The sequence below is a fragment of the Salmo trutta genome, chromosome 28, assembly GCF_901001165.1.
Source record: "Salmo trutta chromosome 28, fSalTru1.1, whole genome shotgun sequence".
In the NCBI taxonomy this organism is placed as follows: domain Eukaryota; kingdom Metazoa; phylum Chordata; class Actinopteri; order Salmoniformes; family Salmonidae; genus Salmo; species Salmo trutta.
In genome coordinates this window covers 552,151-624,239 of record NC_042984.1, presented here as the reverse complement: position 1 = coordinate 624,239, position 72,089 = coordinate 552,151, and the positions used below count along the sequence as shown (strand labels likewise).

General features: G+C 44.4%; 1 protein-coding gene across 3 annotated transcripts; it reads right to left on the bottom strand.

The window, feature by feature from the left end:
- Positions 1 to 13,524: 13,524 nt before the first annotated feature.
- tafazzin (tafazzin, phospholipid-lysophospholipid transacylase) lies at positions 13,525 to 52,412 on the bottom strand. 3 transcript variants are annotated; one of them, XM_029718230.1, is made up of 12 exons: positions 51,863 to 52,412; positions 51,340 to 51,477; positions 49,086 to 49,214; positions 41,834 to 41,879; positions 36,770 to 36,855; positions 35,282 to 35,362; positions 35,165 to 35,206; positions 32,779 to 32,841; positions 32,626 to 32,678; positions 31,640 to 31,717; positions 16,555 to 16,638; positions 13,525 to 13,669 (listed from the first exon to the last, which is right to left on the bottom strand). In XM_029718230.1, the coding sequence occupies exons 2-12, from the start codon at positions 51,446 to 51,448 to the stop codon at positions 13,562 to 13,564; spliced, it is 879 nt and encodes a 292-aa protein (XP_029574090.1). In that variant the 5' UTR covers positions 51,449 to 51,477; positions 51,863 to 52,412; the 3' UTR covers positions 13,525 to 13,561. The 3 variants fall into 3 exon arrangements, with proteins under 3 accessions (XP_029574090.1, XP_029574092.1, XP_029574091.1); XM_029718232.1 differs by lacking the exon at positions 13,525 to 13,669 and adding an exon at positions 13,880 to 14,013 and having other exon boundaries at positions 51,863 to 52,411; XM_029718231.1 differs by lacking the exon at positions 13,525 to 13,669 and having other exon boundaries at positions 14,726 to 16,638; positions 51,863 to 52,411.
- Positions 52,413 to 72,089: the final 19,677 nt, after the last annotated feature.

Below are 72,089 nucleotides of genomic sequence, written 5' to 3'. Positions count from 1 at the left end.
CTAGACCTTAGTGCTGCTTTTGATACCATCAATCACCACATTCTTTTGGAGAGATTGGAAACCAAAATTGGTCTACACGGACAAGTTCTGGCCTGGTTTAGATCTTATTTGTCGGAAAGATATCAGTTTGTCTCTGTAGATGGTTTGTCCTGCAAATCAACTGTAAATTTCGGTGTTCCTCAAGGCTCCATTTTAGGACCACTATTGTTTTCACTATATATTTTACCTCTTGGTGATGTCATTCAGAAACATAATGTTAACTTTCACTGCTATGCGGACGACACACAGCTGTACATTTCGATGAAACATGGTGAAGCCCCAAAATTGCCCTCACTGGAAGCCTGTGTTTCAGACATAAGGAAGTGGATGGCGGCAAATGTTCTACTTTTAAACTCAGACAAAACAGAGATGCTAGTTCTAGGTCCCAAGAAACAAAGAGATCTTCTGCTGAATCTGACAACTAATCTTGATGGTTGTGCAGTCGTCTCAAATAAAACTAAAGGACTGGTCTGCCTATCCATGTGAGAGACGCAGACTCGGTCTCGACCTTTAAGTCTTTATTGAAGACTCATCTCTTCAGTAGGTCCCAGTTAACCCACTGTTCCTAGGCCCTCATTGAAAATAAGAATTTGTTCTTAACTGACTTGCCTAGTTAAATAAAGGTAAAATAAAATAAAAAATAAATAAATAAAAAATTATTGAGTGTAGTCTGGCCCAGGAGTGTGAAGGTGAATGGAAAGGCACTGGAGCAACGAACCGCCCTTGCTGTCTCTGCCTGGCCGGTTCCCCTCTCTCCACTGGGATTCTCTGCCTCTAACCCTATTACAGGGGCTGAGTCACTGGCTTACTGGTGCTCTTCCATGCCGTCCCTAGGAGGGGTGCGTCCCTTGAGTGGGTTGAGTCACTGACGTGATCTTCCTGTCCGGGTTGGCGCCCCCCTTGGATTTGTGCTATGGGGGAGATCTTTGTGGGCTATTCTCGGCCTTGTCTCAGGATGGTAAGTTGGTGGTTGAATATATCCCTCTAGTGGTTTGGGGGCTGTGATTTGGCAAAGTGGATGGGGTTATATCCTGCCTGTTTGGCCCTGTCGGACGGGGCTGTTTCAGTATGATATATTGGATAAAGTAATAAAGACAGACACCAATGTCTAGTTCAATAGCCTTGTTCATGCATTGTACAAATCCCTACACGCGGAGTCCGGGGAACAGTCCGGCTAGTCGATTACCTATCAACTAGACTCCGTAACATCATCCTTTTCAATAGAAAGTGCAAACATAACAGCATAACATTAAATTCTTAACAATCAAGTCATAACAATTAAAAACGCATGACATTTTCATTTTACTTCAGTTGTCATCTTCCTTTCTTTTTAAATGTATTTTTTGTATTTATTTTTTTATTTTATTTTATTTTTATAAACAGGAGGACAAGTTAACACAGTCTCTTGCTTACAGAGTAAGCCTGTCCGGTGGCTTGCACAGCCGACCCACCCGTGAGTAAGTATGGGCTCTGACAGGGGTAGGATTAGGGCCACGAGCTGGAGAGCTTGGTGGGGTAGAAGCCTCACCTTCAGTTGGCTCATGTCTCAATTCTGCACCTCTTACCCTTAGGCCTGGACTGTGATCCAGCTCATCTAGGTGAGTGTATGGCGTGTTCTGGTTTGTCTGCTCTGCTACGCGCAGATCCACCCGATTGCGACGATAGAGGGAGCCACCAACATCCACCAGGTAAGAGCGTGGTGCAACTCTCTGTAGGCACATGCCCAGCCTCCAAAGTCCTGTGTGGTCTCCCGGCAGCGGTTTCATCCTTATCGTTTCACCCACCTCCAGCTCTGGTAGGTCTCGAGCAGTCCGGTCGTAGAAGCACTTAGCGAGCTGCTTTCTGTGACGCAGTTTGTCCGTGACGCCAACCATGACGCAGGGCTCAAGTAGCTTGTTAGCTACGGGGATGGCAGTCTTCAGACGTCTGGACAGAAGGCGTTGTGCTGGGCTGCTGTCCATGTTTTCGGTGGGTGTGTTCCTCCACTGTAAGATCGCTTTCCATGGGTCGTTGCTGTCGCGTGCGGCCCTGCTTAACAGGTTTTTTGCAATCTTGACAGCTGACTCTGCCTTGCCATTTGCTTTTGGAGAGGAGGTCATGTGGTCAAACTCCCATTCTGAGGCGAAACGCTTGAACTGTGCAGTGAATTGTGGGCCATTGTCCGTGATTACCTTGTCAGGCTGACCTTGCCTGGCAAACTGCGCCTTGCAGCGCTTTATGACCGTTTCTGCAGACAAGTCAGGGAGCAGTTCAATTTCCCAAAAGTCAGAGTAGTGATCAACAATGAGAAGATAGTCCTTTTGTCTATGGCTGAATAAGTCCATGCTGACGATTTGCCAGGCCCTTGTGGGCAGTTCGTGTGACATCATGGTTTCCTTTTGCTGTTCATGAGCGTACTCGTTGCACGTGGTACAGTTGCTGACAAAGTCTTTAATTTCTGGTTGCATGTTTGGCCAGTATAATGTTTCACGAGCCTGGCGGTAGCATGCGTCACCTCCAACGTGACTGGAGTGTATGCGGGTAAGCATCTCTGGACGTAGTGATTTGGGAATAATGACCTTCTGACCGCTGAACAAGACGCCATTTTGCACGCTGATCTCATCTCGAAAGGTCCAGTATTCTCTCACTGTGAAAGGTGTCTCCTCTTTCAGGTATGGCCAACCTGCGAGAGCCATGGACTTCAGTGATTGTAGGTGTTCGTCCTTGTCAGTGTGTTACCTGATCTGGGCTAGGCGGTGATCTGTGACGTTTAAGTAGTCTGCCTGATTGATCTGTTGAACATCTTGTTGTTCCTGCTGTAGCGAACAGATGGCCTGCCGCTGATAGGCAGTGCCTCTGCCTGTACATTGTGCCGTTGCCCTGCTCAGTGTGTCGCTGATGTACATCTCTGGTCCTGGCTTGTAAATTACCTTCAGGCTGTAGTTTTGCAGAGTCAGGAGCATGCTTTGAAGCCTCTTGGGCACGTTGAGGAGAGGTTTACTGAATATGGCAATGAGTGGTTTGTGGTCAGTTTCAGCGGTGACCAGCTCTCGACCATATAAGTAGTGATGGAATCGCTGGCAGGAGAAGACGATGCTGAGGCACTCTTTCTCAATTTGTGCATAGTTCGGTGGGGGTGAGCGCTCTCGAGGCAAACGCAACGGGTTGGCCTTCCTGCATAAGGCAGCATCCAAGTCCCCTTTGGCTGGAGTCACTCTGGATTGTGACAGGCTTCGTGACGTCGTAGTAGCGCAACACTGGCATGGATGAAGCCAGAGATTTCATCTCCTGCACCGCGGCCTCGTGCTTGGGTAGCCAGTGCCATGGTGTGTCTTTGTCCAGCAACCGGCGCAGAGGCTCACAGACTGCTGATAGGTGTGGCATGAACTTTGCAAGATAGTTTGCAAAACCGATGAGACGCTGTACGCCTTTTGCATCAGATGGGTTTGGCATGTCGAGGATCGCTCGGACCTTGTCTGGGTCCGGCTTCAGGCCTTTTGCTGAAAGAATGTGGCCATGGAAGTGAACGTCTTTCACCTTGAACTGTAGCTTCTTCAGGCCAAGACGAAGCTTAACTGATCGACAGCGCTCCATCAGTGCCAGGAGCTTCACATCGTGGTCGCGTTCTGCTTCATCGTCTGTGTCACCACAGCCTACGATCAGGACATCATCGGCGATGGGTTCAATGCCCTTGAGCCCAGCCAGTAACTCGTGCTGCTTGCGTTGGTATAACTCAGGTGCCACTGAGACACCAAACGGGAGCTTGAGCCAGCGTTTCCGACCCCAGGGGGTCCAGAAGGTAGTCATGAAGCTGCTTTCTTCGTCTAGCTTGCATTGAAGGAATGCATCTCGGGCATCCACCAAGGTGAAAATCCTGGCCTTGGGAAGCTTGTAGAGGACATCCTCTAGTGTCGGCATGATGTAGTGGGATCGTTTCAGTGCTTGGTTCAAATGCTTTGGGTCGATGCAGACCCTCAGCTTCTCTGGTTTTTTCACTATGACCATATTGCTGATCCAGTCAATTGGTTCGGTCACAGATGTCATGTGGCCATCGGCCTCATACTTGTCCAGCTGGGCCTTCACAGCCACTTTCATTGCAATGGGCACATTGCGAGGAGCACACTGGACTGGAGTGATGCTCTCATCCACTTCAAAGTGTACCTCCCCAGGCACTGATTCAACGGGCATGTTGAATACATCGTCATATCTGCTGAGTAGTTGTTCTTTGGACAGGGGTCCATGCTGGACATGATCCACAACGTGCAGGTCATTTGGTACAGTGAACTGCATCAGTCCCAGGCGTTCACATGTAGAGCCTGAGAGGAGAGGATGTTGACTGGTTTTCACAATCTCAAACTCCAGCTTGTGTTTGCGTCCCCGAATAACACATTCGGTCTCAAAGGTGCCCATAGAGCTCATTAGCTCTCCTGAGTACAGCTTTAGTCTAGTGTCGCTATGCAATAGATGTGTGTCAGGTGCCAGATTGATTTTGTCTCTGTAGCTCATTACATTGCATGCAGCACCGGAATCCGGTTGACATTGTTATTGTTTGTTGTGTAATCGTAGTGTCACAAACCATTTCTTCCCTCTTGAGTGTACAGCCCCAATGGATTCATGCATGTAAATGTCACTTTCACTGTTCAGCTCTGAACATTGAGTGACAACATCAACACAGTGAATCTTGCCCTCACTCACCCTTCTTTTGCTTTTGAGACACACTTTTGCAAAGTGATTATTAGTTCCACAAGCTCTGCATGGTTTTCCATAGGCAGGGCAGTGCTCTTTGCCACGTGTGTGCGTATTCCCACAGTATTTACATGCTACTGGGCTCTCTGTGTTCACCGTTCGTGGTGAATTACTCTGCCTCGATTGGTTTTGCCTGAATGTCTGCCTAGCAACAGCGTGAACAGTATCAACGTCGGAGCGTGGGGTTTCGATTTCCATTGCTCTCATTCTCATGTCAGTGACTTCGTCAGTGCGGCACATTTCGATGACAGTTACTAATGTTAAGCCTCTCTCTCTCAGTAGACGCCGGCGTGTATCCTCATTTGCAATTCCCAGTACTATTTTGTCACGAATCAATTCATCTTTCAATCCCCCGTATTCACAAGTGCCGGATTTTTCTCTCAAACGGGTTACAAAGTTGTGTACTGACTCACCCTCTTCCTGTTTGCAGCTTCCGAAAACGAACCGCTCGTAAATTACGTTTCTGGCGGGTTTGAAGTAATTCTCCAATGCATCCAATATAGCCTTTGCATCACACTGTTGTCGCGCTGTGAGGGTGAGATTGTGCCGGTAGATATGCCTGCATTCGCTGCCCATTAAACTCCTCAGAGTTGCCGCTTGTACCTCGTTGGGTTTCTCATGTAGACCGGTCGCCAGCGCATAGTCCTCGAATTCATCCCTGAAATTGTCCCAATTAGTATTCCAGTCCCCTGTGAGAACCATGGGATTTGGTGGCGGAATGTTCGCTGCCATAGCGATGGAATAGGAGATTTCTTTGCCTTCAGTCATCGAGGTAGGTAGTGATGCTAGCTAACCAGCTAACAACTAGTTGATCAGTGTTGTGAGTAGGAATCGGCGTGTGTTCGCATATGGAACGTAACCGCGCCTATACTGTACTTAGCTACAAAAATAACAAACGTGTGGTTTTCGAGCCACTTCTGATACCATGTTTCAGTATGATATATTGGATAAAGTAATAAAGACAGACACCAATGTCTAGTTCAATAGCCTTGTTCATGCATTGTACAAATCCACATGCATTGTACAAATCCCTACACGCGGAGTCCGGGGAACAGTCCGGCTAGTCGATTACCTATCAACTAGACTCCGTAACAGGGGCCACAGTGTCTCCTGACCCCTCCTGTCTCAGCCTCCAGTATTTATGCTGCAATAGTTTGTGTCGGGGGGCTAGGGTCAGTCTGTTATATCTGGAGTATTTCTCCTGTCTTATCCGGTGTCCTGTGTGAATTAAGTATGCTCTCTCTAATTCGCTCTGTTTTTTTTTTCTCTCTCTCTCTCTCTCTCTCTCTCTCTCTCTCGGAGGACCTGAGCCATAGGACCATGCCTCAGGACTACCTGGCCTGATGACTCCTTGCTGTCCCCAGTCCACCTGGTCGTGCTGCTGCTCCAGTTTCAACTGTTCTGTCTGCAGCTATGGAACCCTGACCTGTTCACCTGATGTGCTACCTGTCCACTGCGTTCCCGTCGATGTGGACTGGGGGGACGGGGGTGCTCCCTCTGCTATTTCCTGAAGTCCACAATCAGCTCCTTTGTTTTGTTGACATTGAGGGAGAGGTTGTTTTCCCGGCACCACTCTCCCAGGGCCCTCACCTTCTCCCTGTAGGCTGTCTCGTCATTGTTGGTAATCAGGCCTCCTACTGTTGTGTCATCTGCAAACTTGATGATTGAGTTGGAGGACTGCGTGGCCACGCAGCCATGCGTGAACAAGGAGTACAGGAGGGGGATGAGAACGCACCCTTGTGGGGCCCCTGTGTTTTGGATCAGCGAAGTGGAGGTGTGGTTTCCTACCTTCATCACCAGGGGGCGGCCCGTCAGAAAGTCCAGGACCCAGTTCCACAGGGCGGGGTTCAGACCCAGGGCCCCGAGCATAATGATGAGCTTGGAGGGTACTATGGTGATGAACGCTGAGATGAGACGTAGTCATTGTTTGTTTGTGTCTGTAAGTTGTTGTTCATGTATATAAGTTTGTATGTAGAGTAAAATATATATATATATATATATATATATATATATATATATATATATATAGAGAGAGAGATATATAGAGAGATATATATATATATATTTAAAAATACACCACCGTTCAAAAGTTTGGGGTCACTTATAAATGTCCATGTTTTTGAACGAGATCTTCAGTTTCTTGGCAATTTCTCACATGGAATAGCCTTCACTTCAGAACAAGAATAGACTGACAAGTTTTAGATGAAATAACTTTGTTTCTGGCCATTTTGAGCCTGTAATCGAACCCACAAATGCTGATGCTCCAGATACTCAACTAGTCTAAAGAAGGACCGTTTTATTGCCTCTTTAATCATAATAAATTAGCCTTTTAAAATGATCAACTTGGATTAGCTAACACAACGTGCCATTGGAACACAGGAGTGATGGTTGCTGATAATGGGCCTCTGTACACCTATGTAGATATTCCATAAAATAATCTGCCTTTTCCAGCTACAATAGTCATTTACAACATTAACAATGTCTACACTGTATTTCTGATTAATTTGATGTTATTTTAATAAACCAAAAATGTGCTTTTCTTTCAAAAACAAGGCCATTTCTAAGTGACCCCAACATTTTCAACAGTAGTGTACATATATATTTGAGCTTATTTGAACGAATATACGTTTCATATGATTAGGTTGTTAAGAGTTTCGTTTATTAGGATCCCCATAAGCTACTACACATGCAGCAGCTACTCTTCCTGGGGTCCATTAACTACTGGACATGCAGCAGCTACTCTTCCTGGGGTCCATTAGCTACTGAACATACAGCAGCTACTCTTCCTGGGGTTCATTAACTACTGAACATGCAGCAGCTACTCTTCCTGGGGTCTATTAACTACTGAACATGCAGCAGCTACTCTTCCTGGGGTCCATTAACTACTGGACATGCAGCAGCTACTCTTCCTGGGGTCCATTAACTACTGGACATGCAGCAGCTACTCTTCCTGGGGTCCATTAACTACTGGACATGCAGCAGCTACTCTTCCTGGGGTTCATTAACTACTGAACATGCAGCAGCTACTCTTCCTGGGGTCCATTAACTACTGGACATGCAGCAGCTACTCTTCCTGGGGTCCATTAACTACTGAACATACAGCAGCTACTCTTCCTGGGGTCCATTAACTACTGAACATACAGCAGCTACTCTTCCTGGGGTTCATTAACTACTGAACATACAGCAGCTACTCTTCCTGGGGTCCATTAACTACTGGACATGCAGCAGCTACTCTTCCTGGGGTCCATTAACTACTGAACATACAGCAGCTACTCTTCCTGGGGTCCATTAACTACTGAACATGCAGCAGCTACTCTTCCTGGGGTCCATTAACTACTGGACATGCAGCAGCTACTCTTCCTGGGGTCCATTAACTACTGAACATACAGCAGCTACTTTTCCTGGGGTCCATTAACTACTGAACATGCAGCAGCTACTCTTCCTGGGGTCCATTAACTACTGAACATGCAGCAGCTACTCTTCCTGGGGTCCATTAACTACTGAACATGCAGCAGCTACTCTTCCTGGGGTCCATTAACTACTGAACATGCAGCAGCTACTCTTCCTGGGGTCCATTAACTACTGGACATGCAGCAGCTACTCTTCCTGGGGTCCATTAACTACAGGACATGCAGCAGCTACACTTCCTGGGGTCCATTAACTACTGGACATGCAGCAGCTACTCTTCCTGGGGTCCATTAACTACTGAACATGCAGCAGCTACTCTTCCTGGGGTTCATTAACTACTGAACATACAGCAGCTACTCTTCCTGGGGTCTATTAACTACTGAACATGCAGCAGCTACTCTTCCTGGGGTCCATTAACTACTGAACATGCAGCAGCTACTCTTCCTGGGGTTCATTAACTACTGAACATACAGCAGCTACTCTTCCTGGGGTTCATGAACTACTGAACATACAGCAGCTACTCTTCCTGGGGTCTATTAACTACTGGACATGCAGCAGCTACTCTTCCTGGGGTCCATTAACTACTGAACATACAGCAGCTACTCTTCCTGGGGTCCATTAACTACTGAACATGCAGCAGCTACTCTTCCTGGGGTCCATTAACTACTGAACATGCAGCAGCTACTCTTCCTGGGGTCCATTAACTACTGAACATGCAGCAGCTACTCTTCCTGGGGTCCATTAACTACTGAACATGCAGCAGCTACTCTTCCTGGGGTCCATTAACTACTGTACTTTTTAGAGCCTTATTCTAAAATTGATTAAATAAAAAAATGTCCTCGTCAATCTACACACAACACCCCATAATAAAAAAGCAAAAACAGGTTTTTAGAAATGTTGAGGCTGTTATAGCAGCAAAGGGGGACCAACTCTATATTAATGCCCATGATTTTGGAATGAGATGTTGTTAGGAGAATTATGTTCTCAATGTTCTTAAACTGAATTTCAATTAAAATACTCAGTCTGCAATCCGGAATTTGTAAGATCCTGGTTGAATGACACAGACAGAGTCAAATCGAATCAAATGTATTTATATAGTCCTTCTTACATCAGCTGCTATCTCAAAGTGTTGTACAGAAACCCAGCCTAAAACCCCAAACAGCAAGCAATGCAGGTGTAGAAGCACGGTGGCTAGGAAAAACTCCATAGAAAGGCCAAAACCTAGGAAGAAACCTAGAGAGGAACCAGGCTATGAGGGGTGGCCAGTCCTCTTCTGGCTGTGCCGGGTGGAGATTATAACAGCACATGGCCAAGATGTTCAAACGTTCATAGATGACCTGCAGGGTCAAATAATAATAATCACAGTGGTTGTCGAGGGTGCAACAAGTCAGCACCTCAGGAGTAAGTGTCAGTTGGCTTTTCATAGCCGATCATTGAGAGTATCTCTACCGCTCCTGCTGTCTCTAGAGAGTTGAAAACAGCAGGTCTGGGACAGGTAGCACATCCGGTGAATAGGTCAGGGTTCCATAGTTGCAGGCAGAACAGTCCCAGTTTACAATAGTCAAAAAAATTTATTCACGAGAATGCGCTCTGAAGTCCATTGTACAAAGACACCTTTTATATACCAGGCTCCTTATTTACGCACACACATTACACACGAACATTAAGGAGAGTTAGTTATCTTCTTCCCCAGAACTCTCAACACTGTAGATCATTACCCAGCCGACAGTTTCATTCCTCTGAGATTAGGGAAACCTTGAGGGGGACTCCCTCTCATATCTTAAACGCTCAGAGTTCAAGCTAGGTCAGGTCAACCAGTGTAACAGTTCTTGATGTTTACTTAAACAGACACACACATTCCTCTCTTATCCTAGTCCCAACCTCGTTAGACATTTGTTTAACACTTTAATTATTCATTATACATACTACATAGACTATATCACTAATAGTTAGGTTTCAGGGTAGAATTATTTAATCATTATCTTTAAAGATATAAATTATACACACAGTCTAGTAAAGGAATGGAATTAGAATATATCAGTATAAAACATATGGATGAGCAGTGACAGAGTGGCTAAGATGCAATAGATAGTGAAGGATACAGGATACAGTATATACGTATGAGATGAGTAATGTAAGATATGTAAACATTATTAAAGTGACATTATTAAAGTGACTAGTGTTCCATTTATTAAAGTAGCCAATGGTATCAAGTCTGTAGGAAGGCAGCCGCCTCTCTGTGTTAGTGATGGCTGTTTAACAGTCTGATGGCCTTGAGACAGAAGCTGTTTTTCAGTCTCTCGGTCCCAGCTTTGATGCACCTGTACTGACCTCGCCTTCTGGATGATAGCGGGGTGAACAGACAGTGGCTCGGGTGGTTGCTGTCCTTGATGATCTTTTTGGCCTTCCTGTGACATCGGGTGGTGTAGGTGTCCTGGAGGGCAGGTAGTTTGCCCCCGGTGATGCGTTGTGCAGACCTCACTACCCTCTGGTGAGCCTTCCGGTTATGGGCGGAGCAGTTGCCGTACCAGGCGGTGATACAGCCCTACAGGATGCTCTCAATTGTGCATCTGTAAAAGTTAGTGAGGGTTTACGGTGACAAGCCACATTTTTCAGCCTCCTGAGCTTGAAGAGAATGCTGTGGTAGCCATGCTGGTTAAGTGTGCCTTGAAATCTAAATAAATCACTGACAGTATCACCAGCAAAGAACCTCCACACCATCACACCTCCTCCTCCATGCTTCACGGTGGGAAATACACATGTGGTGATCATCCGTTCACCCACACCGCGTCTCAGACCGAGTCCTTTAGTAGTGGTTTCTTTGCAGCAATTTGACCATGAAGGCCTGATTCACGCAGTCTCCTCTGAACAGTTGATGTTGAGATGTGTCTATTACTTGAACTCTGAAGCATTTATTTGGGCTGCAATTTCTGAGGCTGGTAACTCTATCCTCTGCAGGAGAGGTAACTCTGGGTCTTCCTTTCCTGTGGGGGTCCTCATGAGAGCCAGTTTCATCAAAGCGCTTGATGGTTTTCTCGACTGCACTTGAAGAAACTTTCAAAGTTCTTGACATTTTCTGGATTGGCTGACCTTCATGTCTTAAAGTAATGATGGACTGTCGTTTCTCTTTGCTTATTTGAGCTGTTCTTGCCATAATATGGACTTGGTATTTTACCAAATAGGGCTATCTTCTGTATATCCCCCTACCTTGTTACGACACAACTGATTGGCTCAAACACATTAAGAAGGAAAGACTTTCCACAAATTAACTTTTAACAAGGCACAGCTGTTAATTGAAATGCATTCCAGATGACTACCTCATGAAGCTGGTTGAAAGAATGCCAAGAGTGTGCAAAAGGTGGCTATTTGAAGAACCTCAAATATAAAATATATTTTGATTTGTTTAACACTTTTTTGGTTACTGCATGATTCCATATGTGGTATTTCATAGTTGTGATGTCTTCACTATTAATCTACAAAGTAGAAAATAGTAAAAATAAAGAAAAACCCTTAAATGAGCTGGTGTGTCCAAACTTTTGACTGGTATTGTAACTGCTAATTAGTACATAAAAACATAGTTACTGAGAGACTGTATTGTGTGACCAGGTGAAGGCCCATATTTGGGGGGTTTGACTAGATAAAAGGCTTGTTTGAGTGGTAAGGCTGAAGAAACCGGCTGCAGACGACAGTGGAGGAGTGAAGATAGAGAAGGTGACAGCTGAAAGTCAGACACTTTTCCAACAGCTGGGCTCAGTGCAACATGGAAAAAATATATACAGTGGGGAGAACAAGTATTTCATAACCTGCAAAATCGGCAGTGTTTCCTACTTACAAAGCATGTAGAGGTCTGTCATTTTTATCATAGGTACACTTCAACTGTGAGAGACGGAATCTAAAACAAAAATCCAGAAAATCACATTGTATGATTTTTAAGTAATTAATTTGCATTTTATTGCACGACATAAGTATTTGATACATCAGAAAAGCAGAACTTAATATTTGGTACAGAAACCTTTGTTTGCAATTACAGAGATCATACATTTCCTGTAGTTCTTGACCAGGTTTGCACACACTGCAGCAGGGATTTTGGCCCACTCCTCCATACAGACCTTCTCCAGATCCTTCAGGTTTCGGGGCTGTCGCTGGGCAATACAGACTTTCAGCTCCCTCCAAAGATTTTCTATTGGGTTCAGGTCTGGAGACTGGCTAGGCCACTCCAGGACCTTAAGATTCTTACGGAGCCACTCCTTAGTTGCCCTGGCTGTGTGTTTCGGGTCGTTGTCATGCTGGAAGACCCAGCCATGACCCATCTTCAATGCTCTTACTGAGGGAAGGAGGTTGTTGGCCAAGATCTCGCGATACATGGCCCCATCCATCCTCTCCTCAATACGGTGCAGTCGTCCTGTCCCCTTTGCAGAAAAGCATCTCCAATTAATGATGTTTCCACCTCCATGCTTCACGGTTGGGATGGTGTTCTTGAGGTTATACTCATCCTTCTTCTTCCTCCAAACACGGCGAGTGGAGTTTAGACCAAAAAGCTCTATTTCTGTCTCATCAGACCACATGACCTTCTCCCATTCCTCCTCTGGATCATCCAGATGGTCATTGGCAAACTTCAGACGGGCCTGGACATGCGCTGGCTTGAGCAGGGGGACCTTGCGTGCGCTGAAGGTTTTCTCACTGAAGTCTGAGATTTCCTAGTTCCCAGTTGTTTTGAACTCACTGAAGACAGATTTCCTAGAGAATGGGCGCGTTTTAACAAATCACTTTTATCAAGTTGATAGTCACAGCCTTTCTAAGTGTGTTGCATTGTGGGGATAAAAATAGTCAGACTTGCACCTACAAGTCGAAGTTTTGACTGCAGTCGACTGCCAATTTCGGCAGTTGATCTTCACCATAGAGAATGATAGAGGCCTCTAGTGGCCAAAAGGCCGTATTAGCATGGACGGCGCCATTGAGACCGTCACCATTTTAATGTAGTCAACTGGGTGGCTGATCCCTCCTGGTGACCCTGTTGGAGTCATGTCCAACTGGATCATCAGGGTGGATCAGCCAATTGTGAAGAAGAACATTTACAACTTTAAAATGGGAGATAGTCTTAATGACGCTGCCCATGATGTCACAGATGAGTCCTCAATCTCTGTGCTCTTCGCCAACGGCATCCTGCAGCCACCGCCTGTATTTTGGGGGGGCTCTATTGTCAACCAATTATCCGTTTTGTTTTGTTTGTTTGACCCATGTAAACGTGACCATATATATGACTGAAACCAAAACCAACTTTGCTGCAATTAATCTATACTGTGGAAATGTAAAAATTGATTGTAAAATGTACACATATATTTTCAGTTTGAGTGTGATGGCTGTTGGAGACCTGTTTATTTCATCAAATTTAAAGAAACACTTTTATAAACAATGGCAACACTGCCATGATGCTCTGAGCCTTGCTGTTGGAAAACCACATCAGTGTCTGGTTGTTGGCTGTAGTAGATGCTTTCGCCTCAAACAAGTCCAATGTATTATGTTAGGTTTGTCAAATAATCACATTGAACAAATACTCTTTAATTTTAGAGGGAAAGTGTGTTGGTTTAGTTATGTAGTGGTAAAAAATAGGGGGGTAAACTCTGATAAAAAAAATAACACTCCTTATACTTTCAATTAATTTTTCTGCAAAAGGTGGGTAAACTGTAGAGCAAAAAAATTTAACAAATAACGTGGCACATCGCTTTAATTGATCCTAATTGTCTGTAGGAAAGGTGAGTGTGACAAAAATAGTTCTTTAATGTCTTTCATGATTCACTGATGTCGAAGCTCATCTGCCCAAGTCATTCGTTAACAGCATTCCTACAATACAGACATCAGAAATGAACAAAAGGCAGTACTTTATTGGTGGCATTGTTTCAATCACAGTAATAGATATGTGATCAATAGAGATCAGAGATGACTGAACCGAGGATGCATAACAGTACAACAGGAGGTGAGAGAGAGAGATGGAGAACGGGAGAGAAACAGAGAGATGGAGAACGGGAGAGAAACAGAGAGATGGAGAACGGGAGAGAAACAGAGGGAGATGGAGAACGGGAGAGAAACAGAGGGAGATGGAGAACGGGAGAGAAACAGAGGGAGATGGAGAACGGGAGAGAAACAGAGAGATGGAGAACGGGAGAGAAACAGAGAGATGGAGAACGGGAGAGAAACAGAGAGATGGAGAACGGGAGAGAAACAGAGGGAGATGGAGAACGGGAGAGAAACAGAGAGATGGAGAACGGGAGAGAAACAGAGAGAGATGGAGAACGGGAGAGAAACAGAGAGAGATGGAGAACGGGAGAGAAACAGAGAGATGGAGAACGGGAGAGAAACAGAGAGATGGAGAACGGGAGAGAAACAGAGAGAGATGGAGAACGGGAGAGAAACAGAGTACAATAGAGAGAGAGATTGAGGGCACAAAGTGAAAGGATATGTGATTAGGACCCGTAGTTTTTCTTGGCTGTATATGTCAGTTCCTGCTAAGCTGCCAGAGGATCAGAACCACATTTTACTTCTCTACTTCTCATAGTTCTGCTGTTACCGTGAGAACCACACTTCTCTACTTCTCATAGTTCTGCTGTTACCGTGAGAACCCCACTTCTCTACTTCTCATAGTTCCGCTGTTACCGTGAGAACCACACTTCTCTACTTCTCATAGTTCTGCTGTTACCGTGAGAACCACACTTCTCTACTTCTCATAGTTCCGCTGTTACCGTGAGAACCACACTTCTCTACTTCTCATAGTTCTGCTGTTACCGTGAGAACCACACTTCTCTACTTCTCATAGTTCTGCTGTTACCGTGAGAACCACACTTCTCTACTTCTCATAGTTCCGCTGTTACCGTGAGAACCACACTTCTCTACTTCTCATAGTTCTGCTGTTACCGTGAGAACCACACTTCTCTACTTCTCATAGTTCCGCTGTTACCGTGAGAACCACACTTCTCTACTTCTCATAGTTCCGCTGTTACCGTGAGAACCACACTTCTCTACTTCTCATAGTTCTGCTGTTACCGTGAGAACCCCACTTCTCTACTTCTCATAGTTCCGCTGTTACCGTGAGAACCACACTTCTCTACTTCTCATAGTTCCGCTGTTACCGTGAGAACCCCACTTCTCTACTTCTCATAGTTCCGCTGTTACCGTGAGAACCACACTTCTCTACTTCTCATAGTTCCGCTGTTACCGTGAGAACCCCACTTCTCTACTTCTCATATTTCTGCTGTTACCGTGAGAACCCCACTTCTCTACTTCTCATAGTTCTGCTGTTACCGTGAGAACCCCACTTCTCTACTTCTCATAGTTCCGCTGTTACCGTGAGAACCACACTTCTCTACTTCTCATAGTTCTGCTGTTACCGTTAGAACCCCACTTCTCTACTTCTCATAGTTCTGCTGTTACCGTGAGAACCACACTTCTCTACTTCTCATAGTTCTGCTGTTACCGTGAGAACCCCACTTCTCTACTTCTCATAGTTCCGCTGTTACCGTGAGAACCCCACTTCTCTACTTCTCATAGTTCCGCTGTTACCGTGAGAACCACACTTCTCTACTTCTCATAGTTCTGCTGTTACCGTGAGAACCACACTTCTCTACTTCTCATAGTTCTGCTGTTACCGTGAGAACCACACTTCTCTACTTCTCATAGTTCTGCTGTTACCGTGAGAACCACACTTCTCTACTTCTCATAGTTCTGCTGTTACCGTGAGAACCACACTTCTCTACTTCTCATAGTTCTGCTGTTACCGTGAGAACCACACTTCTCTACTTCTCATAGTTCCGCTGTTACCGTGAGAACCCCACTTCACTCCACTACTCATAGTTCTGCTGTTACCGTGAGAACCCCACTTCACTCCACTACTCATAGTTCTGCTGTTACCGTGAGAACCCCACTTCACTCCACTACTCATAGTTCTGCTGTTACCGTGGGTACAGAGGTGAGTGTCACGTGACTTCATAGCACGTGAGGGAACTGGACGGTTGATACAATGCCTGTTAAACACAACATTGGCACTATGGACATTCCCATTGAACTGGTTTCAAACATGAAGCAAAGAACAATGTTTTCTCAACGTTGCCTGTATGTTGACTGAATGATTTTTGAGGGGCATCGCAGGATTCTCCTTGCAATTATCACATTGGTGACCACTGATTTATCAGACAGCAGGTTGGACTGCACACACTATGAGGCACAGGTGTGTGTGTGAATGTCGTTTACTGTTTGTGTGTGTGTGTGTGTGTGTGTGTGTATACAGTCAGTCTCTTTGTCCACTCTATATTGAGTTGGTACCCTGAGGTTAGGGTAGGGGCCAGGTGTGGAGGCCAGGCTGGAGCCTGGGGCTCAGGTAGTGGTCTGTACCCGCTGGTGGAGAGCCTCAGCCTTGGTCCGCAGGCTACGAAACTCCTCCTGGATGGAATCAGTCAGGGCCTTCCTCATCTCCATCTGTGTGATGGAGTAGAACCAAAAATGTGATCATATTACTCCAGTGCTAGCCTCCCTACACTGGCTTCCTGTTAAGACAAGGGCTGATTTCAAGGTTTACCTGCTAACCTACAAAGCATTACACGGACTTGCTCCTACCTATCTTTCCGATTTGGTCCTGCCGTACATACCTACACGTACGCTACGGTCACAAGACGCAGGCCTCCTAATTGTCCCTAGAATTTCTAAGCAAACGGCTGAAGGCAGGGTTTTCTCCTATAGAGCTCCATTTTTATGGAATGGTCTGCATATCCATGTGAGACGCAGACTCGGTCTCAACCTTTAAGTCTTTACTGAAGACTCATCTCTTCAGGGTAGTCTCTCTAATATGGTGAGACATTTGGCAGGAGGTTAGGAAGTGCAGCTCAGTTCCACCTCATTTTGTGGGCAGTGTTGCACATAGCCTGTCTTCTCCATGTCTGCCTACAGCGGCCTTTCTCAATAGCAAGGCTACGCTCACTGAGTCTGTACATAGTCAAATGTTTCCTTAAGTTTGGGTCAGTCACAGTGGTCAGGTATTCTGCCACTGTGTACTCTCTGTTTAGGGCCAAATAGCATTCCAGTTTGTTCTGTTTTTTTGTTAATTCTTTCCAATGTGTGAAGTAATTATCTTTTTGTTTTCTAATGATTTGGTTGGGTCTAATTGTGTTGCTGGCTGAGGGGAATCTCTCTGTAGGTGAGGGCTTTACTAATGAAGGTTTGGGAATCACTTCCTTTTAGTTAGTTTTAGAATTTAACGTTTATTTTCTGGATTTTGCTAATTAGCGGATATCGTACTAATAATACTCTGCATGCATTATTTGTGGTTTTGTGTTGTACACTGAGGATGTTTTTGCATTTATTATGGATCCCCATTAGTTCCTGGCAAGGCAGCAGCTACTCTTCCTGGGGTTTATTATGGATCCTCATTAGTTCCTGCCAAGGCAGCAGCTACTCTTCCTGGGGTTTATTATGAGTCCCCATTAGTTCCTGGCAAGGCAGCAGCTACTCTTCCTGGGGTTTATTATGGATCCCCATTAGTTCCTGTCAAGGCAGCAGCTACTCTTCCTGGGGTTTATTATGGATCCCCATTAGTTCCTGCCAAGGCAGCAGCTACTCTTCCTGGGGTTTATTATGGATCCCCATTAGTTCCTGCCAAGGCAGCAGCTAGTCTTCCTGGGGTTTATTATGGATCCCCATTAGTTCCTGCCAAGGCAGCAGCTACTCTTCCTGGGGTTTATTATGGATCCCCGTTAGTTCCTGCCAAGGCAGCAGCTACTCTTCCTGGGGTTTATTATGGATCCCCATTAGTTCCTGCCAAGGCAGCAGCTACTCTTCCTGGGGTTTATTATGGATCCCCATTAGTTCCTGCCAAGGCAGCAGCTACTCTTCCTGGGGTTTATTATGGATCCCCATTAGTTCCTGCCAAGGCAGAAGCTACTCTTCCTGGGGTTTATTATGGATCCCCATTAGTTCCTGCCAAGGCAGCAGCTACTCTTCCTGGGGTTTATTATGGATCCCCATTAGTTCCTGTCAAGGCAGCAGCTACTCTTCCTGGGGTTTATTATGGATCCCCATTAGTTCCTGCCAAGGCAGCAGCTACTCTTCCTGGGGTTTATTATGGATCCCCATTAGTTCCTGTCAAGGCAGCAGCTACTCTTTCTGGGGTCCAGAAACATTAAAGCAGTTATTCAATTTTAAAAACATTACAATACATTCATTACAGAATTCACAACACATTGTGTGCCCTCAAGCCTCTACCACATCTCTAGAGCACAAAATCCATGTGTACGTGTGTATAGTGTGTATGTTATTGTGACTATGTTTGTGTTGCTTCACGGTCCCCGCTGTTCCATAAGGTGTATTTTTATCTGTTTAAATGGTGAGCGGACTCCACACCTCACAACCATAAAGGTCAATGGGTTCTATAACTGATTCAGGTATTTTTAGCCACATCCTAATTAGCATGTCGGATTTTATGTTCCTTTTGATGGCATGGAAGGCCCTTCTTGCCTTGTCTCTCAGATCGTTCACGGCTTTGTGGAAGTTACCTGTGGCGCTGATGTTTAGGCCGAGGTATGTATTGTTTGTTCTCAAACGGAGGGGCGCGCCCCTTAGGGCTTTAAACTTACTCATGGGGCAGCAGGTAGCCTAGTGGTTAGAGCGTTGGGCCAGTAACCAGCAGGTAGCCTAGTGGTTAGAGTGTTGGGCCAGTAACCAGCAGGTAGCCTAGTGGTTAGAGCGTTGGGCCAGTAACCGGCAGGTAGCCTAGTGGTTAGAGCGTTGGGCCAGTAACCGGCAGGTAGCCTAGTGGTTAGAGCGTTGGGTCAGTAACCAGCAGGTAGCCTAGTGGTTAGAGCGTTGGGCCAGTAACCAGCAGGTAGCCTAGTGGTTAGAGCGTTGGGCCAGTAACCGGCAGGTAGCCTAGTGGTTAGAGCGTTGGGCCAGTAACCAGCAGGTAGCCTAGTGGTTAGAGCGTTGGGCCAGTAACCAGCAGGTAGCCTAGTGGTTAGAGCGTTGGGCCAGTAACCAGCAGGTAGCCTAGTGGTTAGAGCGTTGGGCCAGTAACCAGCAGGTAGCCTAGTGGTTAGAGCGTTGGGTCAGTAACCAGCAGGTAGCCTAGTGGTTAGAGCGTTGGGCCAGTAACCAGCAGGTAGCCTAGTGGTTAGAGCGTTGGGCCAGTAACCGGCAGGTAGCCTAGTGGTTAGAGCGTTGGGCCAGTAACCAGCAGGTAGCCTAGTGGTTAGAGCGTTGGGCCAGTAACCAGCAGGTAGCCTAGTGGTTAGAGCGTTGGGCCAGTAACCAGCAGGTAGCCTAGTGGTTAGAGCGTTGGGCCAGTAACCAGCAGGTAGCCTAGTGGTTAGAGCGTTGGGCCAGTAACCAGCAGGTAGCCTAGTGGTTAGAGCGTTGGGCCAGTAACCAGCAGGTAGCCTAGTGGTTAGAGCGTTGGGCCAGTAACCAGCAGGTAGCCTAGTGGTTAGAGCTTTGGGCCAGTAACCAGCAGGTAGCCTAGTGGTTAGAGCTTTGGGCCAGTAACCAGCAGGTAGCCTAGTGGTTAGAGCGTTGGAATAGTAACCAGCAGGTAGCCTAGTGGTTAGAGCGTTGGGCCAGTAACCAGCAGGTAGCCTAGTGGTTAGAGCGTTGGGCCAGTAACCAGCAGGTAGCCTAGTGGTTAGAGCGTTGGGTCAGTAACCAGCAGGTAGCCTAGTGGTTAGAGCGTTGGGCCAGTAACCAGCAGGTAGCCTAGTGGTTAGAGCGTTGGGCCAGTAACCGGCAGGTAGCCTAGTGGTTAGAGCGTTGGGCCAGTAACCAGCAGGTAGCCTAGTGGTTAGAGCGTTGGGCCAGTAACCAGCAGGTAGCCTAGTGGTTAGAGCGTTGGGTCAGTAACCAGCAGGTAGCCTAGTGGTTAGAGCGTTGGGCCAGTAACCAGCAGGTAGCCTAGTGGTTAGAGCGTTGGGCCAGTAACCGGCAGGTAGCCTAGTGGTTAGAGCGTTGGGCCAGTAACCGGCAGGTAGCCTAGTGGTTAGAGCGTTGGGCCAGTAACCAGCAGGTAGCCTAGTGGTTAGAGCGTTGGGCCAGTAACCAGCAGGTAGCCTAGTGGTTAGAGCGTTGGGCCAGTAACCAGCAGGTAGCCTAGTGGTTAGAGCGTTGGGCCAGTAACCAGCAGGTAGCCTAGTGGTTAGAGCGTTGGGCCAGTAACCAGCAGGTAGCCTAGTGGTTAGAGCGTTGGGCCAGTAACCAGCAGGTAGCCTAGTGGTTAGAGCTTTGGGCCAGTAACCAGCAGGTAGCCTAGTGGTTAGAGCTTTGGGCCAGTAACCAGCAGGTAGCCTAGTGGTTAGAGCGTTGGAATAGTAACCAGCAGGTAGCCTAGTGGTTAGAGCGTTGGGCCAGTAACCAGCAGGTAGCCTAGTGGTTAGAGCGTTGGGCCAGTAGCCAGCAGGTAGCCTAGTGGTTAGAGCGTTGGGCCAGTAACCAGCAGGTAGCCTAGTGGTTAGAGCGTTGGGTCAGTAACCAGCAGGTAGCCTAGTGGTTAGAGCGTTGGGCCAGTAACCAGCAGGTAGCCTAGTGGTTAGAGCGTTGGGCCAGTAACCAGCAGGTAGCCTAGTGGTTAGAGCGTTGGGTCAGTAACCAGCAGGTAGCCTAGTGGTTAGAGCGTTGGAATAGTAACCAGCAGGTAGCCTAGTGGTTAGAGCGTTGGGCCAGTAACCAGCAGGTAGCCTAGTGGTTAGAGCGTTGGAATAGTAACCAGCAGGTAGCCTAGTGGTTAGAGCGTTGGGCCAGTAACCAGCAGGTTGCCTAGTGGTTAGAGCGTTGGGCCAGTAACCAGCAGGTAGCCTAGTGGTTAGAGCGTTGGGCCAGTAACCAGCAGGTAGCCTAGTGGTTAGAGCGTTGGGTCAGTAACCAGCAGGTAGCCTAGTGGTTAGAGCGTTGGGCCAGTAACCAGCAGGTAGCCTAGTGGTTAGAGCGTTGGGCCAGTAACCAGCAGGTAGCCTAGTGGTTAGAGCTTTGGGCCAGTAACCAGCAGGTAGCCTAGTGGTTAGAGCGTTGGGCCAGTAACCAGCAGGTAGACTAGTGGTTAGAGCGTTGGGCCAGTAACCAGCAGGTAGCCTAGTGGCTAGAGCGTTGGGCCAGTAACCAGCAGGTAGCCTAGTGGTTAGAGCGTTGGGCCAGTAACCAGCAGGTAGCCTAGTGGTTAGAGCGTTGGGCCAGTAACCAGCAGGTAGCCTAGTGGCTAGAGCGTTGGGCCAGTAACCAGCAGGTAGCCTAGTGGTTAGAGCGTTGGGCCAGTAACCAGCAGGTAGCCTAGTGGTTAGAGCGTTGGGCCAGTAACCAGCAGGTAGCCTAGTGGTTAGAGCGTTGGGCCAGTAACCAGCAGGTAGCCTAGTGGTTAGAGCGTTGGGCCAGTAACCAGCAGGTAGCCTAGTGGTTAGAGCGTTGGGCCAGTAACCAGCAGGTAGCCTAGTGGTTAGAGCGTTGGGCCAGTAACCAGCAGGTAGCCTAGTGGTTAGAGCGTTGGGCCAGTAACCAGCAGGTAGCCTAGTGGTTAGAGCGTTGGGCCAGTAACCAGCAGGTAGCCTAGTGGTTAGAGCGTTGGGCCAGTAACCAGCAGGTAGCCTAGTGGTTAGAGCGTTGGGCCAGTAACCAGCAGGTAGCCTAGTGGTTAGAGCGTTGGGCCAGTAACCGGCAGGTAGCCTAGTGGTTAGAGCGTTGGGCCAGTAACCGGCAGGTAGCCTAGTGGTTAGAGCGTTGGGCCAGTAACCGGCAGGTAGCCTAGTGGTTAGAGCGTTGGGCCAGTAACCGGCAGGTAGCCTAGTGGTTAGAGCGTTGGGCCAGTAACCAGCAGGTAGCCTAGTGGTTAGAGCGTTGGGCCAGTAACCAGCAGGTAGCCTAGTGGTTAGAGCGTTGGGCCAGTAACCAGCAGGTAGCCTAGTGGTTAGAGCGTTGGGCCAGTAACCAGCAGGTAGCCTAGTGGTTAGAGCGTTGGGCCAGTAACCAGCAGGTAGCCTAGTGGTTAGAGCGTTGGGCCAGTAACCAGCAGGTAGCCTAGTGGTTAGAGCTTTGGGCCAGTAACCAGCAGGTAGCCTAGTGGTTAGAGCGTTGGGCCAGTAACCAGCAGGTAGCCTAGTGGTTAGAGCGTTGGGTCAGTAACCAGCAGGTAGCCTAGTGGTTAGAGCGTTGGAATAGTAACCAGCAGGTAGCCTAGTGGTTAGAGCTTTGGGCCAGTAACCAGCAGGTAGCCTAGTGGTTAGAGCGTTGGAATAGTAACCAGCAGGTAGCCTAGTGGTTAGAGCGTTGGGCCAGTAACCAGCAGGTAGCCTAGTGGTTAGAGCGTTGGGCCAGTAGCCAGCAGGTAGCCTAGTGGTTAGAGCGTTGGGCCAGTAACCAGCAGGTAGCCTAGTGGTTAGAGCGTTGGGTCAGTAACCAGCAGGTAGCCTAGTGGTTAGAGCGTTGGGCCAGTAACCAGCAGGTAGCCTAGTGGTTAGAGCGTTGGGCCAGTAACCAGCAGGTAGCCTAGTGGTTAGAGCGTTGGGTCAGTAACCAGCAGGTAGCCTAGTGGTTAGAGCGTTGGAATAGTAACCAGCAGGTAGCCTAGTGGTTAGAGCGTTGGGCCAGTAACCAGCAGGTAGCCTAGTGGTTAGAGCGTTGGAATAGTAACCAGCAGGTAGCCTAGTGGTTAGAGCGTTGGGCCAGTAACCAGCAGGTAGCCTAGTGGTTAGAGCGTTGGGCCAGTAACCAGCAGGTAGCCTAGTGGTTAGAGCGTTGGGCCAGTAACCAGCAGGTAGCCTAGTGGTTAGAGCGTTGGGTCAGTAACCAGCAGGTAGCCTAGTGGTTAGAGCGTTGGGCCAGTAACCAGCAGGTAGCCTAGTGGTTAGAGCGTTGGGCCAGTAACCAGCAGGTAGCCTAGTGGTTAGAGCTTTGGGCCAGTAACCAGCAGGTAGCCTAGTGGTTAGAGCGTTGGGCCAGTAACCAGCAGGTAGACTAGTGGTTAGAGCGTTGGGCCAGTAACCAGCAGGTAGCCTAGTGGCTAGAGCGTTGGGCCAGTAACCAGCAGGTAGCCTAGTGGTTAGAGCGTTGGGCCAGTAACCAGCAGGTAGCCTAGTGGTTAGAGCGTTGGGCCAGTAACCAGCAGGTAGCCTAGTGGCTAGAGCGTTGGGCCAGTAACCAGCAGGTAGCCTAGTGGTTAGAGCGTTGGGCCAGTAACCAGCAGGTAGCCTAGTGGTTAGAGCGTTGGGCCAGTAACCAGCAGGTAGCCTAGTGGTTAGAGCGTTGGGCCAGTAACCAGCAGGTAGCCTAGTGGTTAGAGCGTTGGGCCAGTAACCAGCAGGTAGCCTAGTGGTTAGAGCGTTGGGCCAGTAACCAGCAGGTAGCCTAGTGGTTAGAGCGTTGGGCCAGTAACCAGCAGGTAGCCTAGTGGTTAGAGCGTTGGGCCAGTAACCAGCAGGTAGCCTAGTGGTTAGAGCGTTGGGCCAGTAACCAGCAGGTAGCCTAGTGGTTAGAGCGTTGGGCCAGTAACCAGCAGGTAGCCTAGTGGTTAGAGCGTTGGGCCAGTAACCAGCAGGTAGCCTAGTGGTTAGAGCGTTGGGCCAGTAACCAGCAGGTAGCCTAGTGGTTAGAGCGTTGGGCCAGTAACCAGCAGGTAGCCTAGTGGTTAGAGCGTTGGGCCAGTAACCAGCAGGTAGCCTAGTGGTTAGAGCGTTGGGCCAGTAACCAGCAGGTAGCCTAGTGGTTAGAGCGTTGGACGAGTAACCAGCAGGTAGCCTAGTGGTTAGAGCGTTGGGCCAGTAACCAGCAGGTAGCCTAGTGGTTAGAGCGTTGGGCCAGTAACCAGCAGGTAGCCTAGTGGTTAGAGCGTTGGGCCAGTAACCAGCAGGTAGCCTAGTGGTTAGAGCGTTGGGCCAGTAACCAGCAGGTAGCCTAGTGGTTAGAGCGTTGGGCCAGTAACCAGCAGGTAGCCTAGTGGTTAGAGCGTTGGGCCAGTAACCAGCAGGTAGCCTAGTGGCTAGAGCGTTGGGCCAGTAACCAGCAGGTAGCCTAGTGGTTAGAGCGTTGGGCCAGTAACCAGCAGGTAGCCTAGTGGTTAGAGCGTTGGGCCAGTAACCAGCAGGTAGCCTAGTGGTTAGAGCGTTGGGCCAGTAACCAGCAGGTAGCCTAGTGGTTAGAGCGTTGGGCCAGTAACCAGCAGGTAGCCTAGTGGTTAGAGCGTTGGGCCAGTAACCAGCAGGTAGCCTAGTGGTTAGAGCGTTGGGCCAGAAACCAGCAGGTAGCCTAGTGGTTAGAGCGTTGGGCCAGTAACCAGCAGGTAGCCTAGTGGTTAGAGCGTTGGGCCAGTAACCAGCAGGTAGCCTAGTGGTTAGAGCGTTGGGCCAGTAACCAGCAGGTAGCCTAGTGGCTAGAGCGTTGGGCCAGTAACCAGCAGGTAGCCTAGTGGTTAGAGCGTTGGGCCAGTAACCAGCAGGTAGCCTAGTGGTTAGAGCGTTGGGCCAGTAACCAGCAGGTAGCCTAGTGGTTAGAGCGTTGGGCCAGTAACCAGCAGGTAGCCTAGTGGTTAGAGCGTTGGGCCAGTAACCAGCAGGTAGCCTAGTGGTTAGAGCGTTGGGCCAGTAACCAGCAGGTAGCCTAGTGGTTAGAGCGTTGGGCCAGTAACCAGCAGGTAGCCTAGTGGTTAGAGCGTTGGGCCAGTAACCAGCAGGTAGCCTAGTGGTTAGAGCGTTGGGCCAGTAACCAGCAGGTAGCCTAGTGGTTAGAGCGTTGGGCCAGTAACCAGCAGGTAGCCTAGTGGTTAGAGCGTTGGGCCAGTAACCAGCAGGTAGCCTAGTGGTTAGAGCGTTGGACGAGTAACCAGCAGGTAGCCTAGTGGTTAGAGCGTTGGGCCAGTAACCAGCAGGTAGCCTAGTGGTTAGAGCGTTGGGCCAGTAACCAGCAGGTAGCCTAGTGGTTAGAGCGTTGGGCCAGTAACCAGCAGGTAGCCTAGTGGTTAGAGCGTTGGGCCAGTAACCAGCAGGTAGCCTAGTGGTTAGAGCGTTGGGCCAGTAACCAGCAGGTAGCCTAGTGGTTAGAGCGTTGGACGAGTAACCAGCAGGTAGCCTAGTGGTTAGAGCGTTGGGCCAGTAACCAGCAGGTAGCCTAGTGGTTTGAGCGTTGGGCCAGTAACCAGCAGGTAGCCTAGTGGTTAGAGCGTTGGGCCAGTAACCGAAAGGTTGCTGGATCAAATCCCAGAGCTGACAAGGTAAAAATCTGTCGTTCTTCCCCTGAACAAGGCAGTTAACCCACTGTTCCCCGGTTGGCCGTCTTTGTAAATAAGTTGTTCTTAACTGACTTGCCTAATTAAATAAAAAAGGTTACATTTAAAAAACAAATTTAAACTTACTCTTTAAAGTTGTAATAATAGAAACCACAAGGTGCAATTTCTATATTGGGTAGTACATCATCAGGTCCTCTTGTCATGTCATTACAGACCTTAAAGATATTTATAACCTGTCAGAAATGTCCAGATCAACTAGCTCATGCCAGCTACCGTTTTTATATATATATTTTTTTAGCCTATAGATAATGTTGTAATTTTTTGTCACTCAAATATCACATGAATACACATTAAACATGGCAAAATGTATATAATTGCAAGAAAATTGACTTTAAAACTGCTAAATGTTCTTTGCACCCCATGACAAAATGTGTAGAATTGCAGGAAATAAGCTTTAAACCTGTAAAATGTTCTCCACCAATCAGAGGGGTGTGAACAGTTAGTCATGAACAGTGCTTGTGCCCATAGAAATAGATGTGGTGCGACAGCCCAATGCTGGAACGGGGTCCCAGAGTGAAAACCCCTGCTCTCCTGCTCTAGGACAACAGTGTCTAGATATTATTTGTATTTGTGGTCCTGGCAACTGGACCTTTTTTGTAACACCATTATTTTAGTCATACTGAGATTTACTGTCAGGGCCCAGGTCTGACAGGGCCCAGGTCTGTCAGGGTCCAGGTCTGACAGGGCCCAGGTCTGTCAGGGCCCAGGTCTGACAGGGCCCAGGTCTGACAGGGCCCAGGTCTGACAGAATCTGTGCAGAAGATCTAAGTGCTGCTGTAGGCCCTCCTTGGTTGGGGACAGAAGAACCAGATCATCAGCAAACAGTAGACATTTGATTTCTGAGTCCAGTAGGTTAAGGCTGGGTGCTGTTTTAGTGCCCTTGCCAATTCTTTGATCGTTTTTTAAAACTTTTTTTTATTTATTTAACCTTTATTTAATTAGGCAAGTCAGTTAAGAACAAATTCTTACTTACAATGACAGTTAAACGGACTTCCTGTGTCACCCCACGGCCGTGTAAAATAATAATAATAAAAAATAAATCTGTGTTTTTTGCCAATTTTAACCACACACTTGTTGTTTGCGTACATGGATTGTTTGTGTACATTTTGTTGTATCCACCCCCCCCCCCATCACCACTTTCCATCAATTTGTATAGCAGACCCTCATGCCAAATTCAGCCAAAAGCTTTTTTGAAATCAACAAAGCATGAGAATACTGCCTTTGTTTGGTTTGTTTGTCAAATTAGGACGTACAAGGTGAATATGTGGTCTGTCGTAAGGTATTTAATTTTTTAAAATTTAACTAGGCAAGTCATTTAAGAACAAATTCTTATTTATAATGACGGCCTAGGAACAGTGGGTTAACTGCCTTGTTCAGGGGCAGAACGATAGATTTTTACCTTGTTAGCTCGGGGATTCGATCCAGTAACCTTTCGGATACTAGCCCAACACTTTAACCACTAGGCTACCTGCCGCCCATTTTGGTAAAAAGCCAATTTGACATTTGCTCAGGACATTGTTTTCACTGAGGAAATGTAGGAGTCTGCTGTTAACGAAGAGGATTTTCCCACGGTTGCTGTTGACTCATATCCCAGGGTAGGTATTGGGATTGAATGTCTCCATTTTTGTGGATTGGGGTGATCAGTCCTTGGTTCCAAATATTGGGGAAGAGGCCAGAGCTGACTATAATTAAACATCACATTCGATTTGCGTTCCTTGACTTTTTCCACATTGTTGTGTTACAGGTTGAATTTAAAATGGATGACATTGCGAGAAAAGAAAAACATGACACTGGCTTACACACAATACTCCATAATGTCAAAGTGGAATTATGTTTTATGAAAAGCTGAAATGTTTTGAGTCAGTAAGTATTCAACCCCTTTGGCAAACCTAAAAATGTACTTAACAAGTCACATAATAAGTGGCATGGATTTACTCTGTGTGTGTAAAAATAGTATTTAACCCCCTAGAGTCGACTGACGCACCATCAAAATCTGTCAGTTTAATCTAGAGACATATTTTGTTTTGCATTGGATGTGTCTCAATCCACGCACTTCCTCATCTGCGGTGAAAGGTGACAGAGCTAGAGACGATGTCTGTAGCGTCCGAACGGTTTGACCTAAAAACTATTATGACCACTCTCACGAACACGATGGTTTCCTCCGTTTTGCTCTACGACGACTCATCTGAAGGTAACCGGCTATAAAATAAAAACAAATGGAAGTATGAAGGTAGTTTTGTGTCAACTCAAATAATGGGGTTAAATATGTGTAGATTTACTTCAGAATCTTGTGTCTTTGAATGTATTATTTACTGTCCTTTTCACCATTTATGAATGTGTTATTCAATGTAGTAATGTTAAATGGCAAAATTAAATATTTTATCAAATCATTGTTATTTATTTTTTATACCTAAAGGTGTCCTCACATTCTAAATCAAATAGCTAAATGATCCATAGTATGACCTTCTTAAAACAATTCCATGTCAGTTTAGCACCACCCCTCCCCCAACGTCTTAGACTCTATAAAGAATTAACAGGATTTTTTAACGACTACCTCATCCCACACATACAATTATCTGTAAGGTCCCTCAGTCGAGCATGGTATTTCAAGCACAGATTCAACCACAAAGACCAGGGAGGTTTTCCAATGCCTCGCAAAGAAGGGCACCTATTGGTAGATGGGTAAAACTGTAAAAAGCAGACAGAATATCCCTTTGAGCATGTTGAAGTTATTAATTAGGCCCAGTCACTACAAAGATACAGGCGCCCTTCCTAACTTAGTTGCCAGAGAGGAAGGAAACCACTCAGGGATTTTCACCATGAGGCCAATGGTTACTTTAAAACAGTTACAGAGTTTAATGGCTGTGATAGGAGAAAACTGAGGATGGATCAACAACATTGTAGTTACTCCACAATACTAACCTAATTAACAGAGTGAACATTTCTTTAGATTTTTTATTTAACTAGGCAAGTCAGTTAAGAACAAATTCTTATTTATAATGACGGCCTACCAAAAAGCAAAAGGCCTGCGGGGACGGGGGCTGGAATTAAAAATAAATTAAATAAAAATATACGACAAAACACACATCACGACAAGAGACACCACAACACTACATAAAGAGAGACCTAAGACAACACAGCATGGTAGCAACACAACATGACAACAACGTGGTAGAAAAACAACATGGCAGCAGCACAAAACAGCACAAAACATGGTACAAATTTTATTGGGCACAATAGCAGCCACAACTGTCAGTAAGACTCTTTGAATGAAGAGATGGAGATGAAACTGTCCAGTTTGAGTGTTTGTTGCAGCTCGTTCCAGTCGCTAGCTGCAGCAAACTGAAAAGAGGAGTGACTCAGGGATGTGTGTGCTTTGGGGACCTATAACAGAATGTGACTGGCAGAACGGATGTTGTATGTGGAGGATGAGGGCTGCAGTAGGTATCTCAGATAGGGGGGAGTGAGGCCTAAGAGGGTTTTATAAATAAGCATCAACCAGTGGGTCTTGCGACGTGTATACCGAGATGACCAGTTTACAGAGGAGTATCGAGTGCAGTGATGTGTCCTATAAGGAACATTGGTGGCAAATCTGATGGCCGAATGGTAAAGAACATCTAGCCGCTCGAGAGCAACCTTACCTGCCGATCTATAAATTATGTCTCCGTAATCTAGCACGGGTAGGATGGTCATCTGAATCAGGGTTAGTTTGGCAGCTGGGATGAAAGAGGAGCGATTACGATAGAGGAAACCAAGTCTAGATTTAACTTTAGCCTGCAGCTTTGATATGTGCTGAGAGAAGGAAAGTGCACCGTCCAGCCATACTACCAAGTACTGGTATGAGGTGACTACCTCAAGCTCTAAACACATCTGTGGGGAGAGGGGCATTCTTCTTACCAAACCACATGACCTTTGTTTTGGAGGTGTTCAGAACAAGGTTAACTTTTTAGGGTATAGGGGGCAGTATTATCGATTTCGGATGAAAAGCGTGCCCAGAGTAAATACTCGGGCCCAGAGTCAAATATTTGCATATTATTAGTAGATTTCAATAGAAAACACTCTGAAGTATCTAAAACTGTTTGAATGATGTCTGTGAGTATAACAGAACTCATATGGCAGGCAAAAACCTGAGAAAAATCCAACCAGGAAGTGGGAAATCTGAGAATTGTAGTTCTTTTGAATCCTTATCAAAACTACAGTGTCTGTGGGGTCACGTTGCACTTCCTAAGGCTTCCATTGGCTGTCAACTGCCTTTAGAAAGTTTTTTCATCCTTCTCCTGTTACTGGGCAGAGAATAGTAGCTCAGTCAATGAGTGGACTGCCTATGGACAAAGGGCTTGGGTATCTGCGATCCCGCGAGTGCGCCGTTCCTTCTTTTTCTCCTGGAATGAATACGCTATTGTCCGGTTGGAATAATATCGACGTTTTATGTTAAAAAATACCCTAAGGATTGATTGTAAACAACGTTTGACATGTTTCTACAAACGGTAATGGAACTATTTGACTTTTCGTCTCTGGTACTGCGCTCGCGCGTTATGCCTTTGGATAGTGATCTGAACGCACGAACAAAACGGAGGTATTTGGACATAAATATGGACTATTTCGAACAAAACAAACATTTCTTGTGGAAGTAGGAGTCCTCGGAGTGCATTCTGACGAAGATCAGCAAAGGTAAGAGAAATAGTTTTGTTGATGCCAGAACTTGGCGGGTAGCTGTATAGCTTGCTTCGATGGCTGAGCTATGTACTCAGAATATTGAACAATGTGCTTTCTCCGTAAAGTTATTTTGAAATCTGACAAAGCGGTTGCGTCAAAGAGTAGTGTATCTATAATTCTTTCAATAACTGTTGTCAATTTTTATCAACGTTTATGATGAGTATTTTTGTAAATTGATGTGCACATTCACCGGTAGTTTTGGTGGGAATACATTTTCTGAACATCACGCGCCAATGTAAAATTCTGTTTTTACATATAAATATGAACTTTAAAAAGGTTAGTGAATATTTTAGCTGTACTTTTGGTTTTTGTGATGCATGTCCTTGCTTGGAAAATGGCTGTGTGGATTTTCTTGTGAAGTTTATGTCCTAACATAATCTAATTTTATGCTTTCGCCGTAAAGCCTTTTTGAAATCGGACAATGTGGTTAGATTAACGAGAGTCTTATCTTTAAAATGGTGTAAAATAGTTGATTGTTTGAGAAAATGAAATTATGAGATTTTTGTTGTTTTGTATTTCACGCCATGCTATTTCACTGGCTGTAGAATAGTGTGTCCCGCATGTGGGACGGTCGCGTCCCACCGAGCCCATAGAGGTTAAGGGTAGAGAAAGCTTGTTGGACACTAAGAAAGCTTTGTTTTAGAGTTTTTAACACACAATCCGGGGAGGGGCCAGCTGAGTATAAGACTGTATCATTAGCATATAAATGGATGAGAGAGAGCTTCCTACTGCCTGAGCTGCTGTTGTTGATGTAAATTGAGAAGAGTGTGGGGCCTAGGACTGAGCCTTGGGGTACTCCCTTGGTGACAAGCAGTGGCTGAGACAGCAGATTTTCTGACTTTATACACTGCACTCTTTGAGAGAGGTAGTTAGCAAACCAGGCCAAAGACCCCTCAGAGACACCAATACTCCTTTGCCGGCCCACAAGAATGGAATGGTCTACCGTATCAAAAGTTTGGCCAAGTAAATAGCAGCACAATATTGCTTAGAATCAAGGGCGATGGTGACATCATTGAGGACCTTTAAGGTTGCAGTGACACATCCATAACCTGAGCGGAAACCTGATTGCATACCAGAGAGAATACTATAGACATCAAGAAAGCCAGTCAGTTGATTATTGACAAGTTTTTCCAACACATTTGATAAACAGGGCAAAATAGAAATTGGCCTTTAACAGTTAGGATCAGCTTGATCTCCCCCTTTAAATAAAGGATGAACCGTGGCTGCCTTCCAAGCAATGGGAACCTCCCCAGAGAGGAGAGACAGGTTAAAAAGGTCAGAGATAGGCTTAGCGATGATAGGGGCTGCAACCTTAAAGAAGAAAGGGTCTAAACCATCTGACCCATATGTTTTTTTGGGGTCTAGTTAGTCCTACCCCAGTGTGTACTGCCTTTAGTTGAATGATGACTACAATAGAGTCTCCCTGACACGTGTGTGTGTGTGTGTGTGTGTGTGTGTGTTCACCTGGCTCTTCTGCTGTTGTCGGAGTGACTCCAGAAGGTCTTTGACTGTAAATGGATTCCCTATCAGGACAGTGATTCTCTACAACACAAAGGTCAGGCGTTAGGTTAGAGGTCAGGGTGTGTGTGTGTGTCTCTCTCTCTCTCTCTCCAGTGTGTGTGTGTGTGTGTGTGTGTGTGTGTGTGTGTGTATCCGTCCAGTGTGTGTGTGTATCCGTCCAGTGTGTGTGTGTATCCGTCCAATGTGTGTGTGTGTGAGAGAGAGAGTCTCTGTCCAGTGTGTTTGTTTGTTCTCACCTGTCCAGTGTGTGTGTGTGTGTGTGTGTGTGTGTGTGTGTGTGTGTGTATCCGTCCAGTGTGTGTGTGTGTGTGTGTGTGTATCCGTCCAGCGTGTGTGTGTGTGTGTGAGAGAGACAGAGTCTCCGTCCAGTGTGTTTGTTTGTTCTCACCTGTCCAGTGTGTGTGTGTGTGTGTGTATCCGTCCAGTGTGTGTGTGTGTGTGTGTGTGTGTGTGTGTGTGTATCCGTCCAGTGTGTGTGTGTATCCGTCCAATGTGTGTGTGTGTGAGAGAGAGAGTCTCCGTCCAGTCTGTTTGTTTGTTCTCACCTGTCCAGTGTGTGTGTGTGTGTGTGTGTGTGTGTGTGTGTGTGTGTGTGTGTGTGTGTATCCGTCCAGTGTGTGTGTGTGTGTGTGTGTATCCGTCCAGCGTGTGTGTGTGTGTGAGAGAGACAGAGTCTTCGTCCAGTGTGTTTGTTTGTTCTCACCTGTCCAGTGTGTGTGTGTGTGTGTGTGTGTGTGTGTGTGTATCAATCCAGTGTGTGTGTGTGTGTGTGTGTATCCGTCCAGTGTGTGTGTGTGTGTGTGTGTGTGTGTGTGTGTGTGTGTGTGTGTGTGTGTGTGTGTATCCGTCCAGTGTGTGTGCGTGTGTATGTATCCGTCCAGTGTGTGTGCGTGTGTGTGTATCCGTCCAGTGTGTTTGTTTGTTCTCACCTGTCCAGTACGAGGGATGTAGGGTTGCTCATTGGGCAAGACATCGCTCATACCTGAGACAGGAATATTGAACACAAGTTAGAACGTGTGCATGGTGTGTGTGTGTGTGTGTGTGTGTGTGTGGGGGGGGGGGGGGGGGGGGGGTTAACTCACCTACATGCCACATAGGGAGAATAACAGGGTTAAGGGAGCACTCTGCTATCAGACGGCCCACACCTGAAAAACATACAAATCAAAGTTTATTTGTCACGTGCACAGATTATCAGATGTAATCGCAGTTGCAGCGAAATGAGTCAGTAATATCTAATGCTTGTGTTTCTAGCTCCAACAGTCAGTAATATATAATGCTGGTGTTTCTAGCTCCAACAGTCAGTAATATCTAATGCTGGTGTTTCTAGCTCCAACAGTCAGTAATACCTAATGCTGGTGTTTCTAGCTCCAACAGTCAGTAATATCTAATGCTGGTGTTTCTAGCTCCAACAGTCAGTAATATCTAATGCTTGTGTTTCTAGCTCCAACAGTCAGTAATATCTAAAGCTGGTGTTTCTAGCTCCAACAGTCAGTAATATCTGATGCTGGTGTTTCTAGCTCCAACAGTCAGTAATATATAATGCTGGTGTTTCTAGCTCCAACAGTCAGTAATATCTAAAGCTGGTGTTTCTAGCTCCAACAGTCAGTAATATCTGATGCTGTTTTTTTTTAGCTCCAACAGTCAGTAATATCTGATGCTGGTATTTCTAGCTCCAACAGTCAGTAATATCTAAAGCTGGTGTTTCTAGCTCCAACAGTCAGTAATATCTAAAGCTGGTGTTTCTAGCTCCAACAGTCAGTAATATATAATGCTGGTGTTTCTAGCTCCAACAGTCAGTAATATCTAAAGCTGGTGTTTCTAGCTCCAACAGTCAGTAATATATAATGCTGGTGTTTCTAGCTCCAACAGTCAGTAATATCTAATGCTGGTGTTTCTAGCTCCAACAGTCAGTAATATCTAATGCTGGTGTTTCTAGCTCCAACAGTCAGTAATATATAATGCTGGTGTTTCTAGCTCCAACAGTCAGTAATATATAATGCTGGTGTTTCTAGCTCCAACAGTCAGTAATATCTAATGCTGGTGTTTCTAGCTCCAACAGTCAGTAATATCTGATGCTGGTTTTTCTAGCTCCAACAGTCAGTAATATCTGATGCTGGTGTTTCTAGCTCCAACAGTCAGTAATATCTAAAGCTGGTGTTTCTAGCTCCAACAGTCAGTAATATCTAATGCTGGTGTTTCTAGCTCCAACAGTACAGTAATATCTAATGCTTGTGTTTCTAGCTCCAACAGTACAGTAATATCTAAAGCTGGTGTTTCTAGCTCCAACAGTACAGTAATATCTAATGCTTGTGTTTCTAGCTCCAACAGTCAGTAATATATAATGCTTGTATTTCTAGCTCCAACAGTCAGTAATATCTAATGCTGGTGTTTCTACAGTAGCTCCAACAGTCAGTAATATCTAATGCTTGTGTTTCTAGCTCCAACAGTACAGAAATATATAATGCTTGTGTTTCTACAGTAGCTCCAACAGTCAGTAATATATAATGCTGGTGTTTCTAGCTCCAACAGTCAGTAATATCTAATGCTTGTGTTTCTAGCTCCAACAGTCAGTAATACCTAATGCTTGTGTTTCTAGCTCCAACAGTCAGTAATATCTAATGCTGGTGTTTCTAGCTCCAACAGTCAGTAATATCTAATGCTTGTGTTTCTAGCTCCAACAGTCAGTAATACCTAATGCTTGTGTTTCTAGCTCCAACAGTCAGTAATATCTAATGCTTGTGTTTCTACAGTAGCTCCAACAGTCAGTAATATCTAATGCTTGTGTTTCTAGCTCCAACAGTCAGTAATATATAATACCTGTGTTTCTAGCTCCAACAGTCAGTAATATCTAATGCTGGTGTTTCTAGCTCCAACAGTCAGTAATAGCTAATGCTGGTGTTTCTAGCTCCAACAGTCAGTAATATCTAATGCTGGTGTTTCTAGCTCCAACAGTCAGTAATAGCTAATGCTGGTGTTTCTAGCTCCAACAGTGCAGTAATATATAATAACATCTGACATCACTCTGATATTTTCACTCTGATATTTTCACTCTGATATTCTCACTCTGATATTCTCACTCTGATATGACATCACTCTGATATGACATCACTCTGATATGACATCACTCTGATATGACATCACTCTGATATGACATCACTCTGATATGACATCACTCTGATATTCTCATTCTGAACTCTGATATTCTATTTGTAGGTTGTATTCTGTGCTCAGTCATTAACTTGGTGAGAGAAGTTAGTGATCCACTCTGGGCCTCTCCTTTATAACCCCCCAAACATGTTTTTTATGGATCTTCACGATTCATGTAGATGACCTATTTTGAGATCAAAACGGCAAATATTGCTGAAAAGTGACGACTTTGCGTCCTTGACCTTTAGTACTGACACACAGGAAGACACACAGACACACCTAGGTAAATACATTTGATTTGATTTGACCTAGGTAACTCACCCCATTTCAACCGTATAAACTCCTCAGTCATGTTGACTTTCCCTGAGAGAGAAAAGAAAGTTTCAGTTTTAGTAGAGGACTTTCCCCCTATAACACACAGAGCGAGAGAGATCGTACCCTCAGGGAAGATGTGTACCCAGTCTCCTCCATTCAGCTTCTCCAGAACAAAGTCCATGCCTTTCTGATACACCCCATCACCTAGGAGACACAGGCACACCAATATATAAATGAGGAACACATGGAGAGACAACCACACCTCTGAGCAAAGAAAAACATTACAGCCTCCAGTCTTCTTCGGTATGAAACTACAAGCTTGGCACACCTGTATTTGGGGAGTTTCTCCCATTCTTCTCTGCAGATCCTCTCAAGCTCTGTCAGGTTGGATGGGGAGCGTCGCTGCACAGCTATTTTCAGGTCTCTCCAGAGATGTTCGATCGGGTTCAAGTCCGGGCTCTGGCTGGGCCATTCAAGGACATTCAGAGACTTGTCCCGAAGCCACTCCTGCATTGTCTTGGCTGTGTGCTTAGGGTCGTTGTCCTGTTGGAAGGTGAACCTTCGCCCCAGTCTGAGGTCCTGAGCGATATGGAGCAGGGTTTTCATCAAGGATCTCTCTGTACTTTACTCTGTTCATCTTTGCCTTGATTCTGACCAGTCTTCCAGTCCCTGCCGCTGAAAAACATCCCCACAGCATGATGCTGCCACCACCATGCTTCACCGTAGGGATGGTGCCAAGTTTCCTCCAGACGTGACGCTTGGCATTCAGGCCAAAGAGTTCAATCTTGGTTTCATCAGACCAGAGAATCTTGTTTCTCATGGTCTGAGTCCTTTAGGTGCCTTTTGGCAAACTCCAAGCAGGCTGTCATGTGCCTTTTACTGAGGAGTGGCTTCCGTCTGGCCACTCTACCATAAAGGCGTGATTGGTGGAGTGCTGCAGAGATGGTTGACATCTGGAAGGTTCTCCCATCTCCCCAGAGGAACTCTGGAGCTCAGTCAGAGTGACCATCGGGTTCTTGGTCACCTTCCTGACCAAGGCCCTTCTCCCCAGATTGCTGAATTCCTTCGACCTCATGGCTTGGTTTTTGCTCAGACATGCACTGTGGGACCTTATATAGACAGGTGTGTGCCTTTCCAAATCATGTCCAATCAATTGAATTTACCACAGGTGGACTCCAATCAAGTTGTAAAAACATCTCAAGCTCAAGGATGATCAATGGAAACAGGAAGCACTTGAGTTCAATTTCGAGTCTCATAGCAAAGGGTCTGAATACTTATGTAAATAAGGCATCTGCTATTAATATAAAAACATATTTTAAAAAACACTGCTACTAGTTGGACTCTCAAATCTCACAGGCACAAACATAACTCGTCACGTTACCACGGTGACCTCCGGGCTTAAAGGGGCAGGTGAACATTTGTCTTATCTGTGATATTTTGGTTAAGACTCAGGTCACAAAAATTGAAATGAAAACAACATATCACATTACCTCTTACTAGTAATACATTTGTGACTGGTAAAAATGCATGTCGTCCCAAATTAAGGTGCTACCAACCTCCTGTGCCACACAGTCCCTCCCCCTCTGCTTCCCATCCTTCCTCCCCCCTCACCTCTGCAGACGGGAATACACTTCCCTCTGCTGAAGAATCTGGAGTGTAACTCTTTGGTGAAACAGATGTCCGACGCAGCCGGAGTCCTGTCAAATCAGAAACCCGACAGATCACATACTGTCCAATCAGAAACCCGACAGATCACATACTGTCCAATCAGAAACCCGACAGATCACATACTGTCCAATCAGACAAGACAGGAACACACACTTTCCAAACAGAAACCGGACTGACACACAATTCATCCAACTGAATTCAAAATAAACTAGAAAAGTACATTTCATGAAGAGAATGTGGGGTGCATGCTAGCTGGTGAAGTATCAGTTGATAGGATATTATATCCTGAACATGTGAAAGTTGGTTTGGTGTCTCTACCTTGAGCAGTTATGCAAATGTATATAGTTATATATTATTACAACAAAAAATTGAATTAGAGGTTAGGATAGCCTGAACAAGGGAAAGTTGGTTTGGTGTCTAGCAGAACAGTTCCAAGAGTTACTGTTGGTGAGCTATTTTATGCAAATGTAAGAGGTGTTGACAAACTGAATGCACCGAGCTGTCTGTTTAAACTACTGGCACACAGCTCAGACACCCATCCATACCCCACAAGACATGCCACCAGAGGTCTGTTTAAACTACTGGCACACAGCTCAGACACCCATACATACCCCACAAGACATGCCACCAGAGGTCTGTTTAAACTACTGGCACACAGCTCAGACACCCATACATACCCCACAAGACATGCCACCAGAGGTCTGTTTAAACTACTGGCACACAGCTCATAGACACCCATCCAGACCCCACAAGACATGCCACCAGAGGTCTGTTTAAACTATTGGCACACAGCTCAGATACCCATACATACCCCACAAGACATGCCACCAGAGGTCTGTTTAAACTACTGGCACACAGCTCAGACAACCATACATACCCCACAAGACATGCCACCAGAGGTCTCTTCACAGTCCCCAAGTCCAGAACAGACTATGGGAGGAGCACAGTACTACATAGAGCCATGACTACATGAAACTCTATTCCACATCAGGTAACTGATGCAGCAGTAAAATCAGATTTAAAATACAGATAAAAATACACCTTATGGAACAGCGGGGACTGTGAAGAGAAACATAGGCACAGACACATGATAACATACGCACTATACACAAACGTACACATGGATTTTGCATTGGTAGTAGAGTAGGGGCCTGAGGGCACACAGAGTTTTGTGAATTCTGTAATAAATGTAGTGTAATGTTTTTAAAATTGTATAACGGCCTTAATTTTGCCAGATCCCAGGAAGAGTAGCTGCTGCCTTGGCAGGAACTAATGGGGATCCATAATAAACCCCAGGAAGATTAGCTGCTGCCTTGAGAGGAACTAATGGGGATCCATAATAAATGTTAAAGAATTTTAAGTTAGGATAGCTTGAATGTTTTAAAGTTGGTCTTATAGGTTAATTGGACAAAAAGCAGGACCATTTTAAATAGCTACCACTACATTACTGTGGTGCTAACTGAAACCCATGTTAATTTCTGCACATTGTAATAGTTTATAGTTTAAAAAGTATAAATAGTCTTAAATCTGAATGTAAGCAATCTAAGTTGGGTCATCTCAATGTTGGTTTGAAGAAAAATACCAAACAGTGCAGAAGGAGATATCTGTCGAATTTTAGTTTTTTGTACCATTCACGTCTATGGACAGTTTTTCCCCATTAAAATGATTTCACTATTCGAATAATATAATTAAAGTACTTTTTAAACTTCTTCCATTACCACAGAAATATTTTTAAAGAGCTTTAGCAAGCCCCACAACTTTACTGGTAAACATTATTTCCTCAATGTAAGTTGGGGCTGTAGTTTGTGCACAACATTTGAGATAAATAATATTTTTGTGCATAAGGAACATTTTTGGGATCTTTTATGTCAGCTTATGGAACCAACACTTTAAATGTTGCATATATATTTATATTATATATATTATATTTTTAGTTCAGTGTACAAAAAGAATGTGAACCCTTTGGAATTACCTGGATTTCTGCATAAATTGGTCATAAAATTTGATCTGATCTTCATCTAGGTCACAATAGACAAACACAGTGTGCTTAAACTAATAACACACAAATTATTGTATTTTTCTTGTCTATATTGAATACAACATTTAAACATTCACTGTGTAGTTTGGGAAAAGTATGTGAACCCCAAGGCTAATGACTTCTCCAAAAGCTAATTGGAGTCAGGAGTCAGCTAACCTGAAGTCCAATCAATGAGAGGAGATTGGAGATGTTGGTTAGAGCTGCCCTGCCCTATGAAAAAACACTCACAAAATTTGAGTTTGCTAATCACAAGAAGCATTGCCTGATGTGAACCATACCTCGAACAAAAGAGATCTCAGAAGACCTAAGATTAAGGATAGTTGACATGCATAAAGCTGGAAAGGGTTACAAAAGTATCTCTAAAAGCCTTGATGTTCATCAGTCCACGGTAAGACACATTGTCTATAAACGGAGAAAGTTGCTCCTCTCCCTAGGAGTGGCCGTCCTGAAAAGATGACTGCAAGAGCACAGTGCAGAATGCTCAATGAGGTTAAGAAGAATCCTAGAGTGTCAGCTAAAGACTTACAGAAATCTCTGGAACATGCTAACATCTCTGTTGACGAGTCTATGATACGTAAAACACTAAACAGGAAGGGTGTTCATGGGAGGACACCACGGAAGAAGCCACTGCTGTCCAAAAAAAACATTGCTGCAAGTCTGAAGTTTACAAAAGAGCACCTGGATGTTCCACAGCGCTACTGGCAAAATATTCTGTGGACAGATGAAACTACAGTTGAGTTGTTTGGAAGGAAAACACAACACTATGTGTGGAGAAAGAGGCACAGCACACCAACATCAAAACCTCATCCCAACTGTAAAGTATTGTGGAGGGAGCATCATGGTTTGGGGCTGCTTTGCTGCCTCAGGGCCTGGACAACTTGCTATCACCGACAGAAAAATGTATTCCTAAATTTATCAAGACATTTTGCAGGAGAACGTAAGGCTATCTGTCCGCCAATTGAAGCTCAACAGAAGTCGGGTGATGCAACAGGACAACGACCCAAAACACAGAAGTAAATCAACAACAGAAGAAAATACACCTTCTGGAGTGGCCCAGTCAGAGTCCTGACCTCAACCTGATTGAGATGCAGTGTCCTGACCTCAAGAGAGAAGTTCACACCAGACATCCCAAGAATATTGTGGAACTGAAACAGTTTTGTAAAGAGTAATGGTCCAAAATTCCTCCTGACCGTTGTGCAGGTTTGATCCGCAACTACAGAAAACGTTTGGTTGAGGTTATTGCTGCCAAAGGAGGGTCAACCAGTTATTAAATCCAAGGGTTCACATACTTTTTCCACCCTGCAATGTCTACCTGGTGTGTTCAATAAAGACATGAAAACGTGTAATTGTTTGTGTGTTATTAGTTTCAGCAGACTGTGTTTGTCTATTGTTGTGACCTAGATGAAGATCAGATCACATTTTATGACCAATTTATGCAGAAATCCAGGTATTTCCAAAGGGTTCACATACTTTTTCTTGCCACTGTAGTTTCATTGGAATTTGCAGCTGTTGTTGGTAAATAATGAATCTGCTAGCTTCTAGAAAGAGAGCAGTTGATTGGTTACTAAAACAGCTCGTTCTGATTGGTAGAAGCTATTCCTAATATTTTTTTCAGATTTGAATAGCAGCGAAACAGAGGGAGATTCCACACACAACGCTTTGGTCTGTTGTTGGGAGAGTGATAAAAAAAAGGTGTTGATGCAGTTACTAAAATACAGAATACATATAGATTTGAATAGCAGAGAAGTAGACGAAGATATCATACGCTAACTTGTTGGTGCTAACAATGTCAGTTGTTTATAAAAAGTTACAGAAAATGTTGTTGATGTGTTTACTAAAACAGCGATAACTTTTATCATAACATTTTTTGTTCTGCAGTCAGATTTGAGAAGTAGAGGAAGATTTCATACGCTCTGTTTGTCTAACATGGAACCGAAAACCGGCTGCGCGCGTGCACCATCATGCATAAATTTATTTGGTCCCCCTACACTAGCTAGATTGCACTTGCTAGCTAATTTATCCTATTTAGCTAGCTTGCTGATGCTAGCTAATTTGTCCTGGAATATAAACATTGAGTTATTTTACCTGAAATGCACAAGGTCCTCTACTTCGCCAATTAATCCACACATAAAACGGTCAACCGAATCGTTTTGAGTCATCTCTCCTCCTTCCAGCCTTTTTCTTCTCTGGACTTTATATTGCGATTAGCAACTTTCATAAATTAGGTGCATTACCGCCACTGGCCTCGTTCGTCTTTCAGTCGTCTTTCAGTGGGTATCTGCTCCTATAAACCAATGAGGATGGGAGAGGCAGGACTTGCAGCACGATCTGCGTCACAAATAGAACTGACTTCTATTTTATCCCTTGGCAACACGGCCACTTGTTGTCGCGCGCAATAATTGAATAATATAGATTTCTAAATACATTTTTTTACACCCTGTAGTCAGGGTTTAAGTCAGCGTTTCCCAAACTCAGTTCTCGGGACCCCACGGGGTGCGCGTTTACGTTTTGCCTTAACACTACACAGCTGATTCAAATTATCAAACCTGGATGATTAGTTGATTATTAGAATCAGCTGTGTAGTGCTAGGACAAAAAACTAAAACATGCACCCCTTGGGGTCCCGAGGATCGAGTTTGGGCAACCCTGGTCTAAATTGTTAACAAAGTGGTCAAAGTAGCTGATTTGTGTCAGAAGTTCCATTTACACAGTGAATGGAATGTTGGAATTGATGATGTCACAATGGGGAGCTGTAGAATATAGAAAAGACATCATAAAGTTGTATACAAGCAACTCAAGTGAGACCAGCGTGCACGTTTGAACAGCTTTTCTAGCTTAAACGGTTTAAGTGGATTAGCGTGCTAAAGAAGAGGATCAAAGATTTAAGTGGCTGCTTTTTCTTCTCAAGCCCCACAACAACAATAAAACCATGAGTGTGCATGAACACCTAATAAACACAGCATCACTCACCAGCGCATCTTGTTGAAGTTCCAGAGGTGTCTGAGTCTCAGAACTCCTGTTAGAGAGAGAGAGAAGAGAGGAGGGAATATTTAAAAATATAAACATGAATATTGAAAATATACCTCTTGAATTTGGCAAAGTTTTCAATATATTGTTGCAAATGATATACTCTACGGGCATATCAAAGCTCTAGAGTGGGATCTGTGGTGGATGAATCAGAATTAGTTGGGGTAACATAGATAATTAAGATGTTTTATTAGTATAATATGCTTATGTGAGATACTTGTCATTAGAAAGTGTCCTTTGGACTCTGGTATCTTTCAGTTGCACGTTTCCCTTAGCTGGGGCTCAGTCACTTGGGGCCCAGAGAGGGGAGAGGTCAGACTTGTTTTTTACATGTCTCTGTTGCTATGCAGAATATCAGCAAGAGAGGAGGACAGAATGATATTGTCTTCATGTGAATGTGTCTTTACCTATTCTTAAACCATGTGAAGGGATGGCGTGATTAATGGGGAACCAATTATTTGTCTCCACAATGTCTGTGCGCAGGTCACTCCCCTCAGTGAGCTTGTCCAGGAGTGGGATCAAGAGGTGTCTTACTGAGGATGGACCTCTATGAGATAGCACTGACAGAGGAGATTTATGGTGTGTTTTGATAAGAACGCCTAAAAAGCATTCCAGAGGACATGAGCTAATGGTTCTGTTCTATACCGTACCAGGGAGGGACGGTTCTAAGGGGACCAGATACCGGTCTATATAATGAACCCTGTTGACATAGCAGTTACTGTCTGCTATGTTTTATGGATATCTGTCATATAAAACTTAACCTTTGTGAACTGTTACTAAGATCTGTGGTTTGTCAATGTACGTTGAAGGGGGTGTATCGTTGCTATAAAATATCTCTGCAGCCATTCTGTAATCACCTTCCTGGTTCATTCGAGAGAGTGCATTATTGAAGGTCAAAGAGGCTTTTGCAAAAGTATCTTAATTATTAAAAGATGTAGTTAACTCGGACTGGTGTGTTTAACTCTCCTCATTTGGTAATGCAGAAATTAGCCACCACAGATCTCTGCTACTTTTAGACTTATGATCCAATTAGTAAACATTCCCAAAAGAGTGAATGGGAAATGGATTCAAAATGGTCGCCCTCTGCTGGTGATTTGCAGGATGTGAATAGGAGGGATACTATGCTGGGCCGCATCGTTCTTTTCCCCCAACACAGTGAAGCCAAAACCACGGCCCGTTCAGAGGGCCGTTCTACAAAGCTTTGAGCGCTTCCCAAGTCCGGAGGTGAATATCACGTAGGGTGAAATTTCAGTCACTGATTAATAACATTTGCCCTTGTATTTCAAGAGTGAAAAATATAATAACATAATGTGGCAGACCGAGCTAGCCATTAACCTCCCTTAACGCTCAGACAGATTAATGTGGTGGACCGAGCTAGCCATTAACCTCCCTTAACGCTCAGACAGATTAATGTGGTGGACCGAGCTAGCCATTAACCTCCCTTAACGCTCAGACAGATTAATGTGGTGGACCGAGCTAGCCATTAACCTCCCTTAACGCTCAGACAGATTAATGTGGTGGACCGAGCTAGCCATTAACCTCCCTTAACGCTCAGACAGATTCAATGGCTGTAGCATAGCGTATTCGACTGAATGATTAGCTAATAAATATTTAAGAAATTATTAATAATAAGCATAAGCATTAACCTGATAGACTACTAATGATAATATAACAACTTTAAATACCGACCTAGTAATGTTGAGTACCCTCGGTTAACTTAGCTGACCTTCAATACAGGGAATTCAGCAGAGTTCTCTGAGACATTTTTACAGCTCTGAAAATAAATCCATGGGCAAATGTTACATGATAATAATCGGCTTACATTACAGCAGGCAGCTAATTGTTAAATTACACTTTCCATCCTTACCTTGGAAGGCCACTGTCTCGGCGCTGATCGCCTGTGAATGAGACAACGCTCGCTAGCCAATGGGAGCGTAGTAGAACACCCCTCTGAATAACGGGGCGTGGTTTTGGCTGAGTTGGGAAAAAGACGCTGCTGAGCCATAACTTCATAACTAACAGAGACCCCACTCTGGATGCCCATTAGTTCCTGCCAAGGCAGCAGCTACTCTTCCTGGGGTTTATTATGGATCCCCATTAGTTCCTGCCAAGGCAGCAGCTACTCTTCCTGGGGTTTATTATGGATCCCCATTAGTTCCTGCCAAGGCAGCAGCTACTCTTCCTGGGGTTTATTACGGATCCCCATTAGTTCCTGCCAAGGCAGCAGCTACTCTTCCTGGGGTTTATTACGGATGCCCATTAGTTCCTGCCAAGGCAGCAGCTACTCTTCCTGGGGTTTATTATGGATCCCATTAGTTCCTGCCAAGGCAGCAGCTACTCTTCCTGGGGTTTATTATGGATCCCCATTAGTTCCTGCCAAGGCAGCAGCTACTCTTCCTGGGGTTTATTACGGATCCCCATTAGTTCCTGCCAAGGCAGCAGCTACTCTTCCTGGGGTTTATTACGGATCCCCATTAGTTCCTGCCAAGGCAGCAGCTACTCTTCCAGGGGTTTATTATGGATCCGCATTAGTTCCTGCCAAGGCAGCAGCTACTCTTCCTGGGGTTTATTATGGATCCCTATTAGTTCCTGTCAAGGCAGCAGCTACTCTTCCTGGGGTTTATTATGGCTCCCCATTAGTTCCTGCCAAGGCAGCAGCTACTCTTCCTGGGGTTTATTATGGATCCCCATTAGTTCCTGCCAAGGCAGCAGCTACTCTTCCTGGGGTTTATTACGGATCCCCATTAGTTCCTGCCAAGGCAGCAGCTACTCTTCCTGGGGTTTATTACGGATCACCATTAGTTCCTGCCAAGGCAGCAGCAACTCTTCCTGTGGTTTATTACGGATCCCCATTAGTTCCTGCCAAGGCAGCAGCTACTCTTCCTGGGGTTTATTATGGATCCCCATTAGTTCCTGCCAAGGCAGCAGCTACTCTTCCTGGGGTTTATTACGGATCCCCATTAGTTCCTGCCAAGGCAGCAGCTACTCTTCCTGGGGTTTATTACGGATCCCCATTAGTTCCTGCCAAGGCGGCAGCTACTCTTCCTGGGGTTTATTATGGATCCCCATTAGTTCCTGCCAAGGCAGCAGCTACTCTTCCTGGGGTTTATTACGGATGCCCATTAGTTCCTGCCAAGGCAGCAGCTACTCTTCCTGGGGTTTATTATGGTACTGGAGGAAACAGGTACAAAAGTATCTATATCAACAGTAAAACGAGTCCTATATCGACATAACCTGAAAGACCGCTCAGCAAGGAAAAAGCCAATGCTCCAAAACCGCCATAAAAAAGCCAGACTACGGTTTGCAACTGCACATGGGGACAAAGATCATACTTTTTGGAGAAATGTCCTCTGGTCTGATGAAACAAAAATAGAACTGTTTGGCCATAATGACCATCGTTATGTTTAGAGGAAAAAGGGGGAGGCTTGCGAGCCGAAGACAACCATCCCAACCGTGAAGCACTGGGGTGGCAGCATCATGTTGTGGGGGTGCTTTGCTGCAGGAGGGACTGGTGCACTTCACAAAACAGATGGCATCATGACGTAGGAAAATTATGTGGATATATTGAAGCAACATCTCAAGACATCAGTCAGGAAGTTAAAGCTTGGTCTCAAATGGGTCTTCCAAATGGACAATGACCCCAAGCATACTTCCAAAGTTGTGGCAAAATGGCTTAAGGACAACAAAGTCAAGGTATTGGAGTGGCCATCACAAAGCCCTGACCTCAATCCCATAGAAAATGTGTGGACAGAACTGAAAAAGCTTGTGCGAGCAAGGAGGCCTACAAACCTGACTCAGTTACACCAGCTCTGTCAGGAGGAATGGGACAGAATTCACCCAACGTATTGTGGGAAGCTTGTGGAAGGCTACCCAAAACATTTGATCCAAATTAAACAATTTAAAGGCAATGCTACCAAATACTAATTGAGTGTATGTAAACTTCTGACCCACTGGGAATGTGATGAAAGAAATAAAAGCTGAAATAAATCCTTCTCTCTACTATTATTCTGACATTTCACATTCTTAAAATAAAGTGGTGATCCTAACTGACCTAAGACAGGGGATTTTTACTAGGATTAAATGTCAGGAATTGTGAAAAACTGAGTTTAAATGTATTTGGCTGAGGTGAATGTAAACTAACAACTTCAACTGCATAACAATCCTGCAATAACGAGGGGAAGGGGTTCTGGGTTTCTATCTCCTTTTTATCTAGTTGTAAGATCTCCGATCTGTTGTATTTGATTGTCACTCTCTCAGTATATCAGCCATGTGGATCCATTCTGCATCACCAATGCAGCCATAGGCCTACAGTATGATGACTTTACTAGCCTTATGGGCATGTGCAATGACCCCTGTCATCTTTACTAGCCTTATGGGCATGTGCAATGACCCCTGTCATCTTTACTAGCCTTATGGGCATGTGCAATGACCCCTGTCATCTTTACTAGCCTTATGGGCATGTGCAATGACCCCTGTCATCTTTACTAGCCTTATGGGCATATGCAATGACCCCTGTCATCTTTACTAGCCTTATGGGCATATGCAATGACCCCTGTCATCTTTACTAGCCTTATGGGCATGTGCAATGACCCCTGTCATCTTTACTAGCCTTATGGGCATGTGCAATGACCCCTGTCATCTTTACTAGCCTTATGGGCATATGCAATGACCCCTGTCATCTTTACTAGCCTTATGGGCATATGCAATGACCCCTGTCATCTTTACTAGCCTTATGGGCATGTGCAATGACCCCTGTCATCTTTACTAGCCTTATGGGCATATGCAATGACCCCTGTCATCTTTACTAGCCTTATGGGCATGTGCAATGACCCCTGTCATCTGAAGCAGAGAATAACTAAACTCACACACTGTTTTAAATGTTGAGCTAGCTATATGTTCTCAATGTAAAATGATACCAGTAGACAATGTACATTATACGAGGCTAACCATACAGCAGACTTTACACATAATGACATAATAAAATTGTTTAGTGCAAATCCAATCCTTGTAATTTAGGCACAGTAGCTAATAAGGAGATTACAATTACATGTAACATTTTATGATAATCATTATATTTTATTTAAATATTTTAGCAATGTTGCTTGCTAAATGATTGGAGTTGTTCCCATAGACAGACAGTACATGGTTGCTCAATGTATCACTGACCCTGGATAAGCTAGCGACTGGGCTAACATTAACTGTTTAGGTCAATAATATACTGTTTTTTAGGGAGGGTTGTTTTTTATTATTAGAATCATGAGAGAAATTGAACTAGCTAGTAGATAGCTAGTTATACCAGGTAGCTTACAAGTTTAGCTGACTTCTCATTGTGGCTAGCTACTTCTTGTCCCTCATGCTAGCCTGCACAGCTAACTATCACTCCAAAAGCATCAAGATTAAAGATATTGATATGACCAGCATTATAGGCCATTTCTTCCCTCTTCCTGCAGCTTCAGCTCATCTCGAAATAACAGAACTGCTGTGAAAACCAGTGTACTGCAGCACATTTCAATGGGTAACCCGCGTTCTAAAATGCTGTCTGTCACCAGTGTCCGTTTTGTTTACATTTTAAGGGCTTGCGATGTCATCCATTTACCTCCGTATTAAGTTTAATAATATATTGAAAAATGAGCCAAATGAAAGATGGTACATTTTCAATATTCATGTTGTTTTCCAATATTAACAAATTAATGTAATAAACATTTTTTTTTTATTGAAATACTACTCATTACAGAGCAAGCAGGTGTAATGGGAATTTTAATGTTTGTGCTTTTCTTATGAAACTAATTTCTGTGTTCTATTCATGTGCTGTTCTATAAACCAATTTCTATGTTCATGCAAGTGGCTGACTGTACAAATCACCTATCAGTAGCTGCAATTTGGCAGTACGACCAGAACCTTGTTTAGAGAACAAACGAAAGATCTCAGTTTCGAGACAAGCTGCCATGTGAGGTATTGGTCTGTCACATGTTATGAACCAGTATTGGTCTGTTACATGAATAGAACAAAACGGTAATGAATAATTAATGAATTATGCTAAATCATACAAATATAACTTGTCTGTGTACAGCCGTAGATAAGACAACTGCAGGGTCTGCCCAGGGAGAGCTCCTGATTGACATGTGTACTATGGTGCATTGAGTTGATTGGAACCTCTCCAGAACTCTGACAATAAACAATGATTCATTTAAGATTGACTTTGAGTGTGTAAGACTTTTTCCACAATACGGGGGAAGATTTATGTGACACCAATTTCTGCATTGTAACACCTATAGATGAAACATTATGGAGTCTTAAAGGAAGCCTGTAACACCTACAGATGAAACATTATGGAGTCTTAAAGGAGGCCTGTAACACCTACAGATGAAACATTATGGAGTCTTAAAGGAGGCCTCGGTCACATCCCACCTAGCCCAGAGAGGTTACAGGAGTCCTATAACACCTAGCCCAGAGAGGTTACAGGAGTCCTATAACACCTAGCCCAGAGAGGTTACAGGAGTCCTGTAACACCTAGCCCAGAGAGGTTACAGGAGTCCTGTAACACCTAGCCCTGAGAGATTACAGGAGGCCCGTAACACCTAGCCCAGAGAGGTTACAGGAGGCCTGTAACACCTAGCCCAGAGAGGTTACAGGAGGCCTGGGTACAACAGTGTCTTCAGAAAGTATTCAAGTAAGTATGTTGTATGTGTGGGGTACAGAGATGAGGTAGTCATAAATAAATCATGTTAAATACTATTACTGCACACAGAGTGATTCCAGTTATTATGTGACTTGTTCAGCACATCTTTACTCAAACATATTATAAATAAGAAAAGGGTTGAATACTTAGACTCAAGAGCTTCAAGATTTTCATTTATTTGTATTAATTTGTGAACATTTAAAAAAAAACATATTTCCACTTTGACATTATGGGGTATTGTGTGTAGACCAGTGACACAATCAATTTTAAATTCAGGCTGTAACACAATTTTTTGTTGTTGAAAAAAACAGAAGGCATTGTAAAGGCCAAAATCTCCAACTTTGATCAATTATTTCTCAATTATGCTTTTAGATACAAATGTCAAATATATGTCAACAATCCTTCCCCCAAAGGACCATTCTATGGAATACATTTTGGTGAAAATCCTCCAAATCACTGTCTTTTTTTTTGTCTGGGTTTCATATGGAATCACTCCATTGTAATGTGTGTCCTTACCCCAGAGGTGTGGGTCGTCCATGCAGGACTGGTGATTGGACAGTGTGATGAGGGGTGTGTCAGGTGGACGTTGGTCGATCAGGTCAAATAGAACATCCTGATTATGAACCGTAATACAGTTCAGATACTCTAGAGAGAGAGGAGAGAGAGAGTGTGTTAGGGGTGCCACGATTAATCTAATTCATGCTGTATAGCATGCTGTATAGCATGCTGTATAGCATGCTGTATAGCATGCTGTATAGCATGCTGTATAGCATGCTGTATAGCATGCGCATGCTGTATAGCATGCTGTATAGCATGCTGTATAGCATGCTGTATAGCATGCTGTATAGCATGCTGTATAGCATGCTGTATAGCATGCTGTATAGCATGCTGTATAGCATGCTGGCCAAACGCCAGCAGCATACCACCCTGCATACCACTTCTGGCTTGCTTCTGAAGCTAAGCAGGGTTGGTCCTGGTCAGTCCCTGGATGAGAGACCAGATGCTGCTGGAAGAGGTGTTGGAGGGCCAGTAGGAGGCACTCTAACCTCTGGTCTAAAATAAAATATCCCAATGCCCCAGGGCAGTGATTGGTGTCCTGGCTAAATTCCCAATCTGGTCCTCAAACCATCACAGTCACCTAATAATCCCCAGTTTACAATTGGCTCATTTCTCCCCTGTAACGGTTCCCCAGGTCGTTGCTGTAAATGAGAACGTGCTTTACACCTCAGTTAGATGCTGGTGAGGAGAGAAAGGGCTTTACACCTCAGTGAGGAGAACAAGGGCTTTACCAAAGACAGTACAGTATGAGGTTTAGAAACTCTGTGGCTTTCCCTCGTGAGTGCTGCTAACGAGAACGTTGATTTGGTGCCAAAGATCTTCAGTGGTATGACATTATTTCAGCTACAGGAAAACCCATGTCAACCAAGTAGTGGAGACAACACATGGACTTAATCATTTGAAGAATAAACATCCCCTACGTTACAACGATTGCATGGTAAAAAAAAAAAAAGTGCCCAAGAGCAGCTCAGCCACAACCAGCCATCTACATTAAACAGACACTGACCACCGATGTGTTTCCAAGTGTAACACACCTACCAAAAAAACATCCTGTAGACACACAGAAATCACAGAGGCTATAACCTATCACATAGTCATGGTTCCTGTTTACACAGTCAACAAAGACTGCTGCAAGAAGATGATTAAAAAGCTGGAGATACAAGATTCCAGCTCACAAATAAGTCGTCATCCCAACACTGTATAATAAAATGAAGAGAGAAGTTGAAACATGTCGCGTTGAATAGATTCCAATGTGTTGGACATAGTAGGCTACGTGATACATGTTAATAAGGCACTTTGACTTATAATTTCCATTCTAATAATGATTGAGCCTAGTTATACATAATTACACAATCATATGCTTCCTATTCAATCTGCAGCCAATGGCTACCTGAATAAATAATGATTCATTATTATTTAAGAACTCATAAATGGTTAAATAGGAAATAGGAAGTCATAATGCTGTTAGTTCATGAATGAATAACTGCTGCACTTATAGCACACCATATTTTGGTGATCATGAAAAAAAATGTAAATGTAATATGTAAGTGTAATACTGTTATCTTCCCTGTGGCTCAGTTGGTAGAGCATGGTGTCTGCAACGCCAGGGTTGTGGGTTCGATTCCCACGGGGGGCCAGGACAAAAAAATATATAATAATAATAAATGTATGCATTCACTACTGCAAGTCGCTCTGGATAAGAGTGTCTGCTAAATGACTAAAATGTAAATGTAAAATCTATTATATATAGCCTATTACAATGTTGGAAAATATTTGTTTCATTTGGTTTTGTATTCAGTTAGCACAGTAAGCATTTCACTATAAGGTCTACACTTGTTGTATTCGGCTCATGTGACAAATAAAACTTGATTTGATTTATTCATTCACATGATCTCATTGTAGAAGATGTTCTCTATCCTGACACTTGATTTCTCATTTTAGTCATTTAGCAGACGCTCTTATCCAGAGCGACTTACAGTAGTGAATGCATACATTTCATACATTTTTTTCTCCGTACTGGTCCCCCGTGGGAATCGAACCCACAACCCTGGCGTTGCAAACACCATGCTCTACCAACTGAGCCACACGGGACCATTTTACCAAGTTTAACCCAAGTCTTTTGAAAATCGCAATTCATAATTGCAATATCTAGCCCCCCCAAAAAACGATATTTTGTCCAAATCGTGCAGCCCGAGTGTGTGTGGTTACTCACTGGTCCAGAAGTAGCTGTATGAGCCCACCACGCCCATGACCAGGGTGCTGGTCACCTTCCAGGCCAACTGCGGGCACTGTGGGAACGGCCATTTCACCTCCAGGGGCATCGCTGCTCACCGACCGTACACACATCCACCTGGAGCACAGTATGAGAAACATACCATCTTATAACTAGCAGACAGTATAGATGAGCTACTCTCATTACTGCAGAATGGAAGCTAAATAGCTAGCGGAATCTTTAGCAGTATTGAATAGAATAAAAGTATTGCATGCTATAGATCATACATCATTGGCATAGACTCATGGATTGTGATTGTTTGGTTTGTCAACAGAACACAGCTTTCCACATGTTGTCTCTGCTAGCTTCCCGTCCAAGTAAAAAGGTGGAAGCTTTAAAAAAACAAACACTCAAAAGCAGTTTAATACACGGATCTTGTTTCATATGACGGTTTTATACTAAGTCTGCACTGTTTTTCTAAGCGTAGTAATGACTTGTGATCAAAGTTAAGTCCCATCCTCACCTTATGCTTTCAGTTGATCACTAGCAAGTTCGAAGAACCCGGAAAAAGGCCCCGTTCTGCTATGGATTGTGGGAGCTGTAGTTCATTACGTCTAACGAATTTAAGCGACATTTCTGAATCGATGTAAACAAATGGTTGTTGTGTGTGTGTTTCTTTCCATCTACTCATTGATGCTTTGAAACGACGTCTGTTCCTTCATTTCCCCTCATTCCATCTCCACCACTGATATATAATCAAAGACAGGATGAAGATAGTCCGAAACTGCTTTTCCAATAGAAATCCCCGACACGCTTGTAGGCGATGTAATGGCGCCTAACTGCGCATGTCGCAAATCAGAGGCACTGCTTTGATATAAAGTTGTTTTTGACGAAAATGATAACGTGTCAGTTTGTCACTTTCATAAGGTTGGAGGAATAACATGTTAAACTACTTAATACATCTAGGTTGTGCCTTTAGATTTTCAGAAAATGAACAACTAATTAAGATTGTTTCAGTAATCTCATTGACTTCTGTAACCCGGCCTGGTCTGTTCGGCATTTTGCGCCAGTGATCCCCGGAAGCGCCTCAGGGTTTAGAAACTATGCGTTATCATTATCAAGATCAGTGTCTCGTCAACAACACTGGAAAAAGTACTTCCAGGTCACGGAATTTCGGAAACGTTTCAAATAAAAGTCCCCCGCGTAATAGTAGAAACGTGTCAATAACCTGTATTTATTCATGATATATGACAAAATAATTGTCTACAAATTAACAATGATTCATAGTTGTTCATAATTAAGTTACATTTGCATTAAATGTGGGTTTTAAAACATTTTTCAAGGTCAAATAAATGATCCATTGCGAATCACTGTATATGGAAAACATATTGGCTTGTAGAGGAAAAACCATTGTGGCTGCCGCAGTAAAAATAGGGTCTGTAGAATCTATATGTGGTGTCATTTCACAGGGCTCTGAATAATACGCAGTGTTGCAGGCCATTTACTCATCCCATTTAGTTGTATATTTTGTTGCCTTTATTTAACTAGGCAAGTCAGTTAAGAACAAATTCTTATTTTCAATGACGGTCTGCGTTGTTCAGAGGCAGAACGACAGATTTTTACCTTGTCAGCTCGGGGGATTCAATCTTGCAACCTCTCGGTTACTAGTCCAACGCTCTAACCACTAGGCTACCTGCCTCTAACCACTAGGCTACCTGCCTCTAACCACTAGGCTACCTGCCTCTAACCACTAGGCTACCTGCCTCTCTAACCACTAGGCTACCTGCCTCCTCTAACCACTAGGCTACCTGCCTCCTCTAACCACTAGGCTACCTACCGCCTCTACGCTCTAACCACTAGGCTACCTGCTCTAACCACTAGGCTACCTGCCTCTAACCACTAGGCTACCTGCCTCTAACCACTAGGCTACCTGCCTCCTCTAACCACTAGGCTACCTGCCTCCTCTAACCACTAGGCTACCTGCCTCCTCTAACCACTAGGCTACCTGCCTCCTCTAACCACTAGGCTACCTGCCTCTAACCACTAGGCTACCTGCCTCTCTAACCACTAGGCTACCTGCCTCCTCTAACCACTAGGCTACCTGCCTCCTCTAACCACTAGGCTACCTACCGCCTCTACGCTCTAACCACTAGGCTACCTGCTCTAACCACTAGGCTACCTGCCTCTAACCACTAGGCTACCTGCCTCTAACCACTAGGCTACCTGCCTCCTCTAACCACTAGGCTACCTGCCTCCTCTAACCACTAGGCTACCTGCCTCCTCTAACCACTAGGCTACCTGCCTCCTCTAACCACTAGGCTACCTGCCTCTAACCACTAGGCTACCTACCGCCTCGCCACTCTAACCACTAGGCTACCTGCCTCTAACCACTAGGCTACCTGCCGTCCCTCCACTCTAACCACTAGGCTACCTGCCGTCCCTTCACTCTAACCACTAGGCTACCTACCGCCTCTCCACTCTAACCACTAGGCTACCTGTCTCTAACCACTAGGCTACCTGCCTCTAACCACTAGGCTACCTGCCTCTAACCACTAGGCTACCTACCGCCTCGCCACTCTAACCACTAGGCTACCTGCCTCTAACCACTAGGCTACCTGCCGCCCCTCCACTCTAACCACTAGGCTACCTGCCGTCCCTTCACTCTAACCACTAGGCTACCTACCGCCCCTACACTCTAACCACTAGGCTACCTGCCGCCCCTCCACTCTAACCACTAGGCTACCTGCCGCCCCTCCACTCTAACCACTAGGCTACCTACCTCCTCTCCACTCTAACCACTAGGCTACCTGCCGTCCCTTCACTCTAACCACTAGGCTACCTACCGCCTCTCCACTCTAACCACTAGGCTACCTGCCTCTAACCACTAGGCTACCTGCCTCTAACCACTAGGCTACCTACCGCCTCGCCACTCTAACCACTAGGCTACCTGCCTCTAACCACTAGGCTACCTGCCGTCCCTCCACTCTAACCACTAGGCTACCTGCCGTCCCTTCACTCTAACCACTAGGCTACCTGCCGTCCCTCCACTCTAACCACTAGGCTACCTGCCGTCCCTCCACTCTAACCACTAGGCTACCTGCCGCCTCTCCACTCTAACCACTAGGCTACCTGCCGTCCCTCCACTCTAACCACTAGGCTACCTGCCTCTAACCACTAGGCTACCTACCGCCTCTCCACTCTAACCACTAGGCTACCTTCCTCTAACCACTAGGCTACCTGCCGTCCCTCCACTCTAACCATTAGGCTACCTGCCGTCCCTCCATTCTAACCACTAGGCTACCTACCTCCTCTCCACTCTAACCACTAGGCTACCTGCCGTCCCTCCACTCTAACCACTAGGCTACCTACCGCCTCTCTACTCTAACCACTAGGCTACCTGCCGCCTGAATAATATAGAGAGTTACAGGCCTTTTACTCCTCCCATTCCATTGGCCACAATGCGAATCACACCATACAGTATACATTCTACATGTAACAGTGTAGGTTCCGTCCCTCTCTTCGCCCCAACCCGGGCTCGAACCAGGGACCCTTGCACACATCAACAACTGACACCCCACGAAGCATCGTTACCCATCGCGCCACAAAAGCTGCGGCCCTTGCAACGCAAGGGGAAACCCTACTTCAAGTCTCAGAGCGAGTGACGTCACCGATTGAAACGCTATTAGCGCGCACCCGCTAACTAACTAGCCATTTCACATCGGTTACACTACTATTACACACCCTACTGAGTATTTCCTACAATTCATTTATATCGTCAAAAATAATAGTTTTTCCTGTACAGTGCTATATTTGTACAGTATATTGTCCAAGCACCCTATTTTAATGAAGCTGTTTGACCCCAGTAAAAGGTCAGAGCACTATGAGATGACACCATATATATATTCTACACACCCTACTGAGAATTCTCAATACTTTCACATCACCACATAGAGCAGTTTTTTTCTCTCTATTCACGAAATGCTGTATTTTTTGGGTGGGGGGTTATTTAATTTCTTTTCCTTGATGTAGTTTTAATTTTGTAATGTTATTTTAACATGCACTATGCAAAGCTGCAAATATGATTTTGTATCATACAAATACAAGCATTTCGCTACACTTGCATTAACACCTGCTAACCATGTGTATGTGACAAATAAATTTGATTTGAATAGCGTTTTACCGCAGACTTTTATTTTGTAGGCAAAATCAGGAAACCGGAAGTCTTAATGCTGCTGCCATAACGCTCATGGTATAAATACCGAGCTCCACCTCTAGACTTCTGGTATGGGTGAAATGCATGATGGGTGGAAGAGAGTTTCACTCTGGTTAATGACATAAGTATGCTAAAGGTGAGAGCAGTCAGTGTCCTTTGAAAGCTCCTCCAGCCATAGACTCAGGAAATAGGGGACGGTGGACCAAAACTGCCGTAGTTAGAATTAAATGAATAAATAAATGCACAGATAAATAGAAAAATACTTTAAGAAATAAATATATACACACATAAATAGGAAGATAAATGCACATATAAATAAATACATGGATGAATGATTGCACACATAAATATATAAATAATAATTTATCCCTTTCTTTTTATTCATTTATATAATTTCTTTATTTATTTCTGTATTTCTTCCTCAAACAGGATAATGAGGGGGTGTCAATCAAACTTATGTGGGTGGTATCTAACACACCATTGGTTGATCAATGCCAGTATGTGTTCAGTATGACAGAACATGTTTAAAGGCCATGTTTTATATTAGCACCACCCAAAAAGAGCAGATTGCGTAGAGAGTATTGGATATTCAGGAAATGGAATGTGTGGGAATAGATATATGTAGAAATAGGGATAACATTGTAATAGTTTATTTATATAACCCCTGCTAACCCCTCATCTTATCAGTTAGAAGGGATTGGCCAGAAGAATGATTAACACAGAGAGAGGAGGGAGATATGGCCAGAAGAATGATTAACACAGAGAGAGGAGGGAGACATGGCCAGAAGAATGATTAACACAGAGAGAGAGAAGGGAGACATGGCCAGAAGAATGATTAACACAGAGAGAAAAGGGAGACATGGCCAGAAGAATGATTAACACAGAGAGAGAGAAGGGAGACATGGCCAGAAGAATGATTAACACAGAGAGGAGGGAGACATGGCCAGAAGAATGATTAACACAGAGAGAGGAGGGAGACATGGCCAGAAGAATGATTAACACAGAGAGGAGGGAGACATGGCCAGAAGAATGATTAACACAGAGAGAGGAGGGAGACATGGACAGAAGAATGATTAACACAGAGAGAGAGAAGGGAGACCTGGCCAGAAGAATGATTAACACAGAGAGAGAAGGGAGACATGGCCAGAAGAATGATTAACACAGAGAGAGAGAAGGGAGACATGGCCAGAAGAATGATTAACACAGAGAGAGAGAAGGGAGACATGGCCAGAAGAATGATTAACACAGAGAGAAAAGGGAGACATGGCCAGAAGAATGATTAACACAGAGAGAGAAGGGAGACATGGCCAGAAGAATGATTAACACAGAGAGAGAAGGGAGACATGGCCAGAAGAATGATTAACACAGAGAGGAGGGAGACATGGCCAGAAGAATGATTAACACAGAGAGAGAAGGGAGACATGGCCAGAAGAATGATTAACACAGAGAGAAGGGAGACATGGCCAGAAGAATGATTAACACAGAGAGAGAAGGGAGACATGGCCAGAAGAATGATTAACACAGAGAGAGAGAAGGGAGACATGGCCAGAAGAATGATTAACACAGAGAGAGAGAAGGGAGACATGGCCAGAAGAATGATTAACACAGAGAGAGAGAAGGGAGACATGGCCAGAAGAATGATTAACACAGAGAGAGAGAAGGGAGACATGGCCAGAAGAATGATTAACACAGAGAGAGAGAAGGGAGACATGGCCAGAAGAATGATTAACACAGAAAGAAGGGAGGCATGGCCAGAAGAATGATTAACACAGAGAGAAGGGAGACATGGCCAGAAGAATGATTAACACAGAGAGAGAGAGGAGGGAGACATGGCCAGAAGAATGATTAACACAGAGAGAGAAGGGAGACATGGCCAGAAGAATGATTAACACAGAGAGGAGGGAGACATGGCCAGAAGAATGATTAACACAGAGAGGAGGGAGACATGGCCAGAAGAATGATTAACACAGAGAGAGAAGAGAGACATGGCCAGAAGAATGATTAACACAGAGAGAGGAGGGAGACATGGCCAGAAGAATGATTAACACAGAGGGAGAAGAGAGACATGGCCAGAAGAATGATTAACACAGAGAGAGGAGGGAGACATGGCCAGAAGAATGATTAACACAGAGGGAGAAGAGAGACATTGCCGGCAGGAATTTTGCTCCACTATTGGTACAGGGACTGAAATTGGTGCGGTTTGGAAAATGTTTTAAAAAATGAAAGGTCACAGCTGTGTCAAGTAAAGAAAAGGCAGATGTTCTAGGTGGTGCGTTTGCAGCGGTTCATAGATGTGAGTTCCTGTGTGATGAGAGTAAGAGGAGACAGGGAAAAGTTAAAGAAAAAAAGCGGAGTCAGGAGAAGCTATGGATGCAGAGTTCTCTATTTTTAAGATGATGATGTTGAAGGGCTGCAGGCGGACTGCTCCTAGAGAAGATAGGCTGTGTTATGTGGTGTTTAATGCATTGGGCAGTGTGTTGGAAGGAGTGTTAGGGTTGTATAGTAAGTAGTGGAGGCCTGGGGTAATACCTGCTGGGTTATGTGGTGTTTCAGCATGCATTGGGCCTGGGGTAATACCTGCTGGGTTATGTGGTGTTTCATGCGTTGGGCCTGGGGTAATACCTGCTGGGTTATGTGGTGTTTCAGCATGCATTGGGCCTGGGGTAATACCTGCTGGGTTATGTGGTGTTTAATGCATTGGGCCTGGGGTAATACCTGCTGGGTTATGTGGTGTTTAATGCATTGGGCCTGGGGTAATACCTGCTGGGTTATGTGGTGTTTCAGCATGCATTGGGCCTGGGGTAATACCTGCTGGGTTATGTGGTGTTTAATGCGTTGGACAGTGTGTTGGAAGGAGTGTTGGGGTTGTATAGTAAGTATTGGAGGCCTGGGGTAATACCTGCTGGGTTATGTGGTGTTTCAGCATGCATTGGGCCTGGGGTAATACCTGCTGGGTTATGTGGTGTTTAATGCGTTGGACAGTGTGTTGGAAGGAGTGTTGGGGTTGTATAGTAAGTATTGGAGGCCTGGGGTAATACCTGCTGGGTTATGTGGTGTTTAATGCGTTGGACAGTGTGTTGGAAGGAGTGTTGGGGTTGTATAGTAAGTATTGGAGGCCTGGGGTAATACCTGCTGGGTTATGTGGTGTTTAATGCGTTGGACAGTGTGTTGGAAGGAGTGTTGGGGTTGTATAGTAAGTATTGGAGGCCTGGGGTAATACCTGCTGGGTTATGTGGTGTTTAATGCGTTGGACAGTGTGTTGGAAGGAGTGTTGGGGTTGTATAGTAAGTATTGGAGGCCTGGGGTAATACCTGCTGGGTTGAAAGGTGCGGTGGTGAAAGATTCCTCTGGGGCAGGTAGTTCCAGGCCTATCGCGCTGACATCCAACATGTGTGATTATGATTATTTAGTTTTTAATTTTAGGGGTGGATCAGCTTAATATTACAGATAGATTGTTGCTTCCATCAATGTAATTGTCTGCATCATTTCCAATGCCCAATATGTTTTTTTGGTAAAGATATATATCCATATACATACACATATGCATACATACACATATATACATGCACATACCTATATAGACATACATATACACATATATACATACACATACCTATATAGACATACATATACACATATATACATACACATACCTATATAGACATACATATACACATATATACATACACATACCTATATAGACATACATATACACATATATACATACACATACCTATATAGACATACATATACACATATATACATACACATACCTATATAGACATGCATATACACATATATACATACACATACCTATATAGACATACATATACACATATATACATACACACACCTATATAGACATACATATACACATATATACACACATACTTATATAGACATACATACTTTTTTTAGAATATACCTTTATTATTCCCCAAACCCTACCACCCTTCCCCCAACTGGAGTAAACTAATAAACAATAGCACTTAGGCTTCTATCTTCAGTTTATACATCTTATACACATTTTACAGACACAATCTATTTTACAATAGTTATATTTTGTTTGGTTTTAGTCTTTTCTCTATTTCTGATGTGTATCCAGTTTGATTTATATTTGTAACTATGTTATTTCACAACATTTCTGAACCTATATACATTTTACAGACCACCGTATGTTTTACATTGGTTATCTTGTTATTAGTCCCACCCTTCAGCTCCATTCAACCCCTCCCATCTATCCATCAACACCATCCATATTGGATTTCTATTTGCCATATATTTTTCAACTGTGCTGTGATGCTTCACAAAAGTACTGAACCTTTCTATTCTCATAGCTTCTACAGATTGTAAATTAAAAATATATTTTTTTGCAAAAATAATTATCATATTATTGATTGACTATGGCTTTTCAAATCACCCAGTATTGCTATCTGCAGTGTTAGTTCTAGGTAAATGTTGCAATTCTTCAGCCATTCCTGGACCTGTGACCAAAAACGAGCTCCATATGGACAGTACCAGAACAAATGATCTAATGACTCTGCTTCCTCACAGCAAAATCTGTAGAGCTGGGAAGATTGTATCCAAAATATATATAACATTCTATTAGTTGCTAGAATTTTGTATAGTAATTTAAATTGAAAAATTAGAAATGTTGAATCCGGCGTTGTTTTGCGTATCAATTCATAAACCATGTGCCGTGGAATGGGTACATCGAAAATCTCTTCCCAACTATTTTGCAATTTATATGGCACAGCTGTCAGTTTTTTGGTCCTTAATTGAAATTGGTATATGTTTTTATATTTCACACTTTTCTTTAACCAATTATGGTCTTTAATGTAGACATAGAAGTTCCTTACTTTTCCCCCCTTCCACATGCCTCTTCCATTTTTGTGGTAATGCTGCAATTAGTTGGTTGTAATTTTGGGTAGAGCAGACATTTCCATATGTCTGTGTTAGCTGCATGTGTGACATAACTCCACCAGTCCTATTTATGATATCATTCACTAAAATTATACCTTTTTTTTAATCAATTAGTATATTTGAGTTTAACCACAATATTTGTTGTATTATTTGTTCTGTCTTTTCAGGTGGATTAAACTGAAATTCCAACCAACTTTCTAAGGCTTGTTTTAAAAAAATAACGATATTTTGGAAATTATTTCCTTTTCAAACAACCGAAAGTGAGCAGTTGTAATCTGAATAAAGGGAAAAAGGCCATTCTTGAACATGGGATGAGACATTCCTACCAATTTACTAGAGAACCAGTTTGGATTTAAGTCTAACTTTTGTATGACTGATGCCTTTAGTGAGAGGTCTAATGCTTTAATATTTAATCATTTCTGCGCTCCGAATTCATATTCGTTATATAAATAGGCCCTTTAAATTTTGTCTGGCTTGTCATTTCAAATAAAATTGAATATTTTTTGTTCATAAAGTTTAAAAAGCAGGTCACTAGGTGTAGGCAAAACCATAAGCAAAAGGTAAACTGTGATATGTCTAAAGAGTTAATCAGGGTGATTTTTCCACAAGTAGAAAGGTATTTTCCTTTCCATGGTAGCAAGATTTTATCTATTTTTGCTAACTTTCTGTAAAAATATATTGTAGTGAGATCATTTCTTTCTTTTGGGATTTGTATACCGAGTATGTCCACATCTCCGTCAGGCCATTTTATTGGTGAACATCACGGTAATGTAAAAGTTGTATTTTTTAGTGATCCAATATGTAATATTGTAATATAATCCACTGATCATAATTTGGTTTTAATCCAGAGAGGTCAGCAAAAGTATCTAGATCCTCTATGAGGCCGTGGAGGGATTCTAATTGTGGTTTTAAAAGAAAACATGAATCATCAGCGTACAATGACACCTTTGTTTTTAAGCCACGGATTTCTAATCCCTTAATATTATTGGATCTAATTTTAACAGCTTACATTTTGATGGCAATAATAAATAGATATGCCGATAGTGGACAACCTTGTTTTACTCCTCTAGATAGTTTAAAACTTTCTGAGATGTAGCCATTATTTACTATTTTACACCTAGGGTTACTATACATACATTTAACCCATTTTATAAGAGATTCCCCAAAATTGAAATATTCTAGGTATTTATATATAAACTTCAGCCGTACTTTATCAAAAGCCTTTTCAAAATCAGCAATAAAAACCAGGCCTGGTGTCCCCGATATTTCATAGTATTCTATTGTTTCCAGTACTTGTCTTATATTATCTCCAATGTATCGTCCATGTAAAAAACCTGTCTGATTAGGATGAATAATATCTGACAATACTTTTTTAATTCTATGCGCCAAGCATTTAGCTAGGATTTTTGCATCACAACACTGAAGTGTAAGAGGCCTCCAATTTTTTAAATGGACTGGATCTTTATATATACCACTTGAGTCCTGTTTCAGTAATAATGATATCAGACCTTCTTGTTGCGTGTCCAATAATCTACTGTTTATATAGGAGTGGTTATAACATGCTAATAATGGTCATCCGAGTATATCAAAAAAAGTTGTGTATACTTCCACTGGTATACCATCCAGCCCTGGAGTTTGGTATACTTCCACTGGTATGCCATCCATCCCTGGAGTTTGGTATACCTCCACTGGAATGCCCTCCAGCCCTGGAGTTTAGTATACCTCCACTGGTATGCCATCCAGCCCTGGAGTTTGGTATACCTCCACTGGAATGCCCTCCAGCCCTGGAGTTTGGTGTACCTCCACTGGTATGCCATCCAGCCCTGGAGTTTGGTATACCTCCACTGGAATGCCCTCCAGCCCTGGAGTTTGGTGTACCTCCACTGGTATACCATCCAGCCCAGGGTCCTTAGCTTAGTGATGAGCTTTGAGGGCACTATGGTGTTGAACGCTGAGCTGTAGTCATTCTCACATAGGTGTTCCTTTTGTCCAGTTGGGAAAGGGCAGTGTGGAGTGCAATAGAGATTGCATCATCTGTGGATCTGTTGGGGCGGTATGCAATTTGTAGTGGGTCTAGGGTTTCTGGGATAATGGTGTTGATGTGAGCCATGACCAGCCTTTCAAAGCACTTCATGGCTACAGATGTGAGTGATACGGTCGGTAGTCATTTAGGCAGGTTGCCTTAGTGTTCTTGGGCACAGGGACTATGGTGGTCTGCTGGAAACATGTTGGTATTACAAACTCAGACAGGGAGAGATTGAAAATGTCAGTGAAGACACTTGCCAGTTGGTCAGCGCATGCTTGGCGTACAAGTCCTGGTGATCCGTCTGGTCCTGCGGCCTTGTGAATGTTGACCTGTTTAAAGGTCTTACTCACATCGGCTACTGAGAGTGTGATCACACAGTCGTCTGGAACAGCTGATGCTCTCATGCATGCTTCAGAGTTGCTTGCCTCGAAGCGAGCATAGAAGTAATTTAGCTCATCTGGTTGTCTCATGTCACTGGGCAACTCGTGGCTTTGCTTCCCTTTGTAGTCTGTAAAAGTTTGCAAGCCCTGCAACATCCGACGAGCGTCAGAGCCGGTGTAGTATGATTCAATCTTAGTCCTGTATTGATGCTATGCCTGTTTTATGGTTAGTCAGAGGGCATAGCGGGATTTCTTATAAGCTTTCGGGTTAGAGTCCCGCTCCTTGAAAGCGGCAGCTCTACCCTTTAGCTCAGTGCAGATGTTGCCTGTAATCCATTGCTTCTGGTTGCGGTATGTACGTACAGTCACTGTGGGGACGACGTCATCGATGCTGACACTAAGACTAAGACCACACTCAATGAGCTGTATATGGTGGGATATCCCAGAAGGTCTACCCCGGGGGGTGGTAATAGAGGGGAGGTAAGTGATGCAACGTTGGCTCCCTCTGCTATGAGTACACGAGCTGGGCACCCCGACACGGACAGCTCCAAGTGGAGGTAATTAGGGGAAATTGCCAACCAGCCATGGAGGCCACATAAAAGGAGCACTGTGCCACATCGCGAGAGAGAACCAGGAGAGACAGACACCAAGCGAAAGGAGAGAAGAAGGACGGAGTCAAACCTACGTGATTGTCTTTGTTGTGTTTATTTTATGTCCTAGTAAAGTTGTGTTTGCGGACTTAAACCGCCCTGTCACTGTGTTAATCTCTGCACTCTCAATCCAACACCCCACCGTTTACCACAAAGGCCATAAGCCGCACAAACCGCACAGCAGCACGTAAACAAGTCTACTTACTGAGGAAGCCAGTGACTGAGGTGATGTAATCCTCAATGCCATCGGAAGAATCCCAGAACAAATTTCAGTCTGTGCTGAAAATTAGTCCTGTAGCTTGGCATCTGCGTCATCTGACCACTTCTTTATTGACCGAGTCACCGGTGCTACCTGCTTTAGTTTTTGCTTGAAAGCAGGAATCAGGAGGATAGAATTATGGTCAGAATTGCCAAATGGAGGGCAGGGGAGAGCTTTGTAGGCGCTCCTAGTGGCAGGGAACTTTAATGCAGTGAAACTTAAATCTGTTTTACCTAATTTATACCAGCATGTTAAATGTGGAACCAGAGGGAAAACAACTCTATTTAAAGTGTAGGAAAGGATGAAACAGCATCTGTGCCACCAATAAGAATAGATAGTAGTATAAATCCCCTCGCACATTCCCCGCAGCCGGACAATTTTCTCATGGCTTCTGGAAGGAAACACTGTAGGAATGCTCGACCGGTATCGCTCATTCAGCTGACAGAAACTCTCAACCGGTTCTCCCCATTAAGCAACGGGTCGGAGTCAGAAGCCGAGCCTTCTCTAATCTCTCCTCCTCCCGTTACGGGGTCTGAGACGCCGAAGCCTCCCACCATTAGGTCTGACAAATTGAAAACCCTAGTCATTGGCGACTTCCTTACCCATAGTATTAGACTTAAAACGAATCATTCAACGATCATACACTGTTTACCAGGGGGCAGGGCTACCAACGTTAAGGCTAATCTGAAGACGGTGCTGGCTAAAGCTAAAACTGGCGAGTGTAGAGAGTATAGAGATATTGTTATCCACGTTGGCACCTACGATGTTACGATGACACAGTCAGAGGTCACCAAGTGCAACTAGCTGTAAATCAGCTAGAAAGATGTGTCGGCATCGAGTAATTGTCTCTGGCCCCCTCCCAGTTAGGGGGAGTAATGAGCTCTACAGCGGACTCTCACAACTCAATCACTGGTTGAAAACTGTTTTCTGCCCCTCCCAAAAGATAGAATTTGTAGAATTTTGGCCCTTTCTGGGACTCAGCCGCAAACAGGACCAAGCCTGGCCTGCTGAGGAGTGACGGACTCCATCCTAGCTGGAGGGGTGCTCTCATCTTATCTACGAACATAGACAGGGCTCTAGCTCCACAATGAGATAGGTTGCAGGCCAGGCAGCAGGCTGTTAGCCAGCCTGCCAGTTTAGTGGAGTCTGCCACTAGCACAGTCAGGGTAGCCAGCTCAGCTATCCCCATTGAGACCATGTCTGTGCCTTGATCTAGGTTGGGCAAAACTAAACATGGCGGTGTTCACCTTAGCAATCTCACTGGAATAAAGACCTCCTCCATTCCTGTCATTATTGAAAGAGATTGTGATATCTCACATCTCAAAATAAGTCTACTTAATGTTAGATCCCTCACTTCCAAGGCAGTTATAGTCAATTAACTAATCACTGATCATAATCTTGGTGTAATTGGCCTGACTGAAACATGGCTTAAGCCTGATGAATTTACTGTGTTAAATGAGGCCTCACCTCCTGGTTACACTAGTGACCATATCCCCGCGCATCCTTCAAAGGTGAAGGTGTTGCTAACATTTATGATAGCAAATTTCAATTTACAAAAAAAACTACTGCGTTTTCGTCTTTTGTGCTTCTAGTCATGAAATCTAAGCAGCCTGCTCAATCACTTTTTATAGCTACTGTTTACAGGCCTCCTGGGCCATATGCAGCGTTCCTCACTGAGTTCCCTGAATTCCAATCGGATCTTGTAGTCATGGCAGATAATATTCACATTTTTGGTGACTTTAATATTCACATGGAAAAGTCCACAGACCCACTCCAAAAGGCTTTTGGAGCCATCACTGATGTTCTGGTGTTCTTCCATGCCGTCCATGGGGGGGGGTGTGTCACTTGAGTGGGTTGAGTCACTGACGTGGTCTTCCTGTCTGGGTTGGCGCCCCCCCCTTGGGTTGTGCCGTGGCGGAGATCTTTGTGGGCTATACTCGGCCTTGTCTTAGGACGGTAAGTTGGTGGTTGGAGACATCCCTCTAGTGGTGTGGGGGCTGTGCTTTGGCAAAGTGGGTGGGGTTATATCCTGCCTGTTTGGCCCTGTCCGGGGGTATCATCGGATGGGGCCACAGTGTCTTCTGATCCCTCCTGTCTCAGCCTCCAGTATTTATGCTGCAGTAGTTTATGTGTCGGGGGGCTAGGGTCAGTCTGTTACATCTGGAGTATTTCTCTTGTCTTATCCGGTGTCTTGTGTGAATTTAAATATGCTCTCTCTAATTCTCTCTTTCTCTCTTTCTTTCTTTCTCTCGGAGGACCTGAGCCCTAGGACCATGCCTCAGGACTACCTGGCATGATGACTCCTTGCTGTCCCCAGTCCACCTGGCCATGCTGCTGCTCCAGTTTCAACTGATCTGCCTGCGGCTATGGAACCCTGACCTGTTCACCGGACGTGCTTGTTGCACCCTCGACAACTACTATGATTATTATTATTTGACCATGCTGGTCATTTATGAACATTTTAACATCTTGACCATGTTCTGTTATAATATCCACCCGGCACAGCCAGAAGAGGACTGGCCACCCCTCATAGCCTGGTGCCTCTCTAGGTTTCTTCCTAGGTTTTTGGCCTTTCTAGGGAGTTTTTCCTAGGGAGTTTTTCCTAGCCACCGTGCTTCTTTCACATGCAGTGCTTGCTGTTTGGGGTTTTAGGCTGGGTTTCTGTACAGCACTTTGAGATATCAGCTGATGTACGAAGGACTATATAAATAAATTTGATTTGATTTGATTTGATTTGCTCATCGACTCAATGGGTTTTGTCCAACATGTCTCCGGACCTACTCACCTAGTTTTGTCCTGTGGATTAAATGTTGTGGATTTTAATGTTTTTACTCATAATCCTGGAATATCGGACCACCATTTTATTACGTTTGCAATCGCAACAAATACTCTGCTCAGATCCCAACCAAGGATCCAAAAGCCGTGCTATAAATTCTCGGACAACCCAAAGATTCCTAGCTGCCCTTCCAGACTCCCTCCACCTACCCAAGGATGTCAGAGTACAAAAATCAGTTAACCTGTAATGGCTGTTGAATGGAGTAGACCAAGGCGCAGTGTGGTTAGTGCTCATCTTTGTGATTTAATGGAAAAAGAGAACACTTTACAAATAAACAAAAGACAACAGCCAAACAGTTCTGTCAAGTAACAAATAACTAAACAGAAAATAACCACCCACAAACCCCAAAGGAAAACAGGCTGCCTAAGTATGACTCCCAATCAGCGACAACGATGTACAGCTGTCCCTGATTGAGAGCCATACCAGGCCAAAAACAAAGAAATACAAAGCATAGAAAAAAGGACATAGAATGTCCACCCAAATCACACCCTGACCAAACCTAAATAGAGACATAAAAAAGGCTCTCTCAGGTCAGGGCATGACATAACCACCTAACTGAGGAACTCAATTTAACCTTGCGCAATACCCTAGATGCAGTTGCACCACTAAAAACAAAAAACATTTGTCATAAGAAACTATCTCCCTGCTATACAGAAAATACCTGAGCCCTGAAGCAAGCTTCCAGAGAATTGGAACGGAAATGGCGCTATACCAAACTGGAAGTTTTCCGACTTCCTTGGAAAGACAGTACCGTGCAGTATTGAAGAGCCCTCACTGCTGTTCGATTATCCTATTTTCCAACTTAATTTAGGAAAATAAGAACAATCCAAAATGTATTATTGATACTGTCGCAAAGCTACGTAACTAAAAAGCAGCATTTCCCAAGAAAGGATGGCTTTCACTTCAGCAGTGATAAATTAATGAACTTCTTTGGCGAAAAGATCATGATCATTAGAAAGCAAATTACGGACTCCTCTTTAAATCTGCGTATTTCTCCAAAGCTCAGTTGTCCTGAGTCTGCACAACTCTGCCAGGACCTAGGATCAAGGGAGACACTAAAGTATTTTAATACTATATCTCTTGACACGTTGATAAAAATAGTCATGGCCTCTAAACCTTCAAGCTACATACTGGACCCTATTCCAACTAAACTACTGAAAGAGCTGCTTCCTGTGCTTGGCCCTCCTATGTTGAACATAATAAATGGCTCCCTATGCACCGGATGTGTACCAACTCACTAAAAGTGGAAGTAATAAAGCCTCTCTTGAAAAAGCCAAACCTTGACCCAGAAAATATAAAGAAATATCGGCCTATATCGAATCTGCCATTCCTCTGAAATGTTTTTGAAAAAGCTGTTGCGCAGCAACTCACTGCCTTCCTGAAGACAAACAATGTATATGAAACGCTTCAGTCTGGTTTTAGACCCCATCTGAGACTGCACTTGTGAAGGTGGTAAATGACCTTTTAATGGCGTCAGACTGAGGCTCTGCATCTGTTCTCGTGCTCCTAGTCCTTAGTGCTGCTTTTGATACCATCGATCACCACATTCTTTTGGAGAGACCCAAATTGGTCTACACGGACAAGTTCTGGCCTGGTTTAGATCTTATCTGTTGGAAAGATATCAGTTTGTCTCTGTAGATGGTTTGTCCTCTGACAAATCAACTATAAATGTTGGTGTTCCTCAAGGCTCCGTTTTAGGACCACTATTGTTTTCACTATATATTTTACCTCTTGGTAATGTCATTCGGAAACATAATGTTAACTTTCACTGCTATGCGGACGACACACAGCTGTACATTTCAATGAAACATGGTGAAGCCCCAAAATTGCCCTCCCTGGAAGCTTGTGTTTCAGACATAAGGAAGTTTAAATGTTCTACTTTTAAACTCAGACAAAACAGAAATGCTTGTTCTAGGTCCCAAGAAACAAAGAGATCTTCTGTTGAATCTGACAATTAATCTGGATGGTTGTACAGTCGTCTCAAATAAAACTGTGAAGGACCTTCGCGTTACTCTGGACCCTGATCTCTCTTTTGACGAACATATCAAGACTGTTTCAAGGACAGCTTTTTTCCATCTACGTAACATTGCAAAAATCTGAAACTTTCTGTCCAAAAATGTTGCAGAAAAGTAAGCATTTCACGGTAAGGTCTACTACATCTTTTGTATTCGGCATGTGACAAATAACATTTGATTTGAAAATTTGATTTGATACTTGTCAGGAGGCCCCGGGCTAGTGGGAAGTCAGGGGTGATTGGCAGGAGGCCCCGGGCCAGTGGGAGGTCAGGGGTGAGGGCTCTCTCTCCAGAGCCTTCTGACCAACTACCTGTGATCTCTCCAGAGCCTTCTGACCAACTACCTGTGATCTCTCCAGAGCCTTCTGACCAGCTACCTGGGATCTCTCCAGAGCCTTCTGACCAACTACCTGTGATCTCTCCAGTGCCTTCTGACCAGCTACCTGGGATCTCTCCAGAGCCTTCAGACCAACTACCTGTGATCTCTCCAGAGCCTTCTGACCAACTACCTGTGATCTCCCCAGAGCCTTCAGACCAACTACCTGTGATCTCTCTAGAGGCTTCTGACCAACTACCTGGGATCTCTCCAGAGCCTTCAGACCAACTACCTGGGATCTCTCCAGAGCCTTCTGACCAGCTACCTGTGATCTCTCCAGAGCCTTCAGACCAACTACCTGTGATCTCTCCAGAGCCTTCAGACCAACTACCTGTGATCTCTCCAGAGCCTTCTGACCAGCTACCTGTGATCTCTCCAGAGCATTCAGACCAACTACCTGTGATCTCTCCAGAGCCTTCAGACCAACTACCTGTGATCTCTCCAGAGCCTTCAGACCAGCTACCTGTGATCTCTCCAGAGCCTTCTGACCAGCTACCTGGGATCTCTCCAGAGCTCCACTCATAATTTTATAGTTGATATAAACCTTCTTGACTATGGATGCTTACTTGTGTGATGCAAGCATATTATCCAGGACCAATGGTTGGATTGGCTTTACTGTACTCACTCCAACTCATGCTCTCTCCTCCCTGTAAAAGTCTCCCAGACTTTTATTAAAAATGACATGTGTCCATCTCTCTGTCCCCAGGTAGTCTGCTGGGCTATAGAACTCTATAGCAGCACATCAACAAACCTGTCCCCCTGTTGTCAACTATCTGCAGACAGTTCCCTGAGGAAGGACGCAACTATCAAGGCTGTCAAAGGCCATGTTTTGGGGATGACCAAATGCAATAAAGTTTTGTATAAACTGAATTAAATTGTATTGTTAGATTACAAAACATGCATGTTTGTCACACTAACTTTGACTAACTTCTGTGATAACTTAAACACAAAGACAACACTTGGAGCTTATGATTCAAAAGGTCTAAAGGAAATGAAATCTCATGTCCAAGGTACATTTTTATTCATGGTTATCAGACATCACACAGGTGTGTCAACTAAACTATATATCCCAGACAAGATTGAAGAATGGGACAAGTCGACAAAGTGAATATAAGTCACTGCTAGCGTCTGTAGCTTTTGGTATAAATGTCAGTCGTTACATACAACACATGTTGACAGAATGGCAGTGAGACAGAGAGTGTTGCTGTACTGTTTCTGGTACCACAGTCTTCAGTCAGGCAGCTTGAAGATGTTACCATCCAGGCCCATGTCACAGCATGCAGTGGCTTGATAGGGAGATGATAAGAAATACATGATGTACCTTTTATCGCCAAAGCCTTGTTAGCATTTACTGCACATGTTGCTGAACAATTCAACCCTTTTCTTAGTGTCATTGATATCAGTGGTGGTCGGTGCCGAACCTCTTCAGGATAGGACCCTTCATCTAAATTTCTGCCTAAAATTACATACCCAAATCTAACTGACTCTAGCTCAGGACCTGAAGCAAGGATATGCATATTCTTGATACCATTTGAAAGGAAACACTTTGAAGTTTGTGGAGATGTGAAATTTATGTAGGAGGATATAACACAATAGATCTGGTAAAAGATAAAACAAACAAAAGAACATGCATTTTCAAATGTTGCATCATCTCTGAAATGCAAAAAAAAGGCTATACATTAAGATAGGAAGCAGGGGATAATTTAGATGTTGTCCACAACAGGGCAACAGTGTGTGTGTAAAGTTTCAGACTGATACATTCAGGAATGAGAGAGCTACATAAGATTTAGCTGCCTTTTAGGTCTAAATGTTGGTGGAAGTGGTTCCACATGAACCTCTAGCACAGTGTGCCAATGGTCCTCTCCCTTGGTGGTAGTTGTCGCTGGTGCGCTGGCCCTCTGATTCTGGGCCTCTTCACACCTCTAGATGGCCTGGCGGGGGTGGGTGTGGAGCCAGAGACAGCAGCAGGGGTCAGACTGGAGGCAACAGTTCCTACGTTTGAATGAGTGGGGGATGAGGACTTGAATGTGGTCTCTGGAGTTGGCTCCCACAGGTCATCTGAGTCAGTGTCTCTGCCACTATTGAGGATTAAAAAACAGTTAAAACTCAAGTTTACTTATTTTATTAACCTTTATTTTAGCAGGGGGTGAGCCCTGCATCACTACTTTAACCTTTATTTTAGCAGGGGGTGAGCCCTGCATCACTACTTTAACCTTTATTTTAGCAGGGGGTGAGCCCTGCATCACTACTTTAACCTTTATTTTAGCAGGGGGTGAGCCCTGCATCACTACTTTAACCTTTATTTTAGCAGGGGGTGAGCCCTGCATCACTACTTTAACCTTTATTTTAGCAGGGGGTGAGCCCTGCATCACTACTTTAACCTTTATTTTAGCAGGGGGTGAGCCCTGCATCACTACTTAACCTTTATTTTAGCAGGGGGTGAGCCCTGCATGAGTACTTTAACCTTTATTTTAGCAGGGGGTGAGCCCTGCATGAGTACTTTAACCTTTATTTTAGCAGGGGGTGAGCCCTGCATCACTACTTTAACCTTTATTTTAGCAGGGGGTGAGCCCTGCATCACTACTTTAACCTCTATTTTAGCAGGGGGTGAGCCCTGCATCAATACTTTTACGGATGAGCCCTGCATCATTTTTGTTTTAACCTTTATTTTAACTAGGCGAGTCAGTTAACCCCTGTGCGGCATCCAGCGAAAAATCCTATCGCCATTAGCATAACAAAATGTAAGATTGTTTTTTTTCAATGTTTTTTTTCAAATTATATCGTTTTATAGATACACCTCTCCTGAATCGAACCACGTTGTCCGATTTCAAAAAGGCTTTACAGCAAAAGCAAAACATTAGATTATGTTAGAGGAGTATATCATAAAAGTAGCCACATAGCCATTTTCCGACCAACCACATGCATCACAAATAACCAAAAAACAGCTAAATGCAGCACTAACCTTTTACAAACTTCATCAGATGACACACCTAGGACATCATGTTACACAATGCATGCATTCTTTTGTTCGATAAAGTTCATATTTATATATAAAAACAGCATTTTACATCGG

Bases quoted from the DNA above. Each gene is read 5' to 3' on its own strand.
- tafazzin (XM_029718230.1), bottom strand. From the start codon at position 51,448: ATGCCCCTGGAGGTGAAATGGCCGTTCCCACAGTGCCCGCAGTTGGCC. The intron at 49,215-51,339 runs GTGAGTAACCAC...CTCTCTCTCTAG, and splicing joins ATACAGCTACTTCTGGACCA to AGTATCTGAACTGTATTACG. The intron at 35,207-35,281 runs GTACGATCTCTC...TTTCTCTCTCAG, and splicing joins GGTACACATCTTCCCTGAGG to GGAAAGTCAACATGACTGAG.